Source organism: Mytilus californianus, unplaced genomic scaffold (assembly GCF_021869535.1).
Source record: "Mytilus californianus isolate M0D057914Y unplaced genomic scaffold, xbMytCali1.0.p SCAF_10, whole genome shotgun sequence".
In the NCBI taxonomy this organism is placed as follows: Eukaryota; Metazoa; Mollusca; class Bivalvia; order Mytilida; family Mytilidae; genus Mytilus; species Mytilus californianus.
Genome location: NW_026262582.1, coordinates 72,167,388 through 72,234,597, shown reverse-complemented (window position 1 = coordinate 72,234,597; position 67,210 = coordinate 72,167,388). Strand labels below are relative to the sequence as shown.

Sequence of the window (67,210 nt, the reverse complement as noted above, 5' to 3'; positions counted from 1 at the left end):
ACATGCTTCAAAATTGTGAACATTGACATTGAATGAAAAAAAAGTCAATTTGCAGTGGACAGAAGTACAATTTTTTATTTTTATATTATACCTGCTATAAGATACAGTGGCGGATCTCCAGGGGGTCCGGCTATTGGATACCTCTTTTTATCGACAACCAATGCATTTGAATGGGGACATATAGTTGGAACCCCCCCCCCCCCCCTTTCCTCTTTGAAAATTAGCTTGATCCGCCCCCGAGATAAGAAACTATATAAGATGTACAAGTTCTGTTGCTCGCTCTTAATCAAGAGAAAAAATCTGAACATCCAAAAAGCCAGAAAGGGATTTAAAACATTATAATCAACACAAAGAAAACTGAACAAAAAGCTGTATTGCAATCTGATATCATGCAGTTTTCATAATTCCTATTACATGTATTACTTCAAGTTTTGATTTTTTTTTCTTCTATTAATTTTGAATTCAAAAGTCCTACAAACAACTGTTGAGTCCTTTAATTAAATTATTGATTGAATAATGAATGATTAGCTAAGTTGGTCTGTAAATAAAGTCTGAAAATGCTTTGTTTAAATAAAAGAGTGTTATTATGTCATAAAATATACTGAATCAACTTCAAATTCAATCCAAATTCATATTTAACTGCTCTAAAATGCATAGTCAATTGAACTACAAAACAAAAACCTGAGACTACTATAACATAGAGATTGGTCACTTCCCATGTTATAGTAGTCTCAGACAAAAACAAAGCTGACTTAAATACATGTACAGTATGTTCAGAATTTTTTTGAAGAATGGACAACAATGAGATATTTATTTTTCTGATATCAGAAAAAAATCTCATAGTATCAAATCAGAATGCGAGTTCTTTTTATTGAGATAATCAATTTAATCGCATTATTTACTTTAATCAAAATCTCATGATAATATCTGAATTTACAGTCATGACTTAGCTTGTCAACCTCTACACTTAAAAATTAAAGGTTCCTAGGCCTTAATGTGGCTGAAATAGACAATTTTGGTAACTTTTACAAATAATCTCTTTTTTATGACATACATTACAATTTCAGAATAAGCTGCATTAAGTTATATATGTCATGAATGTATCACATATAAGAATGCTAGTTTGTATAAATATCATGATTATCATGATTATTGCAATAAGTTGTTATTATTCAATTAATTAAAAAAAAACATCAATTATTTTTGAATTGATAGATCTGGAACTAGTATATACATTTGTTTTTTTAAACATCTATATAAACTATTCATTAGAGAACTTATTCAAATATATTTTGTACAAGACAGTCATGGCAGTTCACAATTACAGTGGTCATTATAAACATAATGACACAATTTATACAACCAAATTTTATTGTTGATATATGTAAACTGAAATCATTGTAGAATTTTTCTTTCAAATAATTTAATGTTTGTTAGTCACTTACTTTAAATACTTAACCTGTACTAAAATAAAGGGATGTGGTATGATTGCCAATGAGATAACAGTATAGAAACTATCCACCAGAGTTCAAATGTCTGTTAGCAGTTAAATTATAAGTCACTTTACAGACATCAACAATGAATACATTTCATTGTTATGTGGCAGTTAGGATTATTATGTCATTGTTATTTCCCTTGTTTAAAACTATAAATTTCATATTTCTTTATTTAATGATTTACATGATGCTTATTAAGTATATATTTGTTAAATTGAATACCTATTGCTATTTTGAATTCATTGGTTAAAGATATTTATTTATATTCTAAAGTTTAGTATTTGCATCGTCGCAAAACATTTATATATACTATTCATTAGAGAACTTATTCAAATATATTTTGTACAAGACAGTCATGGCAGTTCACAATTACAGTGGTCATTATAAACATAATGACACAATTTATACAACCAAATTTTATTGTTGATATATGTAAACTGAAATCATTGTAGAATTTTTCTTTCAAATAATTTAATGTTTGTTAGTCACTTACTTTAAATACTTAACCTGTACTAAAATAAAGGGATGTGGTATGATTGCCAATGAGATAACAGTATAGAAACTATCCACCAGAGTTCAAATGTCTGTTAGCAGTTAAATTATAAGTCACTTTACAGACATCAACAATGAATACATTTCATTGTTATGTGGCAGTTAGGATTATTATGTCATTGTTATTTCCCTTGTTTAAAACTATAAATTTCATATTTCTTTATTTAATGATTTACATGATGCTTATTAAGTATATATTTGTTAAATTGAATACCTATTGCTATTTTGAATTCATTGGTTAAAGATATTTATTTATATTCTAAAGTTTAGTATTTGCATCGTCGCAAAACATTTATTACCTTCTTAGGAAACTTATATATTTTATATAACTGGTTTGAAAATATTATGTTGAATTGTCTGAGGACTGACGTTCAGTCCAACCTAGGAAAGCCGTGCTTTCCAATCTCCCCTTAAGGTTAGCGCATCTGCCATATGCCTTCTTATTACGGGTAAATATTGAAGTCACTGAATGCTCCATTTCTCCACTTTTGGTTTACATAATAAAAGTTGTATTTGTTGATTAAATTATATATTGTTTTCACTGTTTTTGGTTTTCTTTTACTTAGATATTTAGTTAGCGCTTTTACATTTGGCATACATCGTCTCCGCATAAATCAGTTCACAAACTAGAATAAGCTGTGGTCCGCATCCCCGAATCTCCAGCAGAATTGTTCCTGCTACATTTTGGTCCCGCGAGGCGGATGTGGAATTTTAAAGCAACTTTTCTGGTTTGTAACTGAACTAAATTAATTTATAAGAAATGGAGCAGACATTTGAGTCAATGCTTGTTGTAATTGGATATGACAGTCCTAAGCAGACCAGTTTTGAAGAGTTGGGCCGATAGTTGCTCCTGGGGTATTTTATTTTCATAGTTTGGTTCATTTTGTAAATGTATATTATTAAGTTATGATTAGGTTTGAAGAAAGACCTTGTTTGTTTGATGGTGTCAGCATTGATATCACCGATTACTTTGTCCATTTTGAGACAGTTTCTCTTTGGCATCAGTGGAATGAATTTGAGATGGCATGTCAGTTACAAATGAATTTGAGAGGTCATGCTCAAACTATTTTACGTTTCTTAAAAAGGCCACAGTTGTATGATTATGACTGCTTGAAAAATGTTCTCATTCAGAGGTTCAATCCTAAGGAGAGGGTGGCATATTTTAAATGTCAACTGCGAGATGGTAGTTTGAAGGAAAATGAAACATTTTTTGAATTTGGACAGCGTTTTAAAATACTGGCTCATAAGGCTTATCCTGATAATTTTTCAGATTTGGATTCGTATTTTACTGACTTATTTACATCATGTTTGAATATTGAGATGGCTAAATTTGTCACTTTTAAGCACCCTCATAGTTTAGATGAGGCTTTATCACTAGCTATTGAATATGAAAGTGTTCATTTTACTGGTGATCCAGAGACTATTGATGAGCCAGAAAGTTCAGATTGTTGTAATACGGTTCATAACAATTTTGAAATTTTAATGAATATATAGAGAAGGCGACTGAGATCACGTAGGAAACGTAAACCTAAGAAATGTTTTAAGTGTCACCAGTTGGGTCATGTCAGGTCTAAGTGTCCAAATATGTCTAGCAAAGTTCATGCTATAGATGAAAAGTCTGCAGATAGTCCAGTGAAATTCTCAAAAATAAAAGGGATATTAAAGAACGATCTAAATCACAATTTTTGTAGTTCAGATTGTGTTACCTTTGTTTAATTTTTGTTTTTACATTGTGTTGTATATATACAGTTTTACTTTAGATTTATTTCAATGTTTACTCAGAGGTGTCATACACCTCAAATTTGGCTGTTTGGTTTTCTTTCCCCAAGGAAGGGATGCCGTGCATCTCATCTTGTTATATTTTTCATTTTTGATTACTTGAATTATGGCTGATCTTCTGTGTAGTTTGAAGTGTAGACTGTTAGCTAGTTGTAGTTGGAATTGGTTTATTTTATGCGTTTTTGCTCGTTTGTCTGGATTGTAATCTCTAGCTAAATATTTAGTATTTAGAGAGTTTATAGAAGTCCGACTTCTCGACTTTTATTAGTTAAGGCTGAAACCAATAGAGTGAACGTTAAGCTTGAAGTTAGGAACACTTCTAGCTCATACAGATGGACCCGATCCATTATTTAGTAACTTGCACAAAATTTGGGCATCGTCCATTTTATTTTGAGAACCTTGCTATAACAGTTGGGCATCGTCCAACTTTATTTTGAGAACCTTGCATATAGATGGACCTTTTCCATCTCCGGTGGTACACCATTTGTGCTACCGTTATCAACAATGCTGGAATGCAATAATAGGACCCGGTGGTACACGTCAAATGTGCCACTGTGAGATCAACAGTGGTAGAGATTACCTGGTACAACTTAAATTACAAGTCTAGGTCTGCTGTGCAGATCAGAAACAGTATATTTTGTTCAGCTGAATGGTGCTTTCAGTCGGTGTCACAACGTCTGTGTTACCGTTATCAACAACGTTGGAGTGCAGTAATAGAACCCAGTGGTACACGTCAAATGTGCCACTGTGAGATTAAAATTGGTGGACATTGCCTAGTACAACTATTCGTGGATTTCAACATTAGATGTACCCTTACCATATATGCCGTACCACTGAATTAGAAGCCTGCTTACCAAGAAGACTTAAAGTCGCGTCCGTTAACAGATGAACCTGATTCTGATTCTGATGTGTGTTTGTGTATGTGTTATACAGTGACATTTATTTCTAAGTGATATTATTACATGTGTTTGAAAGACATTTAATCTGGTGAACATTAATAGACTGTTGGTAAATTTAAATTTTCACATGTTTTTTTCATTTACATTTGTTTTCGAAGGGAGGAGGAGGGTATCAGACTGGTGTTGTGGTCTCCTTGAACAGTCTCATTATTTAACTTTAACTGATATAAATTAGATTTAATGTTTAATCATTACAAATTATTCATATTTATTTTACATGACATTTGCATTTTGCGTGTTTAGTGTGGCAGATACATCAATTTGATAGACATTTCAGTTTGCAGACTTTATTTATAAAATTTATCGTTTGTCTTAGGGGGAGGAATGTGGCAGTTAGGATTATTATGTCATTGTTATTTCCCTTGTTTAAAACTATAAATTTCATATTTCTTTATTTAATGATTTACATGATGCTTATTAAGTATATATTTGTTAAATTGAATACCTATTGCTATTTTGAATTCATTGGTTAAAGATATTTATTTATATTCTAAAGTTTAGTATTTGCATCGTCGCAAAACATTTATTACCTTCTTATGAAACTTATATATTTTATATAACTGGTTTGAAATTATTATGTTGAATTGTCTGAGGACTGACGTTCAGTCCAACCTAGGAAAGCCGTGCTTTCCATCTCCCCTTAAGGTTAGCGCATCTGCCATATGCCTTCTTAATACGGGTAAATATTGAAGTCACTGAATGCTCCATTTCTCCACTTTTGGTTTACATAATAAAAGTTGTATTTGTTGATTAAATTATATATTGTTTTCACTGTTTTTGGTTTTCTTTTACTTAGATATTTAGTTAGCGCTTTTACATTTGGCATACATCGTCTCCGTATAAATCAGTTCACAAACTAGAATAAGCTGTGGTCCGCATCCCCGAATCTCCAGCAGAATTGTTCCTGCTACAGTTATCAGGCAGATAAGAAAAAGAGTAATGATAGCTTTTTAGCTTACTACATGTACAAGAGAATATAAGAAATATAATAGTATAAATAAGGAAATAATAGAGAGAAAAAAGACAGGACTTAGCCACTGGACTATAGGTAAAGTGTTCCCTAACTAATTACTACTAGAGGAGCTGCTGTATACTTAGAAAAAAGGATGTTGAGGACTTGGCCACATCAATCAGCATTTTCAGACACTACATTATGGTCAATTGCAATCTGCCCTATTTGCTCCAACCTATAATGAGTATCAAAATTAATACCTAGGATGGGAATTAAACCCATGTATGTTCATTTACTCTATTGTTGTCTATGTACATACATGAACATGTATATGAAATATATCAAATGCAAAAAAATGGAATGTAAATATGGTAATTTACATCATGTACATTATTACAGCCTCATTGTTTAAGGACCTCGTAAAGGAAGTCCCTGGACCTAGCTAGACCTATTTCTTAGGCAAGGTGTATTATATAACTTATGAAAGTAGTAAAATGCAATTGTAAAATTAATTTTATCTGCTGTTAAACAATAATAACACGATAATGGTTATTTCTACGTATTTAGTAACAACAACGTGCAATTTAGGTAAACAAACATCAATAATCTACCACGTGTTTGTCTGCTGTGCTTGAATATTCAAAACGACCCATCAGGTTTATTTACACGAATTTTTGCTAAAGCAGACAGTTAAACATGTCTGTTTACCTTATAAGTTCTATAAAAAATGCATTTACTGTTATGACTTGTGTATGCATGGAAATATAATGAACATAACATTGATTATTTACCGTAAATATTGAATACACATCATTCCTGAGCTATACACACAAAACACATGGCACTTTTGTAACTATGGATGGTAATGTATAGCCACTTTATAACAGTAAATCCCATTGGATAAGCTACCCTACACAGTACATAATATGCAAATAAATGATTGGATACGAATTTGTGTCAGCTCTCAAATCGATGGAAAAATGTAAACATTGGAATCCGCCATTTTGACATAGGAAACAAACTAATTTTGAATCTTGGATTAAAGGACATTGCGCACATTGCCAGCGTATCATGCATAACCAGTCATGTGCAAATATACCTTTTAATTAGTTTTATACACTTACTTTTCTATGTTTTAGTTAAATTAATGTTTTAATTTAATACAGAACGGAACATCGTTCTCAAAGACGCCGTAGAAAAAAATATAGGTGGCGCTGTTTGTGGGCGTAAACATTTTACATACGGGTACTTTTTTTGTCGACAAATTGACCTCTATCTGTCAGATTCAGGCGTTTGCCGTTCAACTGGTATAACACGTCTTGCATCTTTGGTGCTGGTTACAGTTCCTTTTGCGAATTGTAACACATTGTAGTCATTGTATGTAAATTTTTAACAACATATGCATCATTTAAGAGTTTGAAAGTGTTTATAGTTAATGAAATATATTAAATGCATTCCAATTTGATAAAATTCATTTTTCTGCAGTAGTCAATAAACGCATGTGCAAAAAAATATTATTGGATTTCGAGCATGCCATGGGTTTGTTTACAAGGCGAAAGAAGCACGTCATGATGGAATTGCTTATTTTCGATGGAAGATAAACACTTTTTCCAGCCTGGAAGAGAGCGACCTTCAATAACTTGGAGACCTTTGGTGTAAAGTTTGTTCTTCGGTCCCGTTCCGCTGCCTTGATAGAAAGTTTGACGTCATAACTGTCAATGACATCAACAACGGTAGAAGCCCTTGAAAAACAGCAGAGCTGAGATTGGACTATCTCTGTCCCCAGGTCACCAAAGGTTTCAAGTTTTTAGCATTCATACCCTGGTTAAGAGACATACCATCCATAATTTAAACGGTAAAAGATTTATCGAACTCGGTGAGAGAGTGACAATACGATGTCTCGTTCTCGAGTTGATGGCAAAGATCGGTTGTACGTGATTTTTTCATGGTTCCATCATCATAAAAATGGACTGGAGGGATCGGACCTATCAAAAATGACCAAATCTTCTCAACAGTGACGTCATGTCAACTATTCGCTAACACCAATGCACGACGGAAAACGAGTTCTGCAGGGAATTATGTGAGGATTAAAAATTTCTCCTATTCTACACTTTAATTTTGTTTTTATCGTTAGGTTCTCAAATATTTTAAACTTTGATCGAGAAATAAAACTAAAGAGTCTTGCCTTCAGCAATAGCCTCGTCAATAAATGATCTTGCCATCATGTCAAGTTACCATCATCAACGGCCGAGGTCAGTATGTCTTTCGAAGCGTAGATTTCAGTAAAAATGTTTATTAGTGATTATAGATGGAATTCCTTTTTTTCATTTTTTCAGAACATGGTTTACAATTTTCTGAACTTGTTCTTCATCTCGAATCAAAGCTGTTGGCTTTATCCCATCATGCTCAATATTTTTGTCATTGTGCAAGCAATTTTTCATGGTAGTAAACTCTGTAGAAAAATCACTTGGCATCGAGTCAATGATGGTTGGGTATGAAACAACTGAAAATTCTGGCGTGACTGGCATGACATCTGAAAGAGTGCTATTGTACCCACTCCAGAAAGGAAGTTTTGGAGTGTCAGATAGAAATACAGAAGGTAAATCAAGAATACCTCTAGATAAAGATCTCAATAACATCCATAACATATCCTGTCAATTTGTCATATACATTTGCAATATACATTAGGAACTCTGGGAGTTTATTTTTTTCGAATTTTTTGTTTATGGAAAACAACACAAGTCTTCATGGACATTGCATCCTCAATCAAAACTGTATCGTACGCCATAAACAAACAAACAAGACAAACATTCTTTCAATTTCAATATATTCATGACTTACCTTGTGAAAGTTAGATATCTGCTATAAACAAAAATATTAACCATTGAAAACGATCACTTAAAATCCTTTATCAACCATTTTTGATGCGTGATCATCGATTGATACGGTGCTTTTTGTCCACAATTTGCTTTTTGTCCGCTTTTGCTTTTTGTACGATAATTTTGCTTTTTGTCCAACACTTTTGCTTTTTGTCCATTGCTTTTGGTCCGTTTTGTCTTTGTCCGATAATTTTGCTTTTTGTCCGACACTTTTGCTTTTTGTCCGTTGCTTTTTGTCCAATAATTTTGCTTTTTGTCCGACACTTTTGCTTTTTGTCCGACACTTTTGCTTTTTGTCCGTTGCTTTTTGTCCAATAATTTTGCTTTTTGTCCGACACTTTTGCTTTTTGTCCGACACTTTTGCTTTTTGTCCGTTTTGCTTTTTTAGCTCACCTGGCCCAGAAGGCTAAGTGAGCTTTTCTCATCACTTGGCATACGTCGTCGTCGTTAACTTTTACAAAAATCTTTTCCTCTGAAACAACTGGCAAAATTAAAGCAAATATGGCCAAAATCATCCTTAGGGTATCTAGTTTCAAATAAATGTGGATAATGTCCACATGTGGACACAGATGATGCCCCCGCTTGCATATCATATAGTTTTAAAGGGACATAACTGAAGAATGGTAAAAGTGACGCTACCCAAATTTGAACTTGATCTGAGTTTTGTGGTAATAAGCATTGTGTGTAAGTCTCATAACATTTGGTTGAGGCTAACTTGAGTAGAGAACAGAAACTAAAAATTCAGCAATTTTTCTATTTGTAAACACGCATAACTCTAGAACGGTTGTGTATACATGGTATAAGTTTTATAACGTTTGGTTGAGACAAACTAAAATTAGAGAACGGAAACGAAAAATTCAGTAATTTTTATGTTTATAAAGGGACATAACTCAAGAATGGTAAAAGTGACGCCACCAAATTTCGTACTTAATCTGTATTATGTAGTAATAAGCATTGTGTATAAGTGTCATAACATTTGGTTGAGGCAAACTAAAGTAAGAAAACGGAAACAAAAAATTTGTATTTGATCTTAGTTTTGTGGTAATGAATATTGTGTATACGTTTCATAATGTTTGGTTGGGGCAAACTTAAGTTACAGAATGGAAACTAAAAATTTTGCAATCTTTCGATTTATAAAGGAGCATAACTCAATATTGGTTAAAGTGACACTACCCAAATTCAACTTGATCTGTGTTTTATCAGTGGAAGTCAAAATTAAACATTGCATTGTATAAAGCATTGATTGTAGTTGATTCAACTATAATCATGGACAAAGAAAGATAACTCCAATTTTAAAAATATTTAGAAGAAAATAAAAATTTAGCAATTTTTCCATTTATAAAGGGGCACATCTGTAGAAAGGTTTAAGTGACGCAACCAAAATTCAAACTGGATCTGTATTTTGTGGTAGTAAGCATTATGTATAAGTTTCATAATATTTGGTTGAGGCAAACTTAAGTTAGAGAACGGAAACTAAACATTTTGCAATTTTTCCATTTATAAAGGGGCATAACTCTAGAACGGTTAAAGTGACACCACCAAAACTCAAACTTGATCTGTGTGTTGTGGTAATAAGCATTGTGTATAAGTTTCATAACATTTGGTTGAGGCAAACTCAAGTTAGAGAACGGAAACCAATTTTTGGACGTACGTACATACGGACAAGGGTAAAACTTAATGCCACCACCGCTACGGCGGGGGCATAAAAATTATCCGAGGGATACCGCCCAATAATCAAGATGGCCACCATGTCTAAAAATAGAACATTGTGGTAAAATGTAGATTTTGGCTTATATCTCTGAAACTAAATCATTTAGAGCCAATCTGACAGGGGTAAAAATGTTCATCAGGTCAAGATCTATCTGCCCGAAATTTTTCAGACACATCAGACAACGCGTTTTTGGATTGCTGCCCCTGATTTGGTAAATTTAAGGAAAATTAGCAGTTTTTTGTTTTTATTTGATTGGAGTTTTATTTTCAAGTCGTTATAACGACTTAGCTTACTTGTTATAACGACTTAGCTAACAACTAAGCTAACTTGTTTTAAGGACTTAATAAACTCGTTTACACAATTTAACTAACTTGTTTACTTAAAAACTACTTATTGTAAATACACAATTTTTGAACAGAGTTATGTTTGCTTATAATATTTTTTTTCAATTCATTGATATTTTCCACTTGTATCACAGATCATCACTTATTGATTTGTAAAATTGAACCGTCTGGGTAACCGAGACTAGATCTGATTTTATTTCTCTTTCTTTTTCAGGAGTAATAACCCGGGATACAGTCATCTTTCTTTGGTTGGTACATGCATACTGTATTGATAAGAAATATACCGAAAACTTAATCACATTTACGGATTAGTATTAAAAGTATCACATTTCAGTGAGGAGAAAAAAAATAACAATAACTTCTACTTTTGCCTCCCTACAGATTTGACCAATTTTGAAATAAACACTGTTGATATACAAATGTTTCTATTAAAAAAGTGTTTTATATTTAGAAATGCACTACCTGTATCTAAAATATTGTGCACATCTATTTCGTTATAAAAATTAATTAAATGCTAACTAGCCTTTTAATTACTTTCCCCCCTCTTTTTGAGTTTGTCAAACAACAATTAACTACTTGGCTGACAATGCTGTTGTGTTAACCAAAGTTTCCTTATTACTTGAATAGCCTCGAACGTCTTAACGGTACGCAAGTGGGAAATAGTTGTTAGACAATTCCGAAATTTAAAGATTAATATAGTTTATCTCAATAAAAAGCTACACATGTATTTCTTAAACTTTGCGATAGTGTTCCAAAAGTTAAAGCATTGTTTGTTATATTTGTAATGTTTGTAATGTTAAAAAATACAAAGTTTTTGGAAATATGACGAAGTTATTACCAGACTTAAAAGAAATTTTTTAAACTAAAATGTTGCAAAATATTTTGGAGCGACGGACAGACGGCCGTTCGTAGATAAGTGCAAGTGGTGACTATATATCACTAGCGGAAAGAAGAAACTGTGTGTATGAGCTATAAAATGTCGTAAATGTATGCACTTCCACATTAAGCAAACGCCGACACCATTTACCATAATGGTAAAACAATTCAAACGAAAAAAACCAACGGCTTGATTGATTTACTAAACTGTATACGACAAACAAATATGATATACAGAAACAAACAACAACTACCAAATTACAGGTTGAACCCACGTTCCTGACTTATTTGTATGATTGCCATATATAATATTTAGCGCGGTTAAACATATTTAGAATTTCAATAACGAAACCATCACACATGGATTATTTGATTTGATCAATTTCTAAACTATTATAAAGTTTCGAACATGTTCGTCTAAATCTTTGAATATCCCATGGATTCTACAAATTTGAGAAGGTACACCATTGCTAACACGTTTGAGGATGACAGACTAACTTACGACCAGAATGAATAAGCGTTTGTCTACATAACACGATCTAAAATATTCCTTGTTGTGTAAAACACTAAGAATGCCAACTCCTCACACGTACAAATATCCTTATATCTTGCCTTCTACTTCTCCTGTTTATGTCCCCTTTTTTTCTATTTCTTCATTTTCTTTTTTTCACTCTATTTTAATTCAAAATTGTATCCATATAAATGTATATGAACGCTTACATATATATAATTATTGTGATATCATATATAAGACAGAGGTGAAAGATAACAAAGGGGCAATCACACTAACAAAAGGTCGAAACAAACCAACAAAGCCATAGCTAAAATGAAAAACAACAAGACACACAAGAGTCCATAAAACACAACATTGAAAAATAAAATCTGAGCAACAAGAACCCTGTTTAAACCGTGATGATATATGGTTTTCAGGAAGGATAAGCAAATCCTGCTCCGTTTATGTCGTATTATAATCATATTTTGGACAAGACTTCATTATGCCAGGTCCATTAATATTATGTTTAAAAAAGACACCAATCAACCAAATACATCGGTGTGTGCAATGATTAATTGACAACAATAGGTATGTGTCTATATTCATATTCAAATTCTTAGTCAGAGATGAAATGGTTAATTTAGTTTAAAGAAAAAATATCAATGGGTTTAATTGTGTTAAAAAACATTTGACAACCCAAATTTCAACTCAACACAAACTATATGACTTCCAACAGCTTTATATGAAAATGAAGCATCTTGCAAATAGACAAATAAATTATTGCAATATACTAGTACATATATAATCTATAATCGTTGCACAATATCTGCTCTCATGTGGAAGACAGCAAGGATCTCATGATAAGAGTCAAATAACTAATAAATGAATTTCTTATAAGTTCTTGATGATCTAAGATTTAAACCTTCCGACTCAATTCGAATATTAAACATGTAGATTTATGCATCATATTCATTAACACAAAAAGATCGATACAGCCACTGGCCAATTGGCTTGCAGGGTAATACTATCTCAGAAGCCTTTTTTTCCCGAAAATACCAAATGCACATATGAAAGAGTAAAACCTCATATTATAAGTCAACAGATTACATATTTTGAGGTTTTCTGCAACTGTAAACACTCAATCGATACAGTACAGCACAGAATGCTTTTCCTGAACTTTTTTTTAATTTCCACTATTTTGTTTACCTGTTGTTATTGCACTGATCAATTTTGGGAGGGGACAGTATACCTTGTAATGACTGGTTTATTCATGCCATCCATGTGCCTGTCCTTAGTCTGCAACCTCATAAGAGCTGGTCTCTAAAACAGTTATATAAATGCTCTTTTCTTATGTCATTATGGTAATTTGGTGTTGATAGATCCTTAGTGGTCCTATTAAATCAATGTTGAAGACCATATGTTGACCTCTAGATATATTCTGTTCTTTATTGTCCTCAACTCACACTCCTAGACATAAAGCTCTCAATCATTTGTATAGCCGCTAAAATATACAGAATCTGTTGATACCTATATTTTGGCATTGCACAAAGGTCATTTTTTTCTTTGACTGTTAATGTCCTCTTTACAATAAACCCATTAGTTGTTGGATGTGTACTGTACTGATTGATATTCTAACCTTAGATACAGGATTTTTATTAGTTGATATTGGCTTTGAACTAGCTGTCAGTAACTGTGAATACTCTCAGATCTGTACTTTGAGTCTTTTTTGTTGTGAGGGATGTATAAATTCCCTGCCACGTCCAGTCTGTGTTTTTGTCAAAAAACAATTTCTGGTTTTTATCGATCTGATGAGTTAAGCCCTTTTCAACTGATTTTTATAGTTTGTTCTTTGTGTTGTAATGTAACACCAATGTGCCAGGTTAGGGGAGGGTTGGCACTTTCAAACATGTTTAACCCCCATCAATTTCCTTATGTGCCTGTCCCAAGTCAGGAACCTGTATTTCAGTGGTTGTTGTTGGTTCATGTCTGTCATATTTGTTTTTCGCATATTGTTATGTTATGAATACACCTTATCGCTAATCCCGCTTGACCCGAGAATCAGTCCCGCTCGAACTTTTGACGTCATACAACAATCACTTTTCCATTGTGGCGTCAGACATTTTCTATTATGACGTCAAAATTTTACGGGAACTTGTGTGATGTCCAGTAATGGCGGACAAATAGCGATAAGGTGTATTAGGCCGTTAGTTTTCTCAATTGAATTGTTTCATATATTTCATGTCAGAGCCTTTTATAGCCGACTAAACGGTATGGGTTTTTTAATTTTTGAAGCTGTACAGTTGCCTATAGTTACATTCACTTCATTTGAACTTTAGTGGATAGTTGTCTCAATGGCAATCATACCACATCTCCTTATTTTTATAGAGGAGAGGGGAAATGTGGTATGATTGCAAAGGAGACAACTATCTATCTGAAACCACATGATGTTGATATGAGCAACTATGGGTCACTATATGGCCTTCAACAATGAGAAAAACACTTTATTGTAACCTTGAAAAGGCTCAAGCATTTTTATCCTTTGACATACATGTTAAAAAATGTATGCAAATCCAGTATTTTGATTGGTTGAATTCTGAGTCTGAGTATGATAATCATACTCAAAATTTTGATGACTACAAGGCTTGGTCCATGTGTTAAAAGTCACTATGAATAAACATCCACTTGAGAAAAAAACAACACATATAAACTGTTATCACAGAGATATGTCTCGCCTTTTTGTAATTTTGATAATGCAAATGTTGAAATTAAAATAGCAATACTTTAATATGTAAGTTAGCAAATATTCAAAGTCGATGAACCATGACTGAAGGTACATGGCTAAACAATCTCCATGGAATGAGATGTGCCAATGCTAGTACAACTGCATACCAAATACCATTGACTTATTATAAGTCGTTCGTTCCCTTTAAACAAACCTAAACACAAACATTAACTTGTAAACTATGTAAAAGTTTCAAAGTCAATGAACCATGATCAGGGGTGGGCTATATAATCTCCATTGAAACGATACTTGCAAATGCCAATAAATTTGCATACCAAATATCATTGACTTAACATTAGCAGTTCATCTTAAACTGATCTAATCACAAACTAATACATGTAAACTAAGCAAAAGTTTCAAAGTAAATAGACCATGACTGAGGGGGCGGGGCCAAATATTCTCCATGGAAATGAGATGTGCTAATGCTTATACAACTGAACACCAATTAACATTGGCCTACCACTAATGGTTCCCCTTGAACTGACCTAATCACAAACTAATACATGTTAACTTAGCAAAATTTTCAAAGCCTATAGACCATGACTAAGGGGGCAGAGCCAAATAATCTCCATGGAAATGAGATATGCCAATGCTTATACAACTGCATACCAAATATCATTGACCTACCACTAATGGTTCCCCATAAATTGACCTAATCACAAACTAATACATGTAAACTATGAAAAGTTTCAAAGTCAATAGACCTTGACTGAGGGGGCGGGGCCAAATAATCTCCATGGTAATGAGATGTGCCAATGCTAATACAACTGCATACCAAATATCATTGACCTACCACTAGTGGTTCACCATGAACTAGACCTAATCACAAACTAATAGATTGTTGACGCAGCCGCCGCCGGAAACAGCATACCTATGTCTCACTTTTTGACTCCGACAAGGCGAGACAAAAAACAGTAAATTTGTTATGTGTTTTTTTTTTTTTTTATATATGATTGTAATACTTCATTAGGGTACAAACATTGAACCAAATGCAGGCTATAAATAGTCCTTAGCAATATTCTTTGCTAGATTTAAATAATGATATATATTTGATTGAAGAACACAGTTACATTTAATGCTATCTTTTTTTTAGGTAAACATAAGCAAAAGAAAACAACACTTAACATTCAAATCTTTCATTCTCATCATAAAGAATATTTTACAAATATTGAAAATCTTACAATGATTGGTGATTGCCCCAACAGTGATTATTTTAATTGTCTTAAAATTTACACTATTGTCTATCTGAAAACATAGCAAAGAAGTGCATGACACTTAATCTTGCTGACATACATGTATCTGAATGAACTTGGAAAAATCTGTATTCTTCTAGTTGTGTAACCATTCAAACAATCAGCTTCCATTCACATTAAATCTCTAATTATGATGATTTTAAAGTCAGTGGCTAAGTACACATTTATCTCCCTTCATAAAAAATGCCATATAACAATTAAACTACAGTCAATCCTGAAAAATAAAATGGGAAAGATAGTTAATTGGTGGAAGTTTTATCAACATAAATTATTATGTACATGTATATTAAAACATTTGTAAAGGTTTCCAACAAACCATGTGCCTCCTATGTGATTGCTGCTTAAGTGTTAAAGTGTAATGTTGAGTGCTAAACACTTTCCATTTTTTAAAATACAAAAAAATATCAAAACTTCCAAAAATTTCAGATGCTATTCCTTGATCATAAAGAAGCAACTTTTAAAGTATCATAATATTTCATAAAGTTTTCACTAAGTTATTAAGATAAAAAAAATGATCATAGTCTGCAAGCAAATGTTAACTGCAAACAATATGAATAAGAAGATGTGGTATGAGTGCCAATGAGACAACTCTCCATCCAAGTCACAATGTATAAAAAGTTAACAGTTATAGGTCAAAGTACGGCCATTTATCATTAAGTAAATATAAGGGAACTTATTGCTCTTGATATTGTCTTTTATCCAAGTTTAGAAAATTCCCTGCAGGTTTGACAAAATTATTGATGTCTGAACTTTAACCTTAGATTGTATATTAATATTAACAGCAAAAAAGTCAGTTTATTTGAAAAATATTGTTGAAGTTTCATTAAAATTTCATGAAGATAAGACAATGATATTGATGTTCAAAAAATAATAACCACAGACTGATCTAAATGTTGACAACACAGAAATAGAAAGAATGTAGAATTGCAAGGTCTTGCTTTCAAGACTTTTGTAGTTGATTTAAAGAAAAAACTAGATGTGTCAGAACGACACGAATGGCCCTGTCTCAAAAAGTAAAAAAATCTGCCATTTCAACAATACATGTGGACACAAACATGCATGGATAGTATCCAGTTCTCAAGACCAATACTAGTTTGATGAAAAATTTTCTTGATCAATGAGTAGTTAAATTTCAAACTATCAGATAATAGGAAGTGGATGTACTGCAGATCTAACATTATGTATTGAAACGACATGAAAATCAGCATATCGAAACGAAACATAAACTTGATCTGTAAATCATCATGGTAGACTCACATATCAAAAATCAGCGCAAAATCTGAAGGCGTATAGTAAAAAAGTCCTTATATTAAACTGTGATTTTCAAAGTCCAAAACCAGTAATTTTTGCAAAAATCACCAGAGCGGAACGAAACTTACACTCCATCTGTAACATATCATGGTTAACTCACATACCAAAAATCAGCGCAATATCTAAAGGCGTTTAGAAAAAAAGTCCGGATAACTGTGATTTTCAACAATTTATCAAAGTCCAAAGTCTGCAATTTAGGCAAAAATTAGCAGAGCGGAATGAAACTTAAATTTGATCTGTAACTCATCATGGTTAACTCACATACCAAAAAATCAGCCCAATATCTGAAGGCGTATAGAAAAAAAATCTGTATAACAGTGATTTTCAACAATTTATCAAAGTCCAAAGCCCGTAATTTCGGTAAAAATTAGCAGAGCGGAAAGAAACATAAACTTAATCTGTAACTCATCATGGGTAACTCACATACCAAAAATCAGCCCAATATCTGAAGGCATTTAGAAATAAAATGCTTCACTGAGCTCAGCCTGATACGACCGTAGAGGTCGAACCCTAAACAGTTGGGGCAAATTTGGACACAATATTCAAGCTTGATACTGTCTGAATTTGGATTGTGATCAAATTTTTGACATAATATAGGTTTGTGACACAAAATAATTGTGGTCAAAGATCTTATAAATCCATTGTGCAATACTGTGCAATTGAAGATTTCTTCTTGAAACTTTTCAAAAATTCGAAATTTTAAAAATTTTGGAAAAAAAATATGAATCCCTTAAAAAAATTGGGAAAAAAATTCCCCCCCCCCCCCAACTTTTTGAAACCCCCCTTGGAGCAATAACCCAAAACTCAATCCCAGCCTTTCCTCTGTAGTATGGAACCTTGTAGTACAATTTCAGAGAGATCCATACACTTACACACAAGTTATTGTCTGGAAACTAGAAAAATGCTTGTTTTTAGCCCTTTTTTGGCCCCTTATTCCTACATGTTTGGGGCAATTAATCCCAAACTCAATCCCAGCCTTCCATTTGTTATATGGAACCTTGAGGTACAATGTCAGAGAGATCCATACACTTACACACAAGTTATTGTCTGGAAACTAGAAAAATGCTTGTTTTTGGCCCTTAATTCCTAAACAGTTGGCCCCATAACCCCAAAAATGAATCCCAACCTTCTACTTGTGGTATTAAACATTGTGGTACAATTTCAGAGCAATCAAAATACTTATACACAAGTTATTATCCTGAAACTAGAAAAATGCTTGTTTTGAGTCCCTTTTTGGGCCCCTAATTCCTAAACGGTTGGACCATCATCCTAAAAATCAATCCCAATCTTCCTTTTGTGATATTGAACCTTCTTAAAAAATTTTATAGAGATCCATTTACTTAAACTAAAGTTATTGTCCGGAAACCAATGTGTCTTTGGACGATGAAGCAGAGGACAACGACATCATACGATCTCAAAAAATTTTTGGATGTCGTATAAAAAATTGAGTATAATGGTTTGTTGCGGAATGACAGAACGACAGAATGATGGACAAGGGTAAAACAATATGGCCCCGACAATTTTGTTGCGGGGCCATAAAAACATGCAGGAAATGTTCAAGGACACCATAGTTCAATCCCTGTTTTTTGGTGAAGTTGGTCCTTCTCTATCTATATTTTTCTGGGCATTGTTGTTTTTTGTGATTTTCGTTTTGCTGTTTTCTTGTGTGTTGATTTTTGTTTTTGTCTTACCCTATTTTTTTTATAATTTTAATTGCAGTCTATAAAACTTTTTATTTTCCAATTTATTCTTCATTTCATTTTCAGCATAAACACGATTAACCCCCCCCCCCCCCCCCCCCTTCCTAAAAATAAATCTATACCATAGCAATGTTCACAATGATTGTATGTGTTTACCAAGGGTCAGCTCTATAGAAATGATGTTTAAAACACAATTTGTTGTTCACTGACTAAACTAGAGGCTCTCAAGAGCCTGTGTCGCTCACCTGTATCTACTGTACATGTGGTTTTGGAAATCATGTAAAATAAGGTTAAAATCATAATAAATAGTATTAGATACCCTAATAATGATTGAGGCCAAGTTTGGTTTAATTTGGCCCAGTAGTTAAATTAAAAGCAGGTCATCCCATTGTAGTCTTACAATAGTTACTGAAGACCCCTTATCATGCTTATCATTATTTAAATTAGTTTTCAAGTTGTGACCATTTGAAATTGTGTTTTACAATTTTCCCATAGACTTCTATAGTAAACCCCTATGTTCTATTTTTAACCATGGCGGCTATGTTGGTTGGACAACAGGGTCATCGAATACATTTTTCAATCAAGATACCCTATTGAAAATTGTGGCTTAGTTTAATTCTATTTGGCCCAGTAGATTAAGTGAAGAAGATTTTTTCAAAAAAAGATTACAAAAATTTACAGTTTATCTCTATTTATTATAATTTTCAAAATAATAACCAAAAGCTGCAAAATTTCCTTAAAATTACCAATTCAGGTGCTGCAACCCAACAATGAAATGTCTGATGCATCTGAAAATTTCAGGGCAGATAGATCTTGACCTAATGAACATTTTTACCCCCCATGTCAGATTTGCTCTAAATGCTTTAGTTTCAGAGATATAAGCCAAACTGCATTTTACACCCATGTTCTATTTTTAGCCATGGCGGCCATCTTGGTTGATGGGTGCGGTCATCGGTTACATTTTTAAAACTAGATACCCTAAGGATGATTTAGGCCAAGTTTGGTTTTATTTGGCCCAGTAGTTTCAGAGGAGAAGATTTTTGTAAAAGTTAACGGATGACGATGACGATGGACAACAACGGACGCCAAGTGATGAGAAAAGCTCACTTGGCCCTTTTGGGCCAGGTGAGCTAAAAATGATCTACTTACCAAGTGTCAGCTCTCCAGGAATAACACATAATCTGTCAGGACACTCAACTGTTGTTCACTGACTAACACAAGATCTACTTACCAAGTGACAGCTCTCCAAGAATGACACATAATCTGTCAGGACACTCAACTGTTGTTCACTGACTAACTAATGATTTACTTACCAAGTGTCTGCTCTCCAGGAATGATACATAATCTGTCAGGACACTCAACTGTTGTTCACTGACTAACACAGGATCTACTTACCAAGTGTCAGCTCTCTAGGAATGACACATAATCTGTCAGGACACTCAATTGTTGTTCACTGACTAACTAATGATTAACTTACCAAGTGTCAGCTCTCAAGGAATGACACATAATCTGTCAGGACACTCAACTGTTGTTCACTGACTAACACAGGATCTACTACTGCACCTGTAATACATAAATGTTGAAATTTATCTATATATATTGGATAGGGACAGAAATTTAGCCTTGCAACAGGCCTCTAACGGCGTAAGGGACCCTAAGAGTTCCTGCAAGGGTTTCTTAAATGTGCAAAAAGTATGTCACTATTCCTACATGAGGCATGATTTTGACCGAATGTAACTGTGAATTTATATATCCCTCACAGCCAAACGGACAACCCATATTGGAAATGATTTTGATGCTGGTCTGAAGAAACCAAGGAAAGACAATATTTCTATACTCCATTCAGGTTCCTCTGTTTAAGAAAATGTGTAAAGGACTTACTAAAAGAAGGCTTTTTTAATTTTATAAAAACCTTGAAAATTTGTTTTGTAAGAGTAAAAACCCTAAATAAATCTAGATAACTGGTAAAGTTGAATACCCATGACTTCCTTTGTTTACCTCTTAATGAATACTGAACTGACTTTATAGGGTTTATTCCCAACTAAATACTTACATGGCTTCATTAGAGTTACTCCTTGACCATGATAACTGAATACTTACATGGCTTCCTAGGTGTAATAAATCTAGTCTGTGGATCAGCATCCCAGCCTTCCTTCTGTACTGCTGAAAACAATAAAAGTATTTTAGTATAAAATCAAACATATTCATGATTCATATCAATGGTAAATAGACTAACTTATATTGTAAGGTGACCTTTAAATGTTTACGTCATTGTCTTTTGCTCTTTATGGAAAGTTACATGTATCTCATTTGGAATCATACCACATTTCCTTTTTTTATATTTACAGAACACAAAATGTGAAATAGTAAGCAATCCCTGTTGATTGTGATTTTTTTTTTAAGTGAATGCTTATTATTGTGACTGATTTTCATGGTAATATCCATCTGTATATATAATATATATTCTATTAAATTTATAGTAAAGATCGATTTATTACACCTTGTGATCCGTTTATTTGGCAATCGCCAATGGCAGTCAGCAGGGTTTAAGAACATTTGTTGTTCGACCTGTTAGTCAAATGGGTTGTGTTAAAATATACTTCTTCACTTTTTTGGTCTTTTGGAAAATGTTGTTTGTGCTGTATTTAGACCCCTCTCACAAGAAATTTGTTTTGCATGCACACGTATAAAAATTGCGGTTTTTATCCAACGCAATCGTAGGTCTGAACGTTGTTTTCAATTTAGACTTGTTTATAATATATATTCAATAGACATGATAAACATTATTAGTCACACCTAAAATTGCAAGATACATTTTCAAGAATAACCTTCTTCATCTGAGATTAAGGTGAACAGTTCTAGAAGTAAAATGTATTATATGCTGAGCATCAAAACTAAACTAGAGGCTCTCAAGAGCCTGTGTCGCTCACCTGATTCTACTTTGGTTTTGGAAATCATGTAAAAATAGATTAAAATCATAACAGATACCCTAATAATGAGTGAGGCCAAATTTGGTTTAATATTGGTCTTGTAATTTAATAAAAAATCCTGGTGGCCATCTTGAACAGTAAATCGGCAACAAAGTAGCAACACTTAATCAGCACCTCATAAGAAACATTTATGCCATGTTTTGGTTTCATTCCATTCAGTGCACCTCTAGAAGAAGCATTTGTATGTATTTCCCATAGGTTCTTATGTTAAAGGAAGTCCCCCCATTGGCGGCCATCATGGATGAAGGATCAGCTGCAAAGTAACAAAACTTAATCAGCACCTCATAAGGAACATTCATGCCATGTTTGGTTTCAATCTATTCAGTATGTGGTTCTCTAAAAGAAGACATTTGTATGTATTGTCCATAGGATCCTTTGTTAAACATTGTCCCCATCTGGCAGCCATCATGGATGAAGGATCAGCTTCAAAGTAACAACACTTGGTCAGCACCTCAAAAGGAACATGCATGCCATGTTTAGTTTCATTCCATTCAATGGTTCTCTAAAAGAAAACATTTGTACGTATTTCTCATAGGGTCCTATGTTAAACTAAGTCCTCCGCTGGCGGCCATCTTAGATTATGGATCAGCTTCATAGTAACAACACTTGGTCATCACCTCATAAGGAACATTCATGCCATGTTTGGTTTCATTGCATTCAGTGGTTCTCTAAAAGAAGACATTTGTATGTATTTCCCATAGGGTCCTATGTTAAACTAAGTCCCCCGCTGGCTGCCATCTTGGATGATGGATCAGCTTCAAAGTAACAACACTTGGTCAGCACCTCGTAAGGAACATTCTTGCCATGTTTGGTTTCATTCCATTCAGTGGTTCTCTAAAAGAAGATATTTGTATGTATTTCCCATAGGGTCCTATGTTAAACTAAGTCCCCTGCTGGCAGCCATCTTGGATTATGGATCAGCTTCATAGTAACAACACTTGGTCAGCACCTCATAAGGAACATTCATGCCATGTTTGCTTTTATTCCTTTCAGTGGTTCTCTAAAAGAAGACATTTGTATGTATTTCCCATAGGGTCCCATGTTAAACTAAGTCCCCCGCTGGCGGCAATCTTGGATTACAGATTGGCTTCAAAGTAACAACACTCGGTCGGCACCTTATAAGGAACATTCATACCATGTTTGGTTTCATTCCATTCAGTGGTTCTCTAAAAGAAGACATTTGTATGTATTTCCCATAGGGTCCTATGTTAAACTAAGTCCCCCGCTGGCAGCCATCTTGGATTATGGATCGGCTTCAAAGTAACAACACTCGGTCAGCACCTCATAAGAAACATTCATGCCATGTTTGGTTTCATTCCTTTCAGTGGTTCTCTAAAAGAAGACATTTGTATGCATTTCCCATAGGGTCCTATGTTAAACTAAGTCCCCCGCTGGCGGCCATCTTGGATGATGGATCCGCTACAAAGTAACAACACTCGGTCAGCACCTCATAAGAAACATTCATGCCATGTTTGGTTTCATTCCATTCAGTGGTTCTCATAAAGAAGACGTTTGTATGTATTTCCCATAGGGTCCCATGTTAAACTAAGTCCCCCGCTGGCAGCCATCTTGGATTATGGATCGGCTTCAAAGTAACAACACTCGGTCAGCACCTCATAAGGAACATTCATGCCATGTTTGGTTTCATTCCATTCAGTGGTTCTCTAAAAGAAGACATTTGTATGTATTTCTCATAGGGTCCCATGTTAAACTAAGTCCCCTGGAGGCGGCCATCTTGGATTATGGATCGGCTTTAAAGTAACAACACTCGGTCAGCACCTCATAAGAAACATTCATGCCATGTTTGGTTTCATTCCATTTAGTGGTTCTCTAAAAGAAGACATTTGTATGTATTTCCCATAGGGTCCAATGTTAAACTAAGTCCCCTGCTGGCGGCCATCTTGGATTATGGATCAGCTTCATAGTAACAACACTTGGTCAGCACCTCATAAGGAACATTCATGCCATGTTTGCTTTTATTCCATTCAGTGGTTCTCTAAAAGAAGACATTTGTATGTATTTCCCATAGGGTCCTATGTTAAACTAAGTCCCCCGCTGGCGGCAATCTTGGATTATGGATAGGCTTCAAAGTAACAACACTCGGTCAGCACCTCATAAGGAACATTCATACCATGTTTGGTTTCATTCCATTCAGTGGTTCTCTAATAGAAGACATTTGTATGTATTTCACATAGGGTCCTTTATTAAACTAAGTCCCCCGCTGGCGGCCATCTTGGATGATGGATCCGCTTCAAAGTAACAACACTCGGTCAGCACCTCGTAAGAAACATTCATGCCATGTTTGGTTTCATTGCATTCAGTGGTTCTCTAAAAGAAGACATTTGTATGCATTTCCCATAGGGTCCTATGTTAAACTAAGTCCCCCGCTGGCGGCCATCTTGGATGATGGATCCGCTACAAAGTAACAACACTTGGTCAGCACCTCATAAGAAACATTCATGCCATGTTTGGTTTCATTCCATTCAGTGGTTCTCTAAAAGAAGACATTTGTATGCATTTCCCATAGGGTCCTATGTTAAACTAAGTCCCCCGCTGGCGGCCATCTTGGATGATGGATCCGCTACAAAGTAACAACACTTGGTCAGCACCTCATAAGGAACATTCATGCCATGTTTGGTTTCATTCCATTCATTGTTTCTTTAGAAGAAGTTCAAAATGTAAAAAGTTAACGCAGACGACGCCGGATGACGCCGGACGACGGACGCCAAGTGATGAGAAAAGCTCACTTGGCCCTTCGGGCCAGGTGAGCTAAAAAAGGCCATAACAAAACAGCCAAAAACTGTGTGTATTGTATAAAAACATTGTATATTACCTTGTACTGCTTCACCTGATGGCATATTGCAAGGGGAGATAAGTTTTTGAGGTACAAACATTTGTTACAGTAGTCTCCCTTGATACTCCATATTACCTTGTGCTGACTCACTTGAATGGCATTATTCAAAGGGAGATAAGTTCTATTCTGAGCTGCAAACATTTGTTACAGTAGTCTCCCTTGATATATGTATACATTTTTGTACCTTGTGCTGCTTCACTTGATGGCATTATGCAAGGGGAGATAATTTTTTTGTGAGGTACAAACATTTGTTACAGTAGTCTCCCTTGAAACTTCCATATTACCTTGTGCTGACTCACTTGAATGGCATTATGCAAAGGGAGATAAGTTCTATTCTGAGGTGCAAACATTTGTTACAGTAGTCTCCCTTGATATTTGTATAATACCTTGTGCTGCTTCACTTGATGGCATGCCAACGAATGCTGCTAAATCATCAACATTGATAGAATCATAGGCCTGGGCAACTAAGTTAAAAGCTCTCTTTCTGGTAGCAGCTGTAAAAATATAAAAGGCCATATATAAACCTTGTAATCAGACATATTGGAAATCATAGAAACAAGATCAATCTTTATTCTTAACCTCTTCCTTTAACAAAAATGATAAACATATTGGAAAAGGATACCTTTTTTTCTCAAAATGTTCGATTCATGAGTGAATTCCACTGATTTAAATTTCTTCATTAGGGGGAAAAGGAGGGGGGAAGGGGAATCATGTACTGTTGTGTTTTTTTTTCAGGACTAATAAGACAACTCTTGTCATGCCTGTTGATGCATTAAACTATTTTTGTTGTTTTTTTATTCACCACAAATTTAACAATTACAATCTTTCAACACATGCTACGACTGTTCATCCATTATGAGTTCATAAAGTCAAATGTAACAATTGTTCCAAGTATAGTTTAATAATTGGTGCAGGTCATTCATTTTGACACAACTAAAAAATTCATTTCTTACTCATCCTTTCCGACTATGATTAAGATTAAGTCAGATTCAAGCAAAATTTCCATTAAAGGGGAGTAAATCAAAATAAATTACTGTGTTTTAACGTCGTGACTACATAAAATGTGCAGAATATTAGTAAACAGAGTTTGAGACAACTTGTATAAGTTGTATGCCGAGTGACCTTATAAAGCATCCATGACTGGTTATAATGACTCTGACCATTCCTTGTTGAAAGCTCCTGACTAACCTAATAAAGCATCCATGACTGGTTTTAATGACTCAGACCATTCCTTGTTGAAAGCTTCATATATTCCAGGGAAATCTCTCTGCCAAATCTTCTGTCCAACAGCCCATACATTTGTTAGCTCTGGTGTGGACTGAAAATTAAAGTTCATTATCTTAATTAAATATAAATGGGGAATGCGTCCATGGGACACAGATGATGCCCCGGCTTGCATATAACGTTATAAAGGGACATAACTCAAGAATGGTAAAAGTGATGCTACCCAAATTTGTACTTGATCTGAGTTTTGGGGTAATAAGCATTGTGTATACATTTCATAACATTTAGTTGAGGCAAACTTAAGTTAGAGAACCGAAACAAAAATTCAGCAATTTTTCCATTTGTAAAGGGGCATAACTCTAGAACCGTAAAAGTGACGCCATCAAAATTCAAACTTGATTTGTGTTTTGTAGTAATGAGTATTGGGTGTAACGGTTGGTTGAGGCAAACTATAGTTATAGAACAAAAAACCAATTTTGGGATGTACAGTCATACGGACGTACAGACCGACAAGGGTAAAACTTAATGCCCCCTCCGCTACTGCAGGGGCATAAAAAGTCCAAATACATCCATCAGAATAATCTAATTCAAAAACAGGCCCTGTGTCCAGGCTTGGCTTACAAGAATCTGACAACACTCTGTTCTACTTTCTGTTCTGGTAATTTTTACATCAACCAATGAAATTTCAGCCTTCAAATTTGTGATGGTGTGTATCAATAAAACAAAACCAGAGGATCTCAAAAGGGTCTTCTACACAGAAAATAGGATGGAACCTTGACAGTTCCTCATATGGAAAGTGTGTCTACAGGATCTGTATTTTTGTCTGATTAAGGAATAATTTTATAGTTAAACATATAGAGTCCAATGCATTACAAATTTTTTTTCAACTTTCTAGGACAATTCAAAAAGTTTTTTTATAATGCAAAGAGGGCCTTTTCTCCTTTTCTGCTACAAACAACATTGCACACTTTCATTATTTTTTTTTCTTGTCTGTTTTGGTAGTGTGTTGTTGTATAAATCAAGTATAATCATGATAATGTACCACTATCTAGAGGGTTGTGCTAAAATGAGAAACGAAATAGAAACGCAAAGAAACAAAACGAAAAATTGACGAAACGAAACATAACGAAACAAAACGAAATATAATGAAATACATTTCTTGTGGACAAAAAATTATCTAATTAGTTCTTTTAAATTCAAAACTTAATCATTCCCTTTTTTTTGCATTAAAAGCACACACAAGAATAAATCGAAGATATTCGGTGAAATTACTCATTTCCGGAATAAAAAAAATATTATTCTTTGTATTATGGATTGCACTAAGCAGGAACTGCTTATCCTACCGAAGGCACATGAGTTCATCCCTATATTTGTTGTAAAGGGGTTCCTACTGTTTTTGGTCTACTTTTTGGAGTGAGAGTACCACATAGCACCCCATCATACTAAATGAACACAATAACATATTACAGTTCATTCCGTGGAGGGTGACATATGGAACTCTTTCCTTTGTACTAAACAATATCGACTGGATATTTCGTGCTCCGTCAAGATACATGGATACATTTGTCCTAAAAATTCGGGCTTGTACCGATGGTTAATGCTTTTGATTATGCCTTAGTTAAAGGTAGACAAGAAAAAAATACCCAATCGTCTTTTTTACAACGCCTTATTATACAGGATAATGACTCATCACCGGTTATTTCACACATATAAGGTACATAATAATGGGTGTCACTAGTGGATTAGGAACTGCTGATCCTGCAGGAATAATAGAAATCCGCCTCTTGTTTTTCGGTGGGTTCGTGTTTATCAATTATTATTTTTCCTCTGTTAGTTTTGGTGTTTTTTGGTTTTTTCTGCCTAATTACACGAATTTTTCATTGCCACCTAAGACTTAGGGAGTACTACTAAAACCAAAGGTAATTTGCATTACAAAGATGTGAAACAACAAACAGCAACCATGCCATGGAATAGCAAACTCCACACAGGCACTAAATAAACTGGACCGGTTAGAACTATATGTTAGACTAAGAGACTATAAAATGCCAAAGTTGCTATTTGGTTTGCGAGTATACCACAAAATGGTAAAAAAAAAAGGCAGAGGACACTTCAAAACTCATAAGTTGAAGTGAAACTTACAGTACCATGGCAATAAACGAAAAACCACGAAAAAACAAACAAGTTCACAAAACACTACATAGTAAACTTAAGACTGAGCAACACGAATCCTACCAAAAATCATGCTTGATCCTATGTGCTCTGGAAGAGTTAGCAGATCCTGCTCTACATGTGTATATATATACAAATCGGACAATTATGCAAACATGTTTAACCCTGCCGCATTCTCTATGTGCTTGTCCCTAATCAGGAGCTTTTAACTCAGTTGTTTTCAATCGTAGCTGTCTGTCATAATTGTTTTCGTTTATTGTTTTATCATATATGTATACATATTTAAGATATAAGATAAAATATAAGATATTTTTATTTTCCAAATTAGGTCCCCAGGTGGCATACACATATAACAAATATAATTGTTACAACATACAGTATTTTACATGACATTCATATAATACACATAAAATATTGATATAAAGTCATACAGGCTATTATATGTTAAAATAAAAAAGTATTTAAGAGTTGCTACTCCAGAGATGTGGCAAACGTTGATTTTATAATATTTTTGCTGGAAATGTATAAATATAATTGATTGTTTAGCTGCAATAGGTACCAAGGGACGATGCTCTAGGATTGTGAGCTTAAGAGCTCTAACAAGCCTCCTCATATCTGATGCAGAGAAACAAACGCAAATGTAACAAAAGTTCAAGTTGATTCAGAGTAAATAAAATATACTGCAGTAATATGTATTGAGATATAACCTGTCGTTTTTTGATAATATAAAATGATTTTTATTTCATTTCATTTCATTTCGTATTGTAAATTTTTCGTTTCGTTTTGTTTTGTTAATTTTTTGTTTTGTTTTGTTTTGTTTCGTTATTTTTCGTTTCGTTCATTTTGTTTCGTTTCGTTCATTGCATTTCTATTTCATTTCTCATTTTAGCACAACCCCTGTCTAGAACATGAATGAAATATTTGTCACTGGACATTAAGGAAGCAACTCTTAATCAATATAATGTATGTTCAAGGCTGAATGCTGTAGATTATCAATTTCCCTACCTTTAGCATGTCTAGGCAACACCCGCGGGAAATATGAATTTTCCAGGAAGAAGAAAATCTTTATTTCTCATTTCAAGATCCCATTTTGAGTTGATCACAATCATGACAATGGTTCTTCTGAATTTCTTTAATATCTAACAGTGCTGATGATTTCAATTAACTTTAAACAAAAATTTCTTAAAATAACTGACTGACCATTTACAATGATTTAAAGTAATTTCAGCCAATCAAACAGAATTGACAGGAAATACAGAAAATAATGATGAAGATGAGAGAAGTTTAAGTAAATCATTCATTTGTATTCAGAACATATCATAATTTCTGTGAATAGCATCTGATGTCTGTTAAATTACCTACTGTTTTTATTTGGGCTGGAATTCTTTTCCATACAAATTTGGCCTCACATCTGAAACAGAGATATAGTTTTTTATTACTCAGAACCAAACATTTCCTTCTAAGTTATTTGATGATCTGCAATATTATCTCTACATAAAACACATTTTGAAAATATTTACAACTGTGATGGTTTTATTTAAAATATTGAAAAGTCCACTCTCAAAAGGACTGTGTTATTTCAAACATGCTTTATATAGTGAAAACTGTTGTATATTATTTTAAATACTACTGGAATAAGGGAGATAATTCAAATGTAATTACTATGTCAGCAGTGAAAAAATGCATAATTATGAATTAAAAGACATGTTTTCTATTTTGTCTAAAGATTGATTTGATTACATGAACAGATGTTTACAATAGGTATTGATACTTGTATGTCAATGTATGTAAACAAAATTTTCTTTGACTATAGGGTTTAACCAAAAATGTCAACAGAAAATAATATTTGACAAAGACTGCAAGAAATGACAAGGTGACTTCAACTTCGCTTTCGAGCACCCAACAAATAACTTCAGCATTTGGTAGGGGACTTGTTTGCCCAATTTGCCGCGTCTGTGAGCTTTGTAATTGGCAAATTTTCAGATCAGACATCTTTCACCAGTATTTTTGTGTCATTACACTTATTATTTATAACGATTGACAAAACCCGTTTCTTGCGAGTTAAGACACATTATACAGGGTTTAAGCTAGGATTTTGAGGGCTTTAGTCACTTTTGCGCGGGATGAAAATCAACCTTATTTTGGGTAGCAGCAAGCTTAAGGGACCTAGGATGTATATTACTATCTATACATCTTTGTCAGACTTTGAAGGACTTAGGCATACTAGGCAGTTACTGCATGATTTGACTGATGTGGCACTTTAATATAAGATTATGATATAAAATCTAGAAATCTAGTTCACAATTTCACTTCAGTTAGTTTCAGGGTACATTCCTATACCTAATCAGCAAAAGTTGGGATCCATATTTTTTAAACCAGGAATCACAGCATAAATGAACTTGTAAGGACTATTTCACTGCATTATTCCTACTCATTATCCTTAAAAATGTTTTAAAGCGATATTTAGAATTAATTCTATAAAGTTGGAACCAAGGATTTGTACAAATCCTTATTGGAACAATTCTAATGACTTTAAATTGTAAATTTATCATGAATAGATCACGTTTACTTTCGATTTCCAAATGAAATGAAAACGGGAAGTGACAAGTGGATAATAAATTCAGAATGAATCCGGATTCATCTACGGATTGTTCGTGTTTAAAAAATTATCATTTTTTAAATCAAATTTGCTAAATAAGAACTATATTTGTCTCTCTCGTTTAGTTTGATACTTAATTATTTCGTATTTTACGTTTCAGTGTCTTTAAAATTATTCATAAGAATACTTTCGCGCATGCGCAGTTCAACGTAAAGGAAGCACCTGTTTGACTTGTGAAAACATTTCTGAATGTTATGAATAAAGTTCTATCTTTTTAATCGAAATTGTCAAAAGTTTTTGATTAAAAGTTATATGAAATATGACGAAAATACGTTCATTTGACGAAACTACGACAAGCGAACTGCAAATTGTGATCGTTTGAGAAATATTGAAATTAAGATGCGAACTGTCCGATAGAAAACTCAAATGACGAAACTACGACAAATGAATTGCAAATTGTGCTCGTTTGATAAATATTGATATTGAAATGCCGACTGACTGATTTTACTGGGGAAAATAATTATAATGATCAATTATGAGGTTGATAAATAATTAACGGATTAGTGACCCATCCGATGGCGTTAAGCGGATTATCTGTAATCACAACTTATAACACCTGTAACAAAAAAAATTGTTGTAAATGTTAATTAGCTGAGGGTCATAAACTTGTCAGAAACAATAAGACAGGTAGAATTATAGTATTTTCATGCGAAAATATTTCCACTCTTTCCAAATTTAAGTGACGAAATTGATTTGGAATACTTTCGTCATTTTGAAAACCGTTTCGTAAATGGCGAAAATGACGAGCGCTAGCAAAATCACTGATTATACCAGTCGACCAAAAGACTTACATTTCGTTATGTAGCAGATGCAGGGCTAACAGCTGTGTGTATTGTTGAGCTGTTGCTACTCCACCTGGTGACTACAAAATAAAGAAAGATAGCATTGTATTGTGCAGTCTTCAAATAAAGCTCTGAATCCACAGGCCCAAAGTCCAATTCTATTCTGTGTTGAAGGCCCATTGGTGGCCTTCATCTGTTTTCTGCTCTTTGGTCAGGTTGTTGTCTCTTTGACACATTCCCCATTTCCATTCTCAATTTTTTATGGTGTAATACTGCTTTAAGATTTTAAAAAAGATCATAAACTGTACCTGAAAATTGTTAAAACAACAATGGATTATTGTTTGTAATTGATGGAAGTTCATACAAGTTTTTTGCAAAATAACCAATCACATCATTATTAATGGAGTATTGAGAAAACTTCAAACTGAAAGCCAATGAATTATTTTTTAATGTGTATTCTAACTATTTAAAGTTCTATAAGTGCTGATGACTTCAAATAGAAGGAAAGAAAACGAAAAAAAAATAACACTAGGTGCCAGTTGAATAAGAAAATGCTGAAATGACTTAATTCTGTATTCTGTAAAGAGGTTCCTGTAAAAGAGGGGCGAAAGATACCAAAGGCACATTCAAACTCATAGATTGAAAATAAACTGACAACGCCATGGCTAATGTAAATGATAACTTCAAAAATATTTAGCCTTTAGGTGTTGATTTGACTACATGATACATCAGTAAACATGGTAAATGCCGATTTGAATTTTTCTATTTGACGGAAGAGAGCACATGGGGCAGAAAGATTTCAATAAACATGTATGAAGAATGTTTACGTCAAGTTCTTGATTTTGCAAATCTATCTGCATTCTTTGAAAATTTTCATGAGCCGCAACTGCAACTTCCGCAGCCATATTGTGCGAATTTGGTAGTCAACAAAGTTTTGTTCAGATTGTTCTTTTTAGGAACTAACAAAAAGTAGTTAAAAAATTAGAAAATAAGTTAAAACAACAGCGCACTACCGCAATCCAAAAACTACATTAAAGTCGAAAAGTCAAGGCTGGGACACTTTAAAAAGATGTATCATGTTATTATTTGTACTGAATAACCTATTTATACAAGTGAATATATCAAAAATACCAGATGAACAAATATTTATTTTCATAATACCTCAAATTCACCACTATTACTGTCTATACTGTTTTCTATTCTATCTAATGAGGGGCCTGATGGGTTATTTTCGTTCTTCGTGATCGGCGCATTTTCGCTATCGTGATCTGTTTTTCTACAGATTTAATTTTTTTTTCGTGATCCGTAAGGAAAATATGCTCTGATTAATATATCTTAATTCAAGCCAGAAAAATATAGCATATTTCGAAAGAAATGGCCATTTTACCGGCACAGCAATATTGTGAATTTGTTGTCAGTGCCGGAAAAATAGAAAATATGCTTTTTTGACGGCTATAGGTAGCGGAAGCCAAGGTAAGATTTATTTTGTTTACATATATGCAGTTCAAAGAACTGACTTTTATTTCAAAAGCAAAGTTAATTTAAACATTTTTGATTTTTTGAAGCTATGTGATTGATTTTGTATATTTAAGGAATGACTGTAATATTTTTTCTGTCTATGAAGAAATAACTTCTTCTTCTTAGTATCAGCCTCCTTTAATTAAAAGCACCTCCAAATATATATGGAGTTTTGCCTTAACTTTAAAATTTAAAAGGATAAAACAAAAATGTTCTTTTTCCAACATATGTACAGCACATATAAATAAACAATAAAAGTGTCATGCAAGGCATATTTACATGAACCTTTTTGTTATAAATTAATCTACCATACAAGTAGATTCACTTACATGTATGTATGTATCTCAGTTTTATTTATAATTAAAAATATGTTTCATTTGAATTTGCTTTTTAATATGCATAAAAGATACATTAAAAGGAGGTTTTATTCAATAAGGTCTATGTATTAAAATAATAGGTTAAGATGTAAGAATTTAGTAAAATCTAAAAAGGCAGGTTTTCTCAGTGGAATGTTATATGTACTTCATGATCAATGTATATAAAAATCATAATAAAGTAATAGAAGCTTGTTTTGTCACCATCAGTAAATTTAAAAGGATATATACATGATAAGGACCCTATCATAAATGTATTAGCGAGTTAAAAGATAGGAATGCTTATTAATTATTTAAATTTCTTACAATTATTAAATGACAGACTCTGTGTTGGTATATATATGTCACTTATGATAATCATTATTCTCATTTGATTGTCATTTCCTCCACTTAAAGATATATGTATATTTATATACGTATATATATATGCAATATGTGTCTTGCTATTTGTTGTCCATAATTTTCAATCTTTCTATATGCATTTGGAATAACATATTTCTGGTTTTGCTTTCAATATTTTCCATGAATTTTTCACAGTTATCAAATAGCTCCTTATATTTTGAACAGTCTATTAGCAGTTGTACTATCGCAGTTTTGTTCATGAAGGTGCAGTTCCATTTTGCTGGTGTGATTTTATCAGTGATCTCTTTTCTTATATCAAGGAAATATTTTTCTCTCGTAGTACTAAGTATGGGACAGGTTGTCAGGAAATGAGTTATGTCTTCATTGTCAGTTTTACATAATTGGCATATTGGTTCTACTGTATAGGGAGTGAATTTATGTTTGTCTGCCTGAAGTATGTATGTTCCAGTTATCATTCTAGTCTTGATTATTGCTTTTCTAAGTTCAAAACGAGGCAAATGCTTTACTTTCCAGACTTTATGATGTTTATTGATCTCGAAGTTTTCCGTATTCATAAACTTTAAGCTAGATTTTCTTTCAGATTCTGTTAAGGTCTTGTCCTTCCAAAATTTGTCTATTGTCAGCTTGATGGTTCTTTTCCAATGTTCTTTCTTTGGAACATTGCCTTGAAGTTGTATAATGGTTGGAAGTTCATACATAACTTATATATCCATAACTCTTGAAAAGAAGCTACTTTTGTTATCAAAATTTGTTGTTATTTGTCTTTCCATAAGCTGATGTATTTTTTCATTTTCGCATGTTTGTTACTTGAGTTTCTGATATTTGTCATCTGGCAGGCTATTTCCATCTTTACAATTGAATGTGCAGATGTATTTGCACTTGATTTTTCCTCAATTTTATACTCTGTAACTAACTTTTTGTCTTGTACAAGTATAAAATCTATTTGTGAGGATGAATTTCCAGCATGATGAAAAAAGGTATGGGTATTTTCTATTTCAACACCAGTAGTCAAGTTTACATCGCCAATAAATTTTCTTAGTATTTTATCATGCTTGTTTGCTCTGGAAGTTTGTAATGTACCATTCAGATCTCCTGTTAGCACTATTTTGTGTGTATTTTCATACTTCTGTATTATGTCAAAAATAATGTCCAGGCACTCCATATATTCATGTTGTGAATTCGTTGTATGTGTTGGCATGTAGGCATTGATAAGGCATATATCATTGGTTGATGTAATATTGACTGCTATAACCCTCTCATTTCCATCTTTTAGGTTTTTAATTTTGCTGGACCATTGTAATGGCCAGAGTATGGATACTCCTCCCTTTCCTTTCGGTAACTTGAAGCTATCCAGAGGATCATTTGTATCGGAACATCTAGTATGATCTTCCATTGTTGGAATGAGTTTTTTTACTTCGTTTTTTTGAAAGTCCCATAGGAAATGCTCTTGTAGACATAGTATTGTATTTGAGAGATCTAAAGAGTGAAGATATGCAATATTGGTTTTCAATCCTTCAATATTGCATGTTATGATGTTTATGTTCTTTCTTAAATTTCCTGATGGTTTGTTTTTCTTTCTGATAATTCTGGGGGTAGTCCTTTTTGGCTTGTGATCCGAAAATGGTGACCATTATTTGAAGATTGTTGTAGACCCATTAGATTGGACTCATCTTGTGTATAATCTTCCTTTTGTACCCTGTTGGGTTTGTTGTTTATCTCCTCACTGACATTTTGAATTACATCAGTTTCAACATTTTGTTCACAGTTGTTCTGAGGTAGTGTTTCATTATTATTCTCTTGGATGTCTGTGATTGTACTGTGAGGTTCTATATCAACTGTATGCATGTCTATAGGTGGCTGCTGTTCATCTGTAGACCTAGACACCACCGATTCATTCGGGTATCGCATGTGCTGTGATGTTGTTCTGTTCTCAGTATTATGTGTAGGCATATTTTGTTGAAGTTGAGCGCCATTATAGCCTTGGTTGATATGCATATTCTGCCTTGTTGTTCCATATTCTGTTCTACTATTATATGTTGGAGTCCTAGGCTATGTCTGAAGTTATGTATTGTATTTGGTGGCATTTGTAAGTTATGCATAGAATTTGGTGGTGCTTGGGTGAAGTTGTGCATTGGATTCATTGGCATTTGCATAAAGTTGTGCATTGGATTTGGCGGTATATGCATTGGATTTGGCGTCATTTGCATTAGATTTGGCGGTATATGCATTGGATTTGGCGTCATTTGCATTAGATTTGGCGGTATATGCATTGGATTTGGGGTCATTTGCATTAGATTGTGTGCATATGCATTATATTTGGTGGCATATGCATTGGAATTGGTGGCATACACATTGGATTTAGAACTGGCTGTGTTGGTATATGCGTATTATGGAATGCATAAGGTGGTGCATGCATATAGGATTGCATTACATTTGGTAGTATATAGCGACCGTTTCCAGGTAGCCCTTGGTATAATCCATGATGATGTGGTATGCTATGCCTATTTTGTAAAGCCATTTGTGTGGTTAGCGCAGTTTGGATACACATGTTCTGCATCATTTGGTTTTCCATTATTTTTAATCTGTTCTCTAGATGCATTTCCTTCATTTGGTTTTGTAACTGTTGGTACATGTATGTATTGTGTGTATCACTATTTGGTCCTACATGTATATTGTCTGTTATACGTTGTTGCGCTTGGACATTTTGTTGCGATTCTTCTCTTCTAGTAACTGTGTCTAGGACTGCCTTCAAGTGCTTGATTTCATTCTCTAGGTTAAGTATCCTAGTTTTTTTAGCAATGATAGTTTCCTCTTTGTCGTTTTTGCTCTTGGTGCCCTTTTGATTCTTTTTCACCAGACTCTCATTTGTTCTTTTCTCCTTCACATTTTCTGCCATGTTTATTGTTGGTCCTGTTTCATTACCAATTACTGGTCTTTGCTTTGATTTTGCTGTTCCTTCTGTCCTTTCATTGGTGTTAGGCGTAAAGATCAATTTCAAATCAGTTTCTTCCCTATCTATCTTTTCTCTCATCTGGTTTTGTATATTGTTAGACCTGGGTGGTAATTCTTGGTCTATACTGATGGTTATGGGATCAAGTTCATTCCTTGATCTGATGTGAGCATTGTGTTGTATCTCTTCTTGCTCATCTTGTGTGCTTCCTGTGTTGGTACATATGTTTATGTTATCGTCTTCTGTAGATGGATCACACTCTGTTATGTTTCTTCTTTCATACAATATATCATCATTACATAATGTACAGATGTAATCTAACTGCTTCAGCTCATTTTCTCCAACTTTGCTAGACAGGTTTTCACATTGGTAATGGTACCAGTAGTCGCATCTGTCACAACCAATCCCTTCGTCTACGTATTTATTGCAGTACGGACATATAAAGTTGTCAGGACTTGTGATGTTAGTATTACCAGCTGGATTTGACGGTTCATCTTTAAATTCAGACTGTTCCCTTTTTTTTCTCAAGCATGTTTCTGATCTGACTTGTTTAACTTCTGTATTGGCGGTTTGTTCAATACACAAGATCTCCTCATCCGGGTTATTAAGCCGTTCTTTCTTGTTCTTTTCCTGAGCTATTGATTTTCGTATGGTTTCTGAGGAACAATTTCTCAACTGAGATAGGTATGTTTGAATACTGTTGTTGAGGATGTTAATCTCTCTGTGGGCGTTGGTTAGCTTTTCACATAGCTTATCAAATATGTTGTTAATAAATAAATCCACTCTGCTGCCATTCACATTGATTTTGCAAGTTGTGTGATACATGTTTATAGTAAATTTTAGCATATTTCCTGTTTCTCCATTAAGTTTTTGGTTAAATACTTTGTAACAGGAGTCTACTGTTAGTCCTGAATTTTCTACACCATTTTGGACGGGTAGAATTACAAATTGGTCTTTCATTACCTCACTTGTTTAGTATCTCCTGTTTGCTGGTTTCGTATGCTCCAGTGCTCAATTCTATGACAAAGTTTTTTCCGGGCTTTAATTCAAATTTTATATGTTCTTTCTGGCATGCCTCCATTTTTTGTTCTAGAGCAGTATTTCTATCCAGGGTATAGGATCTTGTTGTTATGGTGCTGGTTCGCAGGTCTCTGGTTATGCAATTTTTCTTCATTCTTTGCACCTGCATTTTGAAGTTTATATTGGTAACAATAGGGAGTACTTATAGTCTATATATATATATATATATATATACAAGTCTAAATTGAAAAAAACGTTCAAACCTATGATTGCGTTGGATAAAAACCGCAATTTTTATACGTGTGCATGCAAAACAAATTTCTTGGTAAAGGGGTCTAAATACGGCACAAACAACATTTTCCAAAAGACCAAAAAGTGAAAAAGTATATTTTAACAAAACGCATTTGACTAGCAGGTCGAACAACGGATGTTCTTAAACCCTGCTGACTGCCATGGCGATTGCCAAATAAACGGATCACAGATGTAACAAAATGGATCATAATTTTAATCTAATACCAAATAGAAAACAAAAAACTTGCGGAAAAGATGGTATACCGCAAACATGAGGTGCAAAAATTTGTACACCATATCCGGATTTCGACAATTAATGTCTCTTCAGTGATGTTAGGAATCGAAACGGTATTTGGAAGGCCATATAATGTACCTCAATTTGGAATTGACTCTTGAATTTTGAAGAGTCGAAATAGGATGAACGGATCATATAAACCCGAAGGCAAATATAATACAAGCCCAAACGAAAAAATATAAACAAGTCTAAATTGAAAACAACGTTCAAACCTATGATTGCGTTGGATAAAAACCGCAATTTTTATACGTGTGCATGCAAAACAAATTTCTTGGTAAAGGGGTCTAAATACAGCACAAACAACATTTTCCAAAAGACCAAAAAGTGAAAAAGTATATTTTAACAAAACGCATTTGACTAGCAGGTCGAACAACAGATGTTCTTAAACCCTGCTGACTGCCATGGCGATTGCTAAATAAACGGATCACAGATGTAACAAAATGGATCATAATTTTAATCTAATACCAAATAGAAAACAAAAAACTTGCGGAAAAGATGGTATACCGCAAACATGAGGTGCAAAAATTTGTACACCATATACGGATTTCGACAATTAATGTCTCTTCAGTGATGTTAGGAATCGAAACGGTATTTGGCAGGCCATATAATTTACCTCAATTTGGGATTGACTCTTGAATTTTGAAGAGTCGAAATAGGATGAACGGATCATATAAACCCGAAGGCAAATATAATACAAGCCCAAACGAAAAAATATAAACAAGTCTAAATTGAAAACAACGTTCAAACCTATGATTGCGTTGGATAAAAACCGCAATTTTTATACGTGTGCATGCAAAACAAATTTCTTGGTAAAGGGGTCTAAATACAGCACAAACAACATTTTCCAAAAGACCAAAAAGTGAAAAAGTATATTTTAACAAAACGCATTTGACTAGCAGGTCGAACAACGGATGTTCTTAAACCCTGCTGACTGCCATGGCGATTGCCAAATAAAAGGATCACAGATGTAACAAAATGGATCAGATTTTAATCTAATACCAAATAGAAAACAAAAAACTTGCGGAAAAGATGTTATACCGCAAACATGAGGTGCAAAAATTTTTATATATGTTTTTTTTTTCTTTTTAAGACTTTTATGGTATAGCGCGGACAACCCACACTTACCTACTAAATCCAAAATTAAAATAAAGTATTAATATACACTAGATTGATGTTTGGTATAGCACGGACAACCCACACTGACCTATCTTTCTGAGTGTATGGTTTTTGGTATAGCGCGGACAACCCACATTAACCTATTTATTTCAAAATTAGAATATAAATATTAATATACACTAGATTGATGTTTGGTATAGCGCGGACAACCCACACTGACCTATCTTTCTGAGTGTATAGTTTTTGGTATAGCGCGGACAACCCACACTAACCTCTAAATTTAGCCTATTTATTGATATATTTTTTTTCTCTATAGATCTAATGTTTACTCCCTAGCTATCATTATTTATATCGGTTTCTTCTGGCGCTTTGTTTTTTGCCCAACAGTCTCTGGATATTTGGTTGGTCAGTTTCCTCAGCCAAGCTTTAGATAGGTGGCTGTTTGGGTGAATTCCGTCGTCCAAGAGGCTTAGATTATATAATCTCCGGCTCTTGGTGTTTCCCTGCCTACGGCTACAGCTGTGTGAAGTATCTGCTTGATAGGTTCTTTGTTGCCTGGTTGATGTTCTATACAGGTCTATATTGAAATTTGGAGAAAAGTTTTGATGGTTCAAGATTCTAATGGCTTTGTTAATTTCTATTATTTGTTGTTCTAGTTGGCAGTCTTCATCGTAAAATATTTCTGGGTCTTTATGTTTATGTCAGAAAAACGCTTCGGAAGCACGAAATATTTTCATTTGTAACCATTTTGGTGCGTTGTTATTTAAAGTTATATGCCTGTACTTGTTTGTATCTTATGTAGTCCCAAATGAGAACAATCTTTCGATACCTTATTTCTAGACACGCAGAGAATTTCAGATCATTATTTTTAGATAATTCTTTGAAAACGAAGAACATACAAAATATGTAACTAGTGAAACATATCATATATTTGTAGATTTAAATACTGTAATTATTATTTTAATTTCTTATCTTAATTATTCATCCAATAAATTTTTCAGAAAACATGTTGAACCGCACCTGAAAGGTCACAGGAAGCACATGTAAACAAAGAGGGAAAACTTGTTTGTAAACAATGTTCAAACTGTATATTGATGTTTGAATAAAAATGGGTATTATTTTCAAACATTCCTATTGAAATTTATGTAACAACACATATAGACCAATCATTTACATGCTTTTATTTAAACCAAAGCAGTGAACAGTCATAATTAGAGTTTGAACCAAATTAGGCAAATATTCAAAACAACAATTAAAAATCATTTATCTCTATTTATTTATATTATTTTGGCCAAGAAAATATGTGTATTGAAATCTGAAATTACTAAACAATTGCTCAATAATTCAGCATAATTTTCCAAGATTTGAAACGGGGCCCCATTTTAGTAAGTTGAAAAAGATAAGTGTGCAAATTTATTAAAATAAGGAGATGTGGTATGATTGCCAATGAGACAACTATCCAAGAAATTCAAAGTTGATATAGGCACGTACAGGTTAGCATACTGCCTCCAACAGTGAGCAAAATCCATTCCGTAAAATCTGCTGTTTAAGGTCTTGACCAGCATGACCAGAGAATGCCAGATTAGGGATAATTTATCTCCCAAATGGTTATAAAGTCTGTTTAGCCAAATGGGATATGCATTTACTGTGCAAAAAAAATTCCAAATTGCAAATGACAACATTAACATGATAAAAGGCAACAACTTTGAGTATGCAACTTTTCTGAATACCTGCAGCTGGATGTTTTTAATTATCATGATTATGAGTTTGATCCCTTGGAATGCTGTTTTTTTTTCAGAGGGATCAATCTACCAACTTGTTTATTTTCTTGAAAAATCACTAACAAAAATTTGCTACTTTTGTCCTTAACAAATGCTCTGTTCAATAATTTTGCTAAATTCAAATTCTTTGCACTGAAAAATATTCAAAATGTAATATCCCATATTGGCTAATATGGCCCTAATGGATTCCAATGATCCATTTCATGGTAGATACTCCACAAGCTGTTGACATGACAATATTTGAAACTATTAAACATGTTCAACGTTCAAGTGAAAGAAATTTAGCGACGATTACAAAATGTATGACAAAAGAATAAAAAAGATAAACAACTAAATGTATGACATACAGCAACTAATTAACTTTAACAGGTTCCTGACTTAGGACAGTCACATAGATTTAGCAGAGCTAGTTTTTCGGCAGCACTCAACACTACCCCACACTTGAGACAGTGACAAAAATACACAAAAAACAAACCCTTTTTAAAGGGGCACTAACTACGAGATATAAAAACAAATAATACATGATTTTTTTTGTTCAATCATTATTGAAACTGAAATAGTGAAATATTTATTTGCTATTAGCAGCCAGTTTGGTTCAAATTTCTCAAAATAAGCGAAGAAACATTGCTGAAGAATAATTCAACCTCATTGAATCCTTAATCATGTGTCCTTCAATTTAACCCCTTGCATGTAGCTAGAGATGGGTTATGCATGAATTATGCGTGTTAAGTTTTCAAAAGGAAAAGAATGTCAGCAAACAAGGGTAAACCATTTGATTAACTGATTCAATCCACAAAAATTCATTCTTACACAGGTTAAAACGATGATTAACATACATCAGTCAGGGGACTTATTGAAATAAGTGATTTTTAAATCACTTATTTGAGTAGCAAATTCAAAGTTTTGTCACAAATTGTGATTTTGTAGTTTTACCAAAATTTTAAACACATAGGTTTAGATAATATCTTTTCATTAGTAAAATTGAAAAAAATGAACTTTTTGCTTCTTTTAAGCAGCAAGGTTTATGCCTTTGATGCAATCATTTAGCTTCAAATTCTATTTTAGTTGAAAAAATGCTATAAAAATGGCTTTACACAATGAACTGATACTTTCTTAACAGATTTTTCCCAGCAGTGGGAGTATTTTTCCAGTAAAATTCAAGGTTTCATCTTATAGATTATGTAATAAAATTCTACTGTTCGCGATCAAAATTTCACTGTTCGGGGGTGTTGAAATTAGTGGGGGTTATTAAAATAATGAGATTTTTTGGAAGGAAATTGAGGTATGATACTTAAACAAGTGATTTTTATGTCATTATCCTAGATTTAGTACAAGGTCATCACCTGACATGACCCGGTCATCCTATCAACACAGATGTTGGTTCTGATAATTTTAGCAACATAATTAGTCCCTGGATCATTAGTATTGTATATTTAAAGCTACAATAAAATTAAATCACTTAGTCTAGTGATTAATTTGTATTACTTAAATAGGTGATTATTAAAGAAAGACAACTCTTACTTCCAACCTTTATGGACATAATGTTACTTGAATCAGTGATTTAGAAAATCACTCATTTAAGTAAGTCCGCTGACTGTACATTTTTAACCTAAAATATGAAATCAAACAGAAAAATCCAATTGCACGAGTTTGCTATCTATTTATATCTATATTTATGTTTATATCTGGTTATATGGCCGTCAGCAGTCTTCGGAGGTCACCTCAAACATTGTCAATAGTTAATTAGATGGCGTCTAGACTGAAATACACACGAAATTGTGATACATAGTATCCAGCCAATGCATTGTACATTGTTTATTTCAGACTTTTTATAATTTGGATATACTTTTTAGTTTGTTATAAATTTATCAAATATGAGAATTTGAATCAATTCGGTGAACATGAATTTGACAGCTAATGCCCCTTTAACCAATGGTGGAAGAAAGCTCATTATGCATTAATGACACATTAATTTACTTTTAGATAACAAGATGACAGATGAAATGGAAGAAGATTTTGATGATGAAAATGACTGTGATGATGAAAGCAGCATTTCTGAGAACTTTGTAAAAACAGCCATCACTGGCCGTGGTGTTACTTTACAGATGCTTATTATTGATGGCATTATAGAACCAGGCAATGGACTTCTGACACTCAAATATTTAGTAAGAGAAGTAAAGAATTATTTAGGGAAAATTAGATAGACAAGCAATGTGGAAAACAACAAAGCCAAAAAAATATTAGAAGATAAAGAATAGTGAATAAGACAACACACAAACTATGGGAGCACAAATGGGAAATATTTATGATTATTTAATGCTGTCATGCTTTATATCTACCCCACTGAGAAATTTATATGAAAAATATACAGGGAAAATCAGAAATAATAATTACAAATCTAGATAGTGTATACAGACCGACAATGCGGATAACACAAGGCCAAATAAATGTAAGAAGACAAATAATAGTGAATAAGACATTCTAATGCAATTACTTTGTATCAATGGTTCTGATTGGATGACAGTAAGCATAAAATTCTCTATCTTCTTGTCTGTAACTAAGGAAGCCGACATTTTGAATTGCGGAATGTATTGACATGTATTTTCTACAATAATAAGCAAAAAACTCACATGTTGCACCTAGAAATCTTCTTTTTATCAAATTTTATTACATTCTGAAGCGGTCAAGAAGCTAGAAAACGCCCGGTGTTTACGTTTGACGCCAGAAGCATACCTATGACGTCACCTAGTTTAGGGGCCAAAGAAGATAACATCTTTTTGCAGAATTTTCTTTAATGAAAATTTTACACTGAAATAATGATTGAAATTGAATTATGTATTTGTTTTGCATTAGAATAGAGATAACTGTATTGTATTTGAAGTTTTGCAGACGTCCATCGGTAGTTTTACTGTCGCAATTACCCGTTTACCTGTCTCCGCTACACGTCGCAAGGTAAACTAAATTTGCGACAGTAAAACTACCGATGGATGTCCGCAAAGCTTCAAATACAATACAGTTATCTCTTAATTGATCACACAAAACTATGGGAAACATTTATGATTATTTAATATTATTTATGCAGTCGATGCAGTTTGATATTGCAGTTCCTAGTAATTATTATAAAACATAGTATCAAGTGAAAATGTTAAAGGGAGATAATTTTACACCTCAATTGAGCTGACATTGCCTTATATAATTAGTTTTACATGGAGGAAACATGTTTTAATAATGTTAATTTACACAAAAAAGTCTAATGTTATTTTCAGGGAAGAAAATTCATCGCTGACCTACTGCCAAATGGTAAAATAATGACTCCTGCCACCAAAGAGATGTTTGGCACACCAAGTGCTTGGGCTGCACATTGTAAACGGCAGGTTAACCCCCTGAAAAAATCTGGTTGTGGATGGAATTCTGTAAGTATTATGCAATTATAACAATAAGAAAAATATTAATGATTGAAAAATAAACAAGAAACAAGGATTTTGACACATACAGCCTTTACCTAATGATTTATATTTTCCTATTGACTTGGCAGTTATGAGGATTTATTTTTTAAATATTACAAAACTTCAATATCACAATGATCATCAAGTATATCTTTCTGATTAGCTATTAATTATGATTAAAGCAACCTATTTTTTTTCCATACTAAAGAGATAAGGTGAATTCAAGAGACATGAAGTAAAAGTAATGGAACTAAAATTATTGCAATTTCACCCTTAAGAATTTTGAAGATGTGCATCATTGCAACAAAACTAGAAGATCCTGAAAGGTCTTTACAATAGTAAGTGGAAGGTAGCATTTTCGGATCGTTGTCAGCAAAGTTTGGACACAGATCAGTATTTCAAACTGTAATGTTCTTTACTTTTTTGTTTGCAGTAAAAGCATCCGTACTGTGAGACATCAGTCATTTTCATAATTATTTCATGCATTCATAAAAAATAGGGGGAAGAAACCAAAGGAAGTTGAAGGAAGACTGAAAAAATCAAAAAATGACAAAATGACAAACAACAGTCTGTAAAATACTAATAAAAAGCTAAAGACTGAGCTACTTGAACCACATAAAAACCAGGTGTGCTCCAGTAGGGTAAGCATATCCTGCTCCACATGTGACCTAAAAGGGAAATTATAAAACAGAAAGGAGATTTAACTACTGGTTTACAATATCAGAACAATAAAAGCACATAGTGATTTAATAAAATAAAAAACCCACTTGAAGACATTACCTAGAATACTAGAAAGACACCAACAAAATGTGAAAGAATGTTCATGTAATGTAAATAAGTAATAAAATACCATTTGTTACATAACTTAGTAATTCTGTGTAGTTCCATTGATCTGATACTTGATATTTAAGGTGATGTACAAAGGTAAAAAGTTGGACATGTGGAAGACATCTTGGTTCCGGAAACATAGACCAGGTAGTCCTGCTAGGAGGGAGTCTGTCGTAAGTTATAATTGGTTGACAACTCAATATGCAAATAATATCAGTTAATGGAACAGATGCAGACACATTGAGGGTCATCAATCCAATGAATGATTTGCAACCCTAGTGATTCTTTCTACATGTATGTCTTTATGCTTCAAAAAATGAAAACATTTAAGGAATTTTGCCCTCAATTGACGATGTGATGGTCGCAAATGCAGTTTTACAGCAACACGTAGCAGAGACAGTAAAATGGATATGTGCGACCATCAAACCAAAATTGACAAATGGAACTCTTCAACTACAGCGCTGTTGTTCATATTTAATGCATCACAAAAAGAAATAGTACATTAGAGCTTTTAAAAATGTATAAATTTTAAAAAAAATGTTTCAATGAAACTTCTTGAATGATTTTGGTGCAAAAACATCATAGGAAAACACAACGTCATACAAATGAATTGGAAGGTTACTTCGTTACTTGTACGATTCAGATTTGGATAAAATATTATTAAAAAGGCGTGTTTGAGGTCATTTTTGTTCATCTTCATATATTCATTTCAATTTAAAAAAATAACGGCATTGTTTGTTATGAATTGAGACAGTTACACAAAGATATTTGTATGTTGGTTTTGTCTAAAATTCCCAATTGAAATATATGCCAACATTTTAAGCATACACAAGCATGACAAGGGCTTGTTCATAAAAAAGAATTATAATGGAAATTTTTTTAAGGTAGAAAAGTACTGTCAAATGACAATTACACATGTGTAATTCTATTTGTTATATCATGTATATGAAAACTCATGTAAAATCCTTGTAGGGAAAAGTTTCATTTTAGGGGTTTTCTCTGTTATTTTACAACACTGTGTTATTTTAAGTCTTAGTTTCAAAGTATTATTTTTCATAGTCGCCAAGAGTTTTTATGATGGAACAAAATGGTGAAAGGCCAGGAAGTGCAGCCAGTATACAAAGTAACCATAGTGACCGTCCAAAAGTATTTGATTTTAGCAATCTTGCTAGAGGTGTGTCTAAAGACCACAATGACCAGCAGAATGGAAGAAGTCAGAATGGACAAGTTTCAAATTCAGCTACAGAATTCAAAGAAATACCTCCTCCAATAGACCTCAGTGTGAAATCCTCAATGGATAATGGCAATGACTCTTCTCGTAGGTAATGATAGCAATACATGCTCAGTGTGAAATCCTCAATGGATAATGGCAATGACTCTGCTCGTAGGTAATGATAGCAATACATCCTCAGTGTGAAATCCTCAATAGATAATAGCAATGACTCTGCTCGTAGGTAATGATAGCAATACATCCTCAGTGTGAAATCCTCAATAGATAATAGCAATGACTCTGCTTGTAGGTAATGATAGCAATACATCCTCAGTGTGAAATCCTCAATGGATAATGGCAATGACTCTGCTCGTAGGTAATGATAGCAATACATCCTCAGGGTGAAATCCTCAATAGATAATAGCAATGACTCTGCTCGTAGGTAATGATAGCAATACATCCTCAGTGTGAAATCCTCAATGGATAATGGCAAAGACTCTGCTCGTAGGTAATGATAGCAGTACATCCTCAGTGTGAAATCCTAGATGGATAATGGCAATGACTCTGCTCGTAGGTAATGATAGCAATACATCCTCAGTGTGAAATCCTCAATGGATAATGGCAATGACTCTGCTCGTAGGTAATGACAGCAGTACATCCTCAGTGTGAAATCCTCAATGGATAATGGCAATGACTCTGCTCGTAGGTAATGACAGCAATACATCCTCAGTGTGAAATCCTCAATGGATAATGGCAATGACTCTGCTCGTAGGTAATGACAGCAGTACATATATACAGATGTTGAAATGTTGTTAAACCCCCTCACCAAAATTTGTCTGTCCCATTACATGTCTGTAGCATTTCATGAAATCACTTTTTAATTAGTTAATCAAGCATCTCTGTCCTTTCATCAACAATTACATCATAAATGTGTGCAGTAATTTCTTAATTTACAGTAAATAGGTAGTACTGTGGATTCCTTATTATGTGTGGGGTATAAAAGATACTGTATGCATGTTTTACTGTCATACAAGTGAGAGGTTTAGCTAGCTATAAAACCATGTTTAATCCAACATTTTCTACATATAATATTAAAGGAAATGCCTGTACCAAGCCAGGAATATGACCGTTGTTTTCCATTCATTTGATGTGTTTGAACTTTTGATTTTGCCATTTATAAAGGACTTTCTGTTTTGAATTTCGCTTGGAGTTCAGTATTTTTGTTATTGAACCTTTTAGCTTACCTTTTTATAAAAAATTTAACAAGTGCTCAAGGGGAGATAAGTCAATTTAATATATTGCCTTATTATATATCTATTTTCAATTAAGTGCAACATTTAGTTTTAAGTTCACAAGACTTTCATTCCCCACATGTTCCAATTAAGGATTTTGATTTACATTTTTATTTTGATTGAATCTATGGCCACAATGAATGATTTCCATTTAAAATTTAATTTCAGAAGTCCTGGAGACAATTACAAGCCTGACATACAAGAAGAAGGTAGGTTGTCTATAATTGCTAACATCCACTTCATTTGAAATTTGGTGAATAGTTGTCTCATTGACAATCATACTACATATCCTTATTTTTATAATGTATCTTAATGACAAATAAAAAGTATAGCTCTATATAGGTAATGCCAAAACACATAATTTACAGAGCCTCAGTGTTCTCTCAATTTTATGATGTTACATTAGGCTATTCTTTGTACTACTCGTAAATTATCATAATGATTTTTGTTTTCAAGTTTTCTTACGAGGAAACTCAGAGCATGCAGGGAGCTTTTTCAGAAGGCTCTTCTCAGCATATTATGTAACAATCATTTTCATGTTCCATTAAAAACAGCTGGATATGTCAATCAAATCTATAACTTGACTGAATATCAATTTAAAAAGTACAAACATGTTGATTCATGAATAAAGAATGAAAAACATGAGCATGTTGCATGAAAATACCGTTTAACGTCCGCAATGTTTCATATCTATGCATTGTAATTCACACAAAGTAGACTGAAAAGTATTCAAGCATTAAAGATTTGTTAATTTTCTCTTTTTTCAGCTTTAAATTTGTCAATGAAGGAACCAGAGAAAAAAAGTACAAAGATTGAAACAGGGAACAAGGAAGTTAGAGTCAAACAGATGGTATCAGTTCATCATTCCAACTTAAGGAAAGGGAACCAGGACTTGTAAGTTTCACTGTCTATTCCTCTCTTTAGAATCTAAAGAACAATGGGTAATCTCATTGTTCGTACACCAAATTTAAAAAAACGTTACATCATTGGTTAAATTTCAATTTTTTACTACCGTTTTAACCAATCACAACGTTTTGGTGTACGCTTTTGAAAATATTATATCCAGAATGCATTAGATTCTGAAACGGCAAATTACTTTGGAAGAGGAACAATTATTTGCATGATTTCCAGCTGCTTAAAGAAATCCACTGCAGATCATGTGCATGTTGTCATTTCTACCTGGTAGGCTTTGAGTGAGCAAAACTTCCAGAAATTCCCTGGTACTGGCATTATTTCGATATGCCCTTACTTTTCTTTCATTACAATACAATACAATACATTGGAAAAAATTAAATGAACTTTCAATTTTTATGCCTCAGTTGCTAGGCAACGGGGGCATTAAGTTTTACCTTAATGTTTATACATCCAGATATTGGTTTCAGCTCTCTAACTTTAGTTGCCTCCACCAAATATAATTAAACTTATAGACAATGTTTAATACCACCAAACACAAATCAAGTTCAAATTTAGGTGCCTCACTTTCACTGTTCTTCAATTATGTCTCTTTATAAATGGAAAAAATCCTGAATTTGCTATATCCGCACTCTAACTTTACTTTGCCTCAGCCAAATGTTATGAAACTCAAACACAACACTTATTATCACCAAACACAGATCAATTTCAATTTTGGATGGCTTCACTTTCACTGTTCTTAAGTTATGTCCCTTTATAAATAGAAAATTGCTGAAACTGCTGTATATTTGCAAGCGGGGAATCTTTGTCCCATGGACACATTCTTCTTTTATGTTTGAAGTAACAGTCTTTCAAATTAACTTAAATCTAAATAGTGGCATAGAAATATGTCAAAAAAATCAGATTGGGTTATGATTTCCATTAAGAAACACTGACATATATTTGAATTATTATTTTATGTTTTCTTTTCTGTTTTCAGAAAGCCTGGTACCTTTATGTTATGTGAATCATGTTTTCTATTTTCAGAAAGCCTGGTACTTTTGTGTTATGTGAATCATTTAAATCATTAGGAAAGACCCAGCCATTCACAGTATCATTATCAACAAATGTTTTATTACTTATGGTGAGTATACTGAGAGTGAGGACTGTTAAGGGTTTGTACCTCACCAGTCCTAAAGGACGAAACGAGCAATTTCCTTTACTCGGGGTTCATTGTTTTCTGTCCGTCAGTATTTCCATCCTTATAAACTTTTTTAAAAATCTGATGCTCTGAAAATGCTGGAGCTAATATTACCAAACTTTACATAAATGTTCCTTAGGCCTAAAATTGTATCGAGCAATTTAATCCAATAACAAACATGGCCACAGTTGCTAAAAATAGAAAATAGATTTAAACTAGAGATTATACATGAGCAAGACTATGGGTGCCTGGATCTGCTTATCCATCCTGAGATCACCCCCTGTTTTTGGTGGGGTTTGTGTTACTTAGTCTTGGGTTTTCTGTGTGTTTTGTATACTGTTGTAAACTTGTCTTTTGGTTTTTTTCCTTTTTAGCCATGGTGTTGTCAGTTTGTTTTTTCAACTGGTGAGTTTGAATGTACATTTGGTATCTTTTGCCTCTCTTCTATAAAATCTGTAATGTGATCAAAACAATTGGATGACTCCTTATAGGCTTTATTGCCATTAAATTGTCATTTAGTACTAATTTTTATATATTTGTCAAATATCACGAAAAAACTTAAAAAGGAAGCTATAGATAGAACCTGTAAACAATAAAATGTGCATCCATACATAGATAGATAGATAGATAGATACTTTATTCTCTAAAAACTAAATACAAGATCTTCCAAATTGCCACTACTTAGATTTACCAATACACAAACATAGCTGATTACAATAAAGACAAAAAGGAAAATGATCAAAAATGTCAATAGTTTACTAGGTGAGTGATTCAGGCTCATGGGAGCCTCTTGTTAATGACCTAATAATTTAAAACTGTAAAAATTAATATGATTAAGATCTGTAAGGAGTAATAATTTGAAAATCTATTTTTGTATTTATTTAGGATTTCCATTGCCATCTTACCTCAAATGAAGTCGTCGGATACCTCGGTGGAACATGGAATACACAAACTCAGCGTAAGTTATCAATACATATCCTGGAAGTGATCAAAGGATGAAAGAGAGGCGAAAGATACCAAAGAGATATTTAAATTCAAGTCAAAACCAAACACAATGCCATGGCAAAAAACAAAACACAATCAAAAGACAAACAACTAATCTGATTAAAATACAGATCATGTATTCAAGCTTTGCTTACAAGGATCTGAAAAAGTGTCTATCTACTTTCAGTTTTAGAAACCTTTCAGGATTCTCTGGATTTGTTGGATTGATATGCACCTTTAAAAATTTGAAGGTCAAAATTTCATAGGCTGATGTGAAAATTACTAGGACAGAAATTAAAACGGAGTGTTGTCAGATCCTTGTAAGCAAAGGTTGGCCACCAGTGGTGATCTCGGGTGGTCACGAAGGGTTAGCAGATCCTGCTCCACATGTTCCATTAGGCATGGGAATACACTGTGTTTGTTGTCTACCTTTTCCTATATAATTTTAGTTTATTGTAAGTTTTCAATAAAAAAAATCATTACAATTATTTGTACACTTTGATTTAAACTGCTCTTCGGCACATCTTGATTGACAAATAAAAATTGTTGTTGATGTTGTTCTGACAGAAAAAAAAAAACAAACTAAAAGATGCGCAAAAGCATTATATGGTTAAGATTATTAGAAACTTTCAATAAATTGTAATAAGAAGTTAAAGAGGAGATGAGGATACAACATGGGTATCTGTCAAATAAAGCAATAACAAATGCAAGTGCTTTGGTAAGGGAACCCTTCAACATTATTCTGATTAAAATAAACAGGTGAACAAAAGCAACTTATGATTAAGATTGTGAGAAAGTTTCAATTAATTGTAAAAAAGAGTTAAGATGTACAAAAAGAATAATCCCCAAGTAAATCAATTTTAAAATCCATGCCTTGTAAGGGAAACCCAGGAATCTCCATGACCTGTTTTATGAGGGCGCACAACTATCGTTAAAATATCTTTCAAATCGTCAAATGATCCCCGCCATCTTTAGATTATCTCTCACCATAGTCAAATGCTCCCCACCATTGTCAAAATTTATTTTCATTTCGCTAGCCGCCGCCAGTTTTGTTATCAATTATAATCAATGTAATTGCATAACCCTTATTGTATTATAATCCAATGGGTCCTCCCAATTACAGTTTTAAAGCCCTGAGGGATATCCGCTAAAGATCGCTAATTACTTGTACAGATAGATTGACACACCTGACAAGAGAACACTTGATCAAGATAGACGATTGATTGCATTATTTAATTCAGTTCAGCAAATGCTAATGAAAATTTAGTAAAAAATGAATTTAAATCCAGTTACGAAGAAAAAACTTTAACAAGTCGAACACATGCTTTAATTTTGACTTACGCAATCAGCATCCCCCTTTTTAAACGAGTACAAAATAAGAAGTAAAACAGAGCATGCCAAATAACACGAGTACGTATAGCAATTATCAATAATATTGAATCACTTTACAAGTTTAAAAGTAAATACATGAATATTAACTGCACCTTGATAATCTGAAGAAAATCATATCGTTATTCTGAAATTCATTTCTTAGTTTAAATCAAATTAATACATCTTGTTTACATTCAGATTCGAAAGATGCATGTTGCATAGTCTTTTACTATGGAATTTGCAATTTATAGTCATTAAAACCATTTAAGTTGTAAACGTTTGCCCTCCAAATCTTTCTTCAACGATTTACAAAACGGGTACGAAACTTCTTGTTGTTGATGCTGCAAATTGTTGATACCAGTTCATGACTTCTCCATAACAACAGCTTGTGGTCATTCTTGACTAAGGGGGAGCCATGCAGGCTTGACATTGGAATTGTTACAAATGGCAATTAATGAAAATATTTGTTATTCTATAATGAAATAAATATGATAAGTAATAGTTCAGTCTGTTCACCATTCCTTACATAGAAATGGAGGAATGAAATACTTTCGATCACTCAATGCTGCAGACACTTGGTTTTGTTATGGTGAATCGAAAGTTCCTCCATCATTAAATTTTTGTCCATGGAGCTCCCTTGAAACCCCAAAAATTATTGGCACAAAAAAAAAAAAAAAAAGAAAAAAAAAGACTATTAGGAGATTACTTAATAAATGTTTATGTGAGAGGAATCTTTTTTGCTATTTAAAGGGTAAAAATGTGTAAAAAAATACAGGTCTTTTACAATTTGGATTATTTCCCCTGTCCTATGGACATGTTCTGAAAAGCTTGTCTGATGCCCTGATTTAGAATGCCACCTAGTGAAGAATAGAATACCTACATGATATGAAATTAATTTCACTAAAATGCTTGAAAAAATTACACAATTTAAATTCATACTTGTTGAAGAATAGTGTAGAGCATAAAACTTTCACAAAAAGATATACAGGATTTTATTGTTTTATCTTTTCACTGGCAAACAACTTTTAAGATAGTGTATATGGTCTATGTAAATGTAGATTCAATTTTCCTTAAAATTATGTTTAAAAAAATCAGAATAATCTTCTTTCTGATATTATAGCTATATGATATATATCATTCTTAGATATTTCAGATATTATGAAATTTTCTCTGAAATTTTAAGACCAAACATAATTACACATTTGAGCAAAGCCATCAGTCACAGAGAAATCTTCAGTTATTGAACACATTTTGCACTTTTGTCATGTTTTGTAGTGTTTTAATATTTAATTTCCATTTGTGTTACAGATTTAAGTATAATAGAAGCATTCCCATGTAAAAGTCAGTTGTCAGATGGACAGAAATCTGCTGATGTTGAAGAAGAGGTAAATACTTATGAATAAAAGGAGAGGTGGGGAGGGGGATGCATCAATGAGGGAGCAGCCCAATGACCCAAAAAAACAAAAGGCTTTAATAGGGCAACATGCAGTCCAAACAATATACAAGTTTCTATAAAAAAAATGATTGATTGATTGTTGGTGTTAAATGCCACTTTCAGCACACTTGGCTATATCATGCTGGCCACTTTTTATACGACCGCAAAAATTAAAAAAATTTTGGTCGTATATTGGTATGACGTTGGCGTCGTCGTCGTCGTCCAGCGTCGTCCGAAGACACATTGGTTATCGCACTCTAACTTTAGTTTAAGTGAATTGATCTCTATGAAATTTTACCATAAGGTTCAATACCACAAAAGGAAGGTTGAGATTGATTTTGGGGGTTATGGTACCAACAGTTAAGGAATTAGGGGCCAAAAATAAGCATTTTTGTAACTTCCAGACAATAACTTGTGTGTAAGTGTATGGATCTCTCTGACATTGTACCACAAGGTTCCATATCACAAAGGGAAGGCTGTAATTGATTTTGGGGGTAATTGCCTCAAAATTTTAGGAATTAGGGGCCAAAAAAGGGGCAAAAAACAAGCATTTTTCTAGTTTCATGACAATAACTTGTGTGTAAGTGTTTGGATATTTCTGAAATTGTACTACAAGGTTCCATATCACAAAGGGAAAGCTGGAATTGAGTTTGGGGGTAATTGCCTGAAACGTTTAGGAATTGGGGGCCAAAAAGGGGCCAAAAATAAGCATTTTTTCTAGTTTCCAGACAATAACTTGTGTTCAAGTGTATGGATCTCTCTGAAATTGTACTGAAAGGTACCATACCACAAAGGGAAGGCTGGGATTGAGTTTGGGGGTGATGAATCATAAGGGGTTCAAAAAATTTGGGGGGGGATTTTTTTTTTTCTTTTTTTTTTTCTTTTTTTCCTTTTTTTTTCTTTTAAAATTTTCCATTTTAAGTTGGTTATTTCTGATTTATATTTGAAAGCAAATAATAATGATATGGTAGGAGATACACACCAAACAGGATGTGTAAATTATTATATAATAAGTATTGTGCAATAGCAAGAAATTTTCAATTGCACAGTATTGCACAATAGCAAGAAATCTTCAATTGCACAGTATTGCGCAATAGCAAGAAATATCCAATAGCACAATATTGCGCAATAGCAAGAAATTGTCAATTGTACAGTATTGCGCAATAGCAAGAAATATTCAATTGCACAGTATTGTGCAAAAGAAGATACTTCGTATAAATTGCTTATTTCTTGATCAATTTCAATGGGGTTTTATTCTTGAATTCTTGGGGTTCTTTAATATGCTGAATCTAACCGTGTATTAAGTTTTTGGATTTTGGGCCCCGTTTTTAAATTGGTCCACATTGAGGTCCAAAGGGTCCAAAATTTAACTTTGTTTGATTTCATCAAAAATTGAATTATTGGGGTTCTTTGATATGCCGAATCTAACCGTGTATTTAGATTCTTAATTTTTGGTTCCGTTTTCAAATTGGTCTACATTAAGGTCCAAAGGGTCCAAAATTAAACTTAGTTTGATTTTAACAAAAATTGAATTTTTAGGGTTCTTTGATATGCTGAATCTAAACATGTATTTAGATTTTTGATTATGGGCCTAGTTTTCAAGTTGGTCCAAATCGGGGTCCAAAATTAAACTTTGTTTCATTTCAACAAAAATTGAATATATGGGGTTCTTTGATATGCTGAATCTAACCATGTATTTAGATTTTTGATTTTTGGGCCCCGTTATCAACTTTGTCCACATTGAAGTCAAAAGGGTCCAAAATTAAACTTTGTTTGATTTCATCAAAAATTGAATTCTTGGGGTTCTTTGATATGCTTAATCTAACCATGTATTTAGATTTTGGATATTGGACCATAATAGGTGAATGTCCAATTTAAAATTTTTAAGTTCTTTGACCACATTCATTCTGTGTCAGAAACCTATGCTGTGTCAAATATTTAATCACAATCCAAATGCAAAGCTGTATCAAGCTTGAATGTTGTGTCCATACTTGCCCCAACTGTTCAGGGTTCGACCTCTGTGGTCGTATCAAGCTGCGCCCTGCGGAGCATTTTATTATAGTTGGAGGAAGTTAGAATACGGAGAGAGAGAACCACAACCTTCGACAGGAAAACTGTCAATTAAGGTCGAATTCTATAGGTTGCACTTTTTAAATACAGCTGTTTCACAAGCCACGCCTCTTTTAGGGAGATATATAATATTCATAGATATGTTAATTTGTTAACGTACTGGTTCCCAGATATGATCTCTGTGTTTCATCTCATAGAGACATAATTTGAGAATGTTACCAGTATAGAAAAAAATGGTAGCGCCTAAAATTTCATTCTTACATTCTTAGGAGGTCCAAAAGTGGAGGTAGGGGTAGTATAGAATTTTAGTATAAGTTGGAAGTTCAGGGCATATAAATGTTGAAAATATGCCGCACAGCCCTATATTTTAACATTTGAATAAAATAGTAGTGCATATCAACTTTCCGTTCTGGGAAATAAATTTTCATGATACTTCCTAGTAAAAGTGGCACAGTTTTAGCCGCAAAGGGAGTTCTTATGGGAAATTGCATTGTCTATATTTACAGAATTGCAACCTAAAGCACCTGCTACATACAGGGTTTGAACTTACATTCTTAGTGTTAACAGTCTAGTGATATAGTAGATGAATTACTTAGATAACTCATCCATAGATTCCCATATGTCTGTGCAAGATGTCAATGTCCAAATTGCCTAAAGTCTAGAAAAGTTGTTTATCATTTAAACTGGAACTATCAGAGATATTTATTCCTGTTAGATAGATGCCAATGGATATTGTTATTAGTTGTAAAATTTAAAATTCACATTCCAGATAAAAAAGATGATGAAGAGGCGAGGGTTGTCATTGGTCGGCTGGTACCATAGCCACCCTTGCAGCCAACCAGATCCTTCAATACGAGATATAGGTTGTCAGATGTCATATCAACTTCGTATGAAGGGATCTGGTGCTACATATTATCCCTGTGTGGGTATCATTACATGTAAGTGTAAGAGATAAGCCCTGTCATTTTTTGATCATTTTAACAGTCATTCTTTCAGCCAATTAGAAACCTCAGTTCAAGAAGCAAAATATCATTTAAATTGTTTTTTTTTTCATCTAGAAAGAGAAAAAGTATGTTCTAAAGCCAACAAGAATATGAAGAAAGTACATACATAGAGTTAAAATACATACGATGAAGAAGTTGTCTATAATAGAAGAATGGGAAATTTAAGGACCCAATTTTCTTAAATGAATTTCAAAGTTATTTATATTAAGTTACTTGTGACAATTTAGATTGGTAAAGTACAATAAAATCTGGAATCATTTATAAAATTATGCACTCCATGGCAAAAAGAAAACATATTAAACACACAACAGTGCAAAAAACACTACACATATTGAGAAAATTCAAATTTGGCAAGAAGAGGGGGAGGTGGAGAGGGGGTAGTAATTTATCTAATCATTGGCAATCATACCTGACTTTTATTTACATTTTCATTTCAGCACCATTCCACAAAGTCCAGTCCAGTATTGATTCCAGTTATAATATGTTTATGGTCATGCCTCCATTAGAGGTTTGTAAGATTCCAGTTATAATATATTTATGGTCATGCCTCCATTAGAGGTTTGTAAGGTTCCAGTTATAATATGTTTATGGTCATGCCTCCATTAGAGGTTTGTAAGATTCCAGTTATAATATATTTATGGTCATGCCTCCATTAGAGGTTTGTAAGGTTCCAGTTATAATATATTTATGGTCATGCCTCCATTAGAGGTTTGTAAGGTTCCAGTTATAATATGTTTATGGTCATGCCTCCATTAGAGGTTTGTAAGATTCCAGTTATAATATATTTATGGTCATGCCTCCATTAGAGGTTTGTAAGGTTCCAGTTATAATATATTTATGGTCATGCCTCCATTAGAGGTTTGTAAGGTTCCAGTTATAATATGTTTATGGTCATGCCTCCATTAGAGGTTTGTAAGATTCCAGTTATAATATATTTATGGTCATGCCTCCATTAGAGGTTTGTAGGATTCCAGTTATAATATGTTTATGGTCATGCCTCCATTAGAGGTAAGTAAGATTCTAGTTATAATATGTTTATGGTCATGCCTCCATTAGAGGTTTGTAAGATTCCAGTTATAATATGTTTATGGTCATGCCTCCATTAGAGGTGCGTAATGTAGGAAATAATTTAAACACTTTTTTTGTGTATCTGCCTCCACCAATAGATTATTTGAAGAATCCAAATTTACCTGTTCAATGAGCAATCAAAATACAACAATGCTATCTTTGTTTTCACAAAATAACATATGTATAAATAAGTATTAGCTATGTTGTATTAATTGTTGAAATTGATCGATTATTAAATTTATTGAAATTTTTTTCCTATCACAAGTTTTAAGTTAGATTGAAAGAAACAACAATTTTCAGACATTTATTGACTGATTGATTATTGGTGGCTTAATGTCGTGTTAGTGCAAAAAGGTTATATCTAAAGAGAGCCCTAACTAATAGTAAGTCAAATGCTTTTAAAAATCGGCCAAAACGTCCATTGAAGTGGAATTCTTTGCTAAATGTTCATTGCTCAGATGAATATGCTAAAAGTCAGTATTTTATAGCAGTATATTATAGTATATAAAAGGAAGCCCAGCAAAATTATCTTTCTCATTTCATTTCAGGATGAGCCTGCAGACTGTGGTATACCTATGAAAGTAGCATATGTACTTAATCAAAACCAATCAGTCACAGAGGAACTGCTGAGTGAGATGGTTAGTTTTTATTTAGCAAGAAACAATGCATTTTATTGGACAGTAATTTGGATGTAACAATGGTTTTGATTGGATGATCTCTAATATTTTAGGGTGTAAAATCCACCATTTATACATCTTGTTCAACTGTGTAGCATAATCACAATATTTCCACAAATAAGAATTATTAAAACTATTGATCGTGCAATTTTATTTAAGGATGTTAGCTACTCCGTTTCAAAATAACAAGCTATTTAAAAGACTGTTATAAATTGAAAGTATATGAATAAAGGAATAAAAAAGCAGAAAAATATGAATGGTCCGTGCTTGTTTTCGAGATATAAGTCATTGAAAATTTGGCGGGAAATGATTTTTCTTACATTTAGCATTGGTACCTTTTACCTTTCAAAAACTATGAAAAAATAAGTATTTTATAAGATTTAAGAAAAAAAAATTATGAAAAAAAAAGTAGGGCTAGCAGGCAAAATTTTTATTAGCACCACATGGATAAAACTAGAGGATTCCGAATATCTGACAAAAAGTCAAAAACAAGAGTAGCGAACATCATTTATTAAGGCAATATACTACTGTGGATTCATTATTATTCGTGGGATATCAATTTTCATGGCTTATGTTAGGATAGGTTGGGAAAGGTAATCCACCTATTAAAATAATCAACTATGTGCAAATTACTTTAGGTTTGTATGCAGATTATTGCAAAACAATGATATCAAATATCCACGAAACTACTATTTATCTTTAATCCACGAAAATTTGTACCCAAAAAATTAATGAATTCACCGTATATATTATTTTGTATTTTAAAACTTGATGACATTAGTCATTGATTTTACAGTGGAAGAATTTGTAATCCGGGAAAGCAAATTAGTCAGTTAAAAAATATTATGTTTATAGAACATGTAAACTGAAACTTGTAAGTGAAATTCATTTTTTTTTAAACTGAATTATTTTATTTAATTGGTTGTAATGAATTATCATGATTTCCAAGTAATTTTTTTAAGAGATATATGCAAATGTTGGCATTCATTCTTGGTTATATAGAAAAGTAACATGTTGTTTTCATTTGACTTGGTAGTCTGTTTTTCAAGATGTCCCATAGAAAACCTGAGAACTGCAAGGAAATTTGACATTGTAATTAAATGTTGAGCAAAGTTTTGAAAAACAAAATTAAAAAACCACATGGTGAAAAAAATTGTATTTTATAACTATTATCGTGACTTCTCTTTTCTTTCAGAAAAAAGTGAGGGATTTTTACAGAGGGACTGATGACTGGATAAACTTCAATCATTCCTGGCAATCATCAATCAAATATATAGACAAACTCAAGGTCAGTTCTAAAATACAAATATATAGACAACCTCAAGGTCAATTCTTGTAAATACAAATATATAGACAACCTCAAGGTCAATTCTTGTAAATACAAATATATAGACAACCTCAAGGTCAGTTCTTGTAAATACAAATATATAGACAACCTAAAGGTCAGTTCTTGTAAATACAAATATATAGACACACTCAAGGTCAGTTATGGTAAATACAAATATTCAGATGAACTCGAGGTCAGTTCTTGAAAATACAATTATATAGACACACTCAAGGTCTGTTCTTGCTAATACCAATCTGAAGTCAAACTGAAAGTCAGTTCTGGTAAATAAAAATATAAAGTCAAAACCCAAGGTAAGTTCTTGTAAAGACAAATATATAGATGAACCCAAGGTAAGTTCTTGTAAAGACAATTATATAGATGAACCCAAGGTAAGTTCTTGTAAAGACAAATATATAAATGAACCCAAGGTAAGTTCTTGTAAAGACAATTATATAGATGAACCCAAGGTAAGTTCTTGTAAAGACAATTATATAAATGAACCTAAGGTCTGTTCTTGTAAATACAAATATATAGACACACTCAAGGTCTGTTTTTGTAAATACAAATCTGAAGTCAAACTGAAAGTCAGTTCTGGTAAATAAAAATATAAAGTCAAAACTCAAGGTAAGTTCTTGTAAAGACAAATATATAGATGAACCCAAGGTAAGTTCTTGTAAAGACAATTATATAAATGAACCTAAGGTCTGTCTTGTAAATACAAATCTAAAGACAAACTCAAAGTCAGTAGAACTGATTAATAAAAAAATAAAGACAAATTCAAGGTCAGTTCTTGTAAATACAAATATACTGTGGATTCATTTATTTTCGTGGCTACAAATTTTCGTGGATTGAGGAAAACTTACATTTTTAATGGATATCTGATTTTGTGGTTTTGCCAAAGTCTGCATATAAGATTATAGGAAATTTGTTATTTGTTGAACATTTAATTTCGTGGTTCACCTGTAACAATGAAATCCACGAAAATTGGTATCCAACAAATAATAATGAATCCACTGTATAGACAATCTCAAGGTCAGTTTTTGTAAATGCAAAAATATTGACAAACTCAAGGTTAGTTCTTGTATATTCAAATATATAGACAAATTGAAGGTCATTTCTTGTAAATAAAAATATAAAGACAAATGGATAATGAAATGTGAAACTATTCAAAATAGAAAAATAAAGAACTGATTTATGATAATAATTTTGAAAGATATATTATATTTGATGGTAAATAGCTGAAATTCATTTAAAACAAAACCCTCCCCCTTTTTGAAGTGCATGTGGAAAAATATATGGCACTCAGGAGAATGCAAAGTTGCAATATTAATCATACACAATAGGAGTGATAAAGACTTTAGACGTAATTTTTTTCTTTCCTCGTAAGCATGATGAGAATTGAACCAACTTTTAATACATTGGAAAAATTAGATTAGCTTTTTTTGATAAATCTATGATTAAAAAAGTATTTACAAAAATACTGAACTTCATGCTAAATTTATAAAAAGGGGAAGTCCTTAAAACCTGACACAACCAAATGCTTGATTATATCAACCAACGAAAACAAATGGAAAACAACTGTCATATTCCTTACTTGGTACAGGCATTTTATGGTGGGTTAAACCTGGTTCAAAAGCTAGCAAAACCTCTATAATTAAATTATCAGAAGTGAACAGACCTCAGCAGGCTGTTGGAAATGACATGCTCTAATTGTAAAACAATTTTAAGTAAGAATACTCAGTTACCTAACTCAAGTTTAAAGTTCTCAGTATATTGATATAGAAGTCATTAATTTTGAATACTAATTCTATATATAAAAAGTAAAATAACAAGAATACCGAACACCAAGGAAAATTTAAAACAGGAAGTCCCTTATCAAATGGCAAAATCAAAAGCTCAAACCCATGAAACAAATGGAAAACAACTGTCATATTCCTGACTTGGAACAAGCATTTCCTGGAAAAGAAAATGGTGGATTAAACCTGGTTTTATAGCTAGCTAAACCTCTCACTTGTACGACAGTTGCATGAAATTCCATTACATTGACAGAAATGTGTGAGGAAAACAAACAGACATAATAGGTAAAAATGTAGTGCCAATAACAATTTTGCCCGCTAACCCTTACTTTTCTTTTCATAATTCTATTGCAAGGAAAAAGGTGCCATGTTAAATGTAAGAAAAATCTAGAGAAAATCATTTCCCGCCTAATTTTTCAATTGACTATATCTCATAAACAAGGACAGGGACCAATTATTTTTTTCTGCTTTTTAAGTACCGTTATCTATAAACTATCAATGTATATTAGTCTTTTAAAAAGCTTGTTATTTTGAAACAGAGGAGCAAACATCCTTAACACAAAATATTATCAATCAATCAAACTGTTTACTTCCAGGAATCATTGACCAGAAAACTACCTGCAGATCAGATGGACAGTGGAACACTGCTGGATTTTGTAGAGCACCTTGTTCTGAACATTTAATGGTTAAGTTGGAAATACTTATAAATCAAATGATATTTTTGACGGAGAAATGTAAAGATTCTGGGAAATCGGAATTGTGGAGGATTCACTACATAAGAAGCAAAGCCATGAAATATGAGACAGGAAACTGTTGATATACTTAGTCATGAAATTGTGAAAAAAAAAAATTTAAAATTTGTTGAAGAAAACTTTGGATTCTGGCATTTTTATTGATTGAGACAAAAAATGTATTTTCATGATGACTTTATTTTCTATTTTTTTTTACAAGTTCTGGCATTTAAAATTTATAAATGGGCATTAAAGGAAATTTGGTTGTAAGCACAAAGCAAATATTATATTTATATAATTGATTGAGATGTCTCTAAGATTTCATTTTGTGATGTATCTTTGTACAAATTATGTTAGTGGGAATAGAACACTGCTTTACCTAGGCAGTAGCAATAATAGCAAAAGGGAAGGCAATAATAGTAATGAAATTAAGTCAGCAATAATTATAGTGATAAAAAGTATGCTGCTTTGCTTTATAGATTTTTTAGAATGTGGCAATATTGATTGTTATTAGTAGACATAAAATTACAAACTTTGTTAAAGGATTACAAAAATGGTAAAAGGCTACTCTGTACATGAGGTTTAAGACATCTGTGGAAATAGGCAATGCAATTTGAAATTAACTTTAGAATACAGCTGATCTTTATCTATGTGGGAACTTTGTGACAATGCATAATGATGTATATTAGATTAAGGGCCTTAGTCAAAACTTTTAATTTTGTGAATTTGAAAACATTTGCAGAAAAATCTGCCAATTTTAAAATTTTCTGCCATGTAGTTTTCTTACAATATGTATAGTAGGCTTGAAATCAGCCCTATGCAATTCAGTAGAATTTGGGGTCAATTTTAGGCTTGAGGCCTCCCATATAATATCATATTATACATTGGGGCCAATTTTAGGCTTGACGCCAGCCCAATACTATCATAGAAGACCTTGACCTTGGGACCAGCCCTATACTATCATAGTAGACCTTGGGACCAGCCCTATACTATCATAGTAGTCTTGAGGCCAATTTTCCAAATAAATACACTGCAAATATTTTTTTTTCATTTTCTTTTTGTTCATCTTTTACTTAATCAAAATCTTATACAAATTTTTATAACTAAAATTGAAAAAGGCTGTTCAATACAAATATTCATGGAATCCAAGGAAAAAAATATCCAAAACCTCCACTATGGTATTTGATATACTTTTTATTGGTTAAGAGAATTTCTAAAATTGCCTCTTAAAATGATTACCCCACTTTCAAAGTGCTGTCCTGTATTCTTTAATTTTTAGGCTATTTTTTTCTCTATTCTTTATTCTTTGTGTCCATTTACTCTATTCTTTATATTTTACCACCAAATCTGTCTCTATTCTTTATTATTTTGTCCCATTTCTCTCTACTCTTTATTATTTTGACCCATTTTTCTGTTCTCTGTAAATTATTCTCCATTCTGTAAACCCCATCCAGACCCTCCTAATTAGCATGACAAGAAATACTTGATTTGTTTGCCATCTACTTTTTCTTCTTCCTATCTTAGATAAAACAATAAAACAATAAATCAGACATGTGGGAAAATACATATTTAAAAGTTCCACAATCTTGTTATTTTTTAAAACATTATGAGTTATATACTCCTGGACATGTCTGTTCCTCTGTCTGTTTGTTCATTACTAGCTGAGTTACCAGATGATAATTAAAGTACCGCTTGACCAAATCTTTTAAAGTTTAGGTTTTATAAAATTTTGGTCTTGAGCATCACCAAAGTGGCATTGACTGTTGAAATAGGTATCTGCTGTAGCAAATTTGGTACTGTTAAGTTATTGCTATTGATAACTTTTGTACTGTGCACTTCACAGATAGAAAACGAAGACATACTTCACATTCCTACTTGTTTCTTTGTCAACTACTGCATATACAAGGGTTGTTTATATAGTTGTCATATCTTAGATTGATTGCCGGACAATTGATATAAATATCTAAATAAGGCACATTTTTACTAGTTGTGCATAATTCATGATAACGAATCTCATTTTTTTTCTGATGTAAATATTTATGTATCATTGTTATACCATTGTTATGTTAAAATGTATTTTTGTCAGAAAATTAAGCCAAACAAATAAACCATATTGTATTAATGTAAATACTTCAAAATAATTATATTTAAACGGATGCAATAAAATAAGAAATATTATATCATCAGACTTGTTCCTTTAATGATTTTTATGGTTTTTTTTATAATCTATGGCCCTATGCTCTTCAACTGTTTTGGTTGTTATACATACTCGGCTTTCAAATATTCAGCTTTTAGCCTTCCCGATGAAGGTAAATCCAGAAAAGCACTTTAAGTGATGTTTTCAACAATCTTCATGAATCTACGTTTTTGTAACAGAAAAAAAAGAAGTAGAAAAAAAAACCAAACATCAATAGAAGAGCTTGTTGCAAAATGATATTAAACTGCTGAAACTTTAGATATGAGCATAGTCCAAATACACTTAAATTTGGAGATCTTATGACCTGTAAAAGAAAATCTATACTTTTGAAACTCTGTAAATATATCAACATTGTTAATAAAAGGTTATGTGATTCGGGCTGACATCTCTCTCATGTATGTGGATTTGTGTGCTCTGTACCATTCCACTGTTTAACGTTACATTGTTATCTTCCTTATCACTATTGAAATGCCACGTGCTGTCTAAAGGGTGCTGTTAAATTCAACTGCTTGAAAGACACCGGGAATGACTGAAATATAGTTTATCTGTAAGTTTGCAGTGAGGTGAAAGTCTTTTACTCATTGTTGAAGGCCTCACTGACTTTGAAATGAAGAACCTATAAACGCACTGTTCCTTTGCTTTTTGTGTGTTTTGTGTTTTTTATATGTTTTCTTTTTCTGTGCATATATCGATTTTTAGTCATGGATGAATACCCCACATCCTTTTTTTTCTAACATTGTGATTTTTTTCTATTTAGAATACAATCACTAAACACTTTCAGTTATAAATAAACATTTTCATTGCATCCTATTTTAAGTCACAACTGGTCACAAGAATGTTAATAGATGAAATAAAAGGCAGAGACCTACCCTAGTGTATAACGTTTTATATAATGTAAACGAAACATTACAAAGACTACTTGTTATGCCCCCGTCGTAGTGGAGGGGGCATTAAGTTTTACCCTTGTCCGTTTGTACATACGTACGTATGTACGTCCCAAAATTGGTTTCCGTTCTCTAACTTGGGTTTGCCTCAACCAAATGTTATGAAACTTATACACAATGCTTATTATCACAAAATACAGATCATGTTTGAATTTTGGTAGCGTCACTCTAACTGTTCTACAGTTATGCCCCTTTATAAATGGAAAAACTGCAAAATGTTTAGTTTCAGTTCTCTTAACTTGAGTTTGCCTCAACCAAATGTTATGAAACTTATTCACAATGCTTATTACCACAAAACACAGATCAAGGATGAATTTTGGTGGCGTCACTTTAACCGTTCTAGAGTTATGCCCCTTTATAAATGGAAAAAATTGCAAAATGTTTAGTTTCCGTTCTGTAACTTAAGTTTGCCTCTACCAAATGTTATGAAACTTATACACAATGCTTATTATCTCAAAATACAGAACAAGTTTGAATTTTGGTAGCGTCACTCTAACTGTTCTAGAGTTAACCCCTTTATAAAACGAAAAATTGCAAAATTTTTAGTTTCTGTTCTGTAACTTAAGTTTGCCTCTACCAAATGTTATGAAACTTATACACAATGCTTATTATCAGCGGCGGCGGCGGCGTCAACAATGTATTAGTTTGTGATTAGGTCTAGTTTATGATGAACCACTAGTGGTAAGTCAAAGATATTTGGTATGCAGTTGTATCAGTATTGGCACATCCCATTACCATGGAGATTATTTGGCCCCGCCCCCTCAGTTATGGTTTATTCACTTTGAAATTTTTGCTTAGTTTTCATGTATTGGTTTGTGATTAGGTCATTTTATGGGGAACCACTAGTGGTAAGTTAATGATAATTGGTATACAGTTGTATAAGCATTGGCATATCTCATTTCCATGGAGATTATTTGGCACCGATGTTCTACGACACTTATCTGACCTTTTATATCTGGCAACAGTAATCGATTCACCAAGGTGACAAAACAACATGATCAATTAGAATGCTCTCCAACTTCGTATACTTATGACACGAGCGACAAGCGTACCAAATTATAAGCCTGGAATCTTCGATGAGTTTTATTACATTAGAAAAAAATGCATTTTATAAATAATTATTTAGACAATTAAGTTCCACCTTCCTCACACAAAGTTTACCTTTCTGTTGAAAATCCCCAGAAACGATTGAGGCCCGCTTAATTGAACAATTTTCATAGATCTACCTTTTCGTAAAAGAGAAACAAAGATCTAAAGAAAACACT

The 67,210-nt window shown here is 33.0% G+C and overlaps 2 protein-coding genes across 2 annotated transcripts; one reads left to right on the top strand and one right to left on the bottom strand.

The window, feature by feature from the left end:
* Positions 1-15,871: 15,871 nt before the first annotated feature.
* LOC127718478 (COP9 signalosome complex subunit 8-like) lies at positions 15,872-32,682 on the bottom strand. The gene is made up of 8 exons (XM_052224524.1): positions 32,593-32,682; positions 31,775-31,845; positions 29,687-29,735; positions 26,120-26,249; positions 25,318-25,425; positions 21,188-21,250; positions 20,565-20,650; positions 15,872-16,290 (listed from the first exon to the last, which is right to left on the bottom strand). Exons 1-7 carry the CDS (start codon positions 32,668-32,670, stop codon positions 20,571-20,573), a joined length of 579 nt encoding a protein of 192 aa, XP_052080484.1. The 5' UTR covers positions 32,671-32,682; the 3' UTR covers positions 15,872-16,290; positions 20,565-20,570.
* An 8,047-nt stretch (positions 32,683-40,729) lies between these two features.
* LOC127718477 (MPN domain-containing protein-like) lies at positions 40,730-64,984 on the top strand. Its single transcript, XM_052224523.1, has 15 exons — positions 40,730-40,804; positions 43,457-43,638; positions 44,740-44,886; positions 45,831-45,920; positions 46,807-47,069; positions 48,418-48,458; positions 49,017-49,143; positions 50,188-50,284; positions 51,227-51,299; positions 54,005-54,081; positions 56,971-57,139; positions 57,643-57,713; positions 58,822-58,911; positions 60,146-60,238; positions 62,670-64,984. Exons 1-15 carry the CDS (start codon positions 40,801-40,803, stop codon positions 62,754-62,756), a joined length of 1,611 nt encoding a protein of 536 aa, XP_052080483.1. The 5' UTR covers positions 40,730-40,800; the 3' UTR covers positions 62,757-64,984.
* The last annotated feature ends 2,226 nt before the right edge of the window (positions 64,985-67,210 follow it).

What these genes read in the sequence shown, in the direction of transcription:
- LOC127718477 (XM_052224523.1), top strand. An exon ending in TGGTCATGCCTCCATTAGAG is followed by an intron (nt 57,714 to 58,821) that starts GTTTGTAAGATT and finishes ATTTCATTTCAG; the next exon opens with GATGAGCCTGCAGACTGTGG. An exon ending in AATATATAGACAAACTCAAG is followed by an intron (nt 60,239 to 62,669) that starts GTCAGTTCTAAA and finishes GTTTACTTCCAG; the next exon opens with GAATCATTGACCAGAAAACT.
- LOC127718478 (XM_052224524.1), bottom strand. Translation starts at nt 32,670, where the DNA reads ATGGCTGCGGAAGTTGCAGTTGCGGCTCATGAAAATTTTCAAAGAATG. An exon ending in CATCTGCTACATAACGAAAT is followed by an intron (nt 29,736 to 31,774) that starts GTAAGTCTTTTG and finishes TCTCTGTTTCAG; the next exon opens with ATGTGAGGCCAAATTTGTAT. An exon ending in AGTCATGGATGCTTTATTAG is followed by an intron (nt 25,426 to 26,119) that starts GTTAGTCAGGAG and finishes ATATTTTTACAG; the next exon opens with CTGCTACCAGAAAGAGAGCT.